At 50.2% G+C, this 70,887-nt stretch overlaps 4 protein-coding genes and 1 pseudogene across 4 annotated transcripts; 2 read left to right on the top strand and 3 right to left on the bottom strand.

Moving 5' to 3' along the window:
- Positions 1–7,218: 7,218 nt before the first annotated feature.
- On the bottom strand, positions 7,219–8,229 carry LOC115600271 (olfactory receptor 14A16-like). The gene has a single exon (XM_030468607.1). The coding sequence runs from the start codon at positions 8,227–8,229 to the stop codon at positions 7,219–7,221; it is 1,011 nt and encodes a 336-aa protein (XP_030324467.1).
- Positions 8,230–16,465: 8,236 nt separating this feature from the next.
- On the bottom strand, positions 16,466–17,422 carry LOC115600270 (olfactory receptor 14A16-like). Its single transcript, XM_030468606.1, has one exon. It carries the CDS (start codon positions 17,417–17,419, stop codon positions 16,466–16,468), a length of 954 nt encoding a protein of 317 aa, XP_030324466.1. The 5' UTR covers positions 17,420–17,422.
- Positions 17,423–37,526: 20,104 nt separating this feature from the next.
- LOC115600269 (olfactory receptor 14J1-like) lies at positions 37,527–38,456 on the top strand. The gene has a single exon (XM_030468605.1). It carries the CDS (start codon positions 37,527–37,529, stop codon positions 38,454–38,456), a length of 930 nt encoding a protein of 309 aa, XP_030324465.1.
- Positions 38,457–62,524: 24,068 nt separating this feature from the next.
- LOC115600268 (olfactory receptor 14J1-like) lies at positions 62,525–63,445 on the top strand. The gene has a single exon (XM_030468604.1). The coding sequence runs from the start codon at positions 62,525–62,527 to the stop codon at positions 63,443–63,445; it is 921 nt and encodes a 306-aa protein (XP_030324464.1).
- Positions 63,446–68,123: 4,678 nt separating this feature from the next.
- Positions 68,124–69,462, bottom strand: LOC115600256 (annotated as a pseudogene).
- Between the last annotated feature and the right edge of the window lie 1,425 nt (positions 69,463–70,887).

Below are 70,887 nucleotides of genomic sequence, written 5' to 3'. Positions count from 1 at the left end.
CAACCTGCTGCTCAAAGCAGCACCCAGGGGAGAGGCATCTGAATGAACCAAGAGTAGGAGAAGGGGACAATTGGAGAGGAATGGGAATGGCCTTTGTCTGGACAGTCTGTGTCTGGAAAGGTGACTTTAGAAATGGTCACTGGATCACCACCACCAGGCAGAAGTTGATGTTGAGGCTCTGCACTTGGTTTGCTCCTTGCCCCTTCTTGGGGTACTTGGGAGGTGTTGTGCATTTTTCTCATAGTTTCTATTGCTCATCATCGTGCCCCACGGCCCCCAGGAAGAGTCCTGACCCACAAGTGAGGGATGGGCTCTGATTTCCCATTGCCTGGGGTTCACAGTGTGTCCTGACTGATAGATAAAATAAATAAATACATAAACAAGCAAACAAATAAATAAATATCTGTTACTTCGGAGCCACCTTTACAGAATCTTTGCCTTCCTCCAATCATGTCCTCCAGTGACCTTCTCTAATAAGTTCTTTGAAAGCTTTGTCAATAATAGGATGCAGTGAGACCAATCAATACTTCAAGAGAATTTGTATTTTTGTTTTGGCTTGAACTTCTAAACATGTTTTTTTTTCAGTCTCCTGTCAGTACCTGAGGATCATGGACTCAGTCCCTCTGGCACTAGGGGGCCCATGACAGTACTGAGCAGCCATGAGTCACCCTGTGGTGTTTTTAGTGCTCAAGAGTTGCACAGCTAATTGGAGAGGTTCAGTGAGGAAGAAAGATAAAAAGAGCATCTATTAAAAATTATTGAAAAGTTCTGTTTTACTGGTTTTCAATTTAGAAATTTAAATTCTACTACTATTGGTGCAGAGTGACACTTCAAAGGCCTGGAAAGTGAAGAAAAACCTTTGAGGTCCAGCACTTCATTTAGAACATTGCTTCTCACCTCCCCAAAACACAACATTGCTCTCATTGGCTCCCTGGGAAGGGTCGGGGAGAATTTGCCTCCACCACCTTGTTACCATAACTTTTTCATCCCCCTATGTGTTAATGGCACCACATGTACCCTCCATGCAGCAGGTGCTGCTCGTTCAGCTCACTCCTGTCCCCACGCTGCCACTTCATCCCCACCCACCCACCCACCCCGCATGGCACCAGCATCATCGGGGTCTCTGCGGGGAGCCCCGAGCGCTGGCAGCGATTGTCCTGTCCCACACTGAGGGGATGGGGGCAGCGGCAGCGAGCCCGTTCCTGCCCTGCCTGCAGGACACCTTCCCTTAGGGGCAGGAGGAGCAATGCATGACAAGTGTCCCTTTCCAAAAGCCCGCAGCAGCCTCTCTTTCCTACGGCAGCTGCTTTCTGCACTGCCATCAAGAACGCCCTGCAGGCTGCACTTTGCATTTCCCCCTAAGAAAGGGAATGGTCGTTCTTGGCATCACCCAGCACGGACAGAATGTCCTCAGGTAGAAAGAAAAAGGAACAACAAAGATACAGAACTTGTAACCTCCCAGGGACTGGGAGGGACTGGGAGGGAACTGGGAGAGAACTGGGAGGGAACCGGGAGGGTTTGGGAGGGAACTGGGAAGGACTGGGAGGGGATTGGGGGGGACTGGAAGGGACTGGGAGGGACTGGGAGGGAACTGGGAGGGAACTGGGAGGGACTGGGAGGAATTGGGAGGGCATTGGGAGGGATCTGGGAGGGGCTCAGAGGGAACTGGGAGGGGATTGGGAGGGGATATGGAGGAAATGGGAGGGAACTGGGAGGGATTGGGCAGGGATTGGGTGGAACTGAGAGGGACTGGGAAGGAACTGTGAGGGATTGGGAGGGACTGGGAGGAATTGGGAGGGGATTATGGGGAAATGGGAGGAAATGGGAGGGACTGGGAGGGAACTGGGCGGGAACTGGGAGGGACTGGGAGGGATTGGGAGGAAACTGGGAGGGGACTGGAGGGATTAGGGGGAAATGGGGGAACTGGGAGGGACTGGGAGGGGTATGGGAGGGCCAGGGAGGGGATTGGCAGGGGATTGGGAGGGAACTGGGAAGGATTGGGATGGGACTGGGAGGGAACTGGGAGGAAATGGGAGTGATTTGGAGCCAACTGGGAGCAACTGGGAGGGATTTGGAGTCAACTGGGAGGGACTGGGAGCTATTGGGAGCAACTGGGAGGGGATTGGTGTCAATTTGGAGGGACTGGGACCCATTGGAATTCAACTGGGAGCAACTGGGATGGACTGGGAGGGACTGGTTTATACTGGTGTATACTGGCGTGTACTGGTTTAACTGGCCTATAGTGGTGTATAGTACTTATACTGGTTTATACTGGCCTATAGTGGCCTATACTGGTCTGTACTGGTTTACACTGGTCTGTAGTGGCTATAGTGGTCTGTACTGGTCTATACTGGTCTATACAGGACTGTATTGGTCTATACTGGTCTATACTGGTTTATACTGGTTATACTGGCATATACTGCTTTATAGTGGTCTATACTGGTTTACTGGTTTATAGTGGTCTATACTGGTTTGTACTGGCCTATACTGATCTATCCTAGTTATAGTGGTCTATAGAGGTCTATACTGGCTTATACTGGTAATAATGGTTATACTGGTTTATACTGGCCTATACTGGTCTCTACTGGTTTGTACTTCTTATATTCGTTTATACTGGTTTATACTGGTCTATACTGGTCTGTACTGGTCTTTATTGGTTATACCAGTTATACTGGTTATACTGGTCTATACTGGTTTATACTGGTCTACACCAGTCTGTGCTGCTCTATACTCATTAAACTGGTCTATACTAGTCTATGCTGGTCTATACTGGTTTATACTGGCCTATACTGGTTTATACTGGTCTATACTGGTTTTCTGGTTTACAGTGGTCTATACTGTTTTTTACTGGTCTATACTGGTTTTTACTGGTTATAGTGGTCAATACAGGTCTACACTGGTTATACTGGTCTATACTGGCCTATACTGGTCTATACTGGTTTGTACAGCTTATATTCGTTTATACTGGTTTTACTGGTCTATACTGGTCTGTACTGGTCTATATTGGTTATACTGGTTATACTGGGCTATACTGGTTATACTGATCTGTACTGGTTTATACTAGTCTGTACTGGTCTCTACTGGTTATACTAGTTTATGCTGGTTATACCGGTTTATAGTAATCTAAAAAGGTCTGTACAGGTTTATACTGGTAATACTGGTTTATATTAGTCTGTAAAGGTCTATACTGGTTTCTACTGTTTATACTGGTTTATACTGGTGAAACTGATTTATACTGGTTTATACTGGTCTGTACTTCTCTCTACTGGTTATACTAGTTTATGCTGGTCTAAAAAGGTCTGTACTGGTTTATACTTCTCTATAAAGGTCTATACTGGGTTATACTGGTTAATACCGGTGAAACTGGTTTATACTGGTCTATACAGGATTATACTGGTTTTACTGGTCTATACTGGTTTATACCACTTTATACTGGTCTATACTGGTTATACTGGCCTATACTGGTTTATACTGGTCTGTACTGGTTTATACTGGTTATACTGGTCTATTCTGGTTTATACAGGTTTATACTGGTCGATACTGGTTATACTGCTTTATACTGGTATATACTGGTTTATTCTAGTCTATAAAGGTCTGTATTGGTTTATACTGGTTGAACGGGTTTATACTGGTTTAAACTGGTCTATACTGGTCTATATTGGTCTATACTGGCTTATACTGGTCCATACTGGCTTATACTGGTTTATACTGGTTTATACTGGGCTATCCTGGTTATGCCGGTTTATACTGGTTTATATTGGTCTGTAATGCTCTATTCTGGTTTGTACTGGTCTATACTGGTTTTACTGCTTTATACTCATCTATCCTGGTCTGTACTAGTTATATTGGTCGATACTGGTCTATACTGGTTATACTGGTTTATACTGCTTATACTTGTTTATACTGGTCAATACTGGTTTATCTTGGTTATACTGGTAATACTGGTCTTTAGTGGTTATACTGGTTTATACTGGTCAATACTGGTTATACTGGTCTATACTGGTATATACTGGTTTATACTGTTCTATAAAGGTCTGTACTGGTTTATACTGGTAATACTGTTTTATACTGGTCTATACAGGTCTTTACTGGTTATACGGATTTATACTGGTTTCTACTGGTCTGTAATTGTCTATACTGGTTTGTACTGGTTAATATTACTTTATACTGGTATATACTGGTTATATTGGTTTATGGTTATCCACACTGGTCCATACTGGTCTATACTGTATTTAATATATTTCTGATTATATACTGTATATTACAATATGACATATATTTAATAATAATTATTAATAAAATAATATTCCTCTTAATAATAATAATATTAATAATAATAATAACATGTTATATATAGTAAATATTTAATATATAATGTATAATAATATAAATATATAATATAATCCATAATATATTAGAATTTATAATTATATATATTAATACATTATACACTATATAAAACAATAATATTATAAATAATAATATAAATAATAAAAATCATTATTACTATATTTTAATATTACTTATTATTACATAATATTTATTCTTATACATTATTATGTATTATTATTCATTATTATTTAATTTATTATATTTATTATGTAGTATTATATTTATTATATTATTAATCTGTTCATTATTTATTATATACTGTATACCATTATTTATTTCAGATTTTTTAATACCTATTATTACTTATATTTATATTAATTATTAATATATATTATTATATATAAATTATGTAATATTATGTATAATATCACATACAATATATATAATATAATATATTCCATAATATTAATATATATTATATAATAGGTGTTTATTATTATATAATAGTAATTATTATTTTATTAGTATTGAATTTTAAGTACTTTTTAACTTATTTTTATTTATTATATTTATCATATGTTAGTATTTCTTTTGTATTATTATTTATAATTATTAATTTATTATTATTTATCTATTCATTATATTTTTATTATATATTACATGTATTATTCCATATTGATATTTATTGTTATTTGAATTACTTATTATTATTTATTCCTATATTTTTTATATCTGTTAATATTATTTACATAGTTCTTATTTTATAATTTATTTTTAATTAAATATTATCATTTATTTGTTTATTATTTTATTTATTAGTTCTATTAATGTGAAATAATTTTATTATTATTTAATATTATTTAATTTTCCTTATTTTATATATTTTGTATTATTTTTCATTTTTTATTATATATTTTTTCATTATTTATTATTTATTTAATTATTTTATGTATTATTTTCTTTATTCTTTTATTTTACGATTCTATTTAATTAATTTAATATTTTCAATCAATTTTCCCTTTTATTTCTCTTGATTTAATTAGGGAATTAAAGGAGGGGGACTGATTTGGTCCCAAGCGTCACTGGGGGAGGGCAGAGGGCCAAATGGGAACAACACGGGGTCAACATGGGATCTACAAGTGATTAATATGTAATTAACACGTGATTAACAGGGGGGTTAAGGCCAATCATGGGGTTTTGTTGACATGGGATGGACACGGGGTCAACATGGGGCTTACATGTGAACATGTGATTAACATGGAATTAACACGTGATTTACATGGGGTTTCTATGGATGATAAGGCCAATCACATCATGGGATTGACATGGGATCAACATGGTGCAGAGGGACCTGGACAGACTGGAGAGTTGGGCTGATCCCAACGGGATGAGGTTCAACATTCCAAGTGCCGGGTCCTGCACTTTGGCCACAACAACCCCATGGGGAGCTCCAGGCTGGGCACAGAGTGGTTGGAGAGCAGCCAGACAGAGAGGGACCTGGGAGTCTGGATTGACAGGAAGCTGAACATGAGCCAGCAGTGTGCCCAGGTGGCCAAGAAGGCCAATGGCATCCTGGGCTGGCTCAGGAACAGCGTGGCCAGCAGGTCCAGGGAAGGGATTCTGCCCCTGTGCTCAGCTCTGGTGAGGCCACAGCTTGAGTCCTGTGTCCAGTTCTGGGCCCCTCGGTTCAGGAAGGAGATTGAGGTGCTGGAGCAGGTCCAAAGGAGGCAACTGGGCTGGTGAAGGGACTCGAGCACAGATCCTATGAGGAGAGGCTGAGGGAGCTGGGGGTGTTCAGCCTGGAGAAGAGGAGGCTCAGGGGAGACCTCATCACTCATTACAACTCCCTGAAAGGAGGTTGTAGACAGGGGGGGTTTTGTCTCTTTTCTCAGGAAACTCTCAGCAAGACAAGAGGGCACGGTCTCAAGTTCGTTATAAAGTCATAGAACGGTTTGGGTGTGAAGGAATGTGAGAGACCAGACTTGTATTTCTCATGAGCACTGCAAAAGGATTGCCCATACCACCTTTGTGGAAACATCCCCATGGTACAATCTTGGGTTTTGCTGGGATGGGTACAGAAAGACTCATCCTTAAACCTGGAAGGAGCAGCCAGGGTTGGGAGAGATGGACAATGGCTGTGGGGTGACCAAGGCCCTGGGTCACCTTCTTGCTCTCTCCGTGCCACCAATTGCACAGAGCAGCCTCCTCTGCCCTGCACCTCCATCTCTGGGCTCTCTTCAGCAGCCCTGGCTGTGCATCATAGTCCCTGTTGGCAGTGTCCCCCTCCATGGCCATGCAGGGCCAGTTACACACCCATTGCTGTCTCTGCCAGGCTTTCACTTTCCAGCCCAGAACAGCTCTACAGGCTCTCCCACCTCCCCTCCCCTCTCTCCCAGCACAGCCCAGTTGCTGCTGGCCCCACACCAGTGCCCAGCCCAGGCTGCTCTGGGCAGTCCCACCACAGCCCCAGCCCCTCTGAAGGGCACAGCAGCTCCTGAGGGGCAGAGAGAGCTCAGAGCCCCAGATGGGTGACCATGCATGGCACAAGGAGCAGGAGGCACCCTGTGTCCCCTGCTCTCCTCTCCAGGACATCTGCAGAGCTCTGCAGCCCCTCGGGGCCATCCCCTCTGCCCAGCCCAGCACAACAGCCCTGGCCCTTGTGCTCCTCAAGAGCTCTGACTGCTCCAGGCACAGAGCAGCCTTCCCAGGGCTGCTGCAGCCAGGGAGGGGCTTTCACTTCCCATTCATTCCTGAAACAATGAAAAGGGATAGCAGACAATAATTATTGCAAGTAGATTTTTTTCCTTAAATCCAGTGGAGGATCTCTATTTAAACATGGTTTTTTGGTCACAAATTAAAGGAGGAATGATGAATAACAATATTACTTTAACAAAATAAAATCACAGTTGAAGATTTTTCTGAAACGCATCTCACAGGATGCGAGTCAATTGAAGAGACGTGAGGAAGCCTATGTCTACTGAAAAAACCTAAACATTTCCTCAGAGAACCCATGAACTCCTGGTTCCTCATGCTGTAGATGAGGGGGTTCACTGCTGAAGGAACCACCGAGTACAGAAATGACACCACCAGGTCCAGAGATGGGGAGGAGATGGAGGGGGGCTTCAGGTGGGCAAAGACGCCAGTGCTGATGAACAGGGAGACCACGGCCAGGTGAGGGAGGCACGTGGAAAAGGCTTTGTGCCTTCCCTGCTCAGAGGGGATCCTCAGCACAGCCCTGAAGATCTCCACATAGGACACCACAATGAAAACAAAACAGCCAAATGATAAACAGGCACTGACTACAATAAGGCCAAGTTCCCTGAGGTAGGAGTGTGAGCAGGAGAGCTTGAGGATCTGGGGGATTTCACAGAAGAACTGGTCCAGGGCATTGCCCTGGCAGAGGGGCAGGGAAAATGTATTGGCTGTGTGCAGCAGAGCAGTGAGAAACCCAGTGCCCCAGGCAGCATCTGCCATGTGGACACAAGCTCTGCTGCCCAGCAGGGTCCCGTAGTGCAGGGGTTTGCAGATGGCCACGTAGCGGTCATAGGACATAAGGGTCAGGAAAGAGAATTCGGCTTCAATGAAAAAGGCAAAGAAGAAGAGCTGTGCAGACCATCCCTTGTAGGAGATGTCCGTGTTGTCCCAGAGGGAATTGGCCATGGCTTTGGGCAGAGTGGTGGAGATGGATCCCAGGTCGAGGAGGGAGAGGTTGAGGAGGAAGAAGTACATGGGGGTGTGGAGGTGGTGGTCACAGGCGATGGTGGTGATGATGAGGCCGTTGCCCAGGAGGGCAGCCAGGTAGATGCCCAGGCAGAGCCAGAAGTGCAAGAGCTGCAGCTCCCGCCTGTCTGCAAATGCCAGGAGGAGGAACTGCCTGATGGAGCTGCTATTGGACATCTGATGCCCCTGGGAATGGTGCACTGCCATGAGAGAAAAGACAGGGATCAATCACAGCAGACTGTTCTCAAAAATATTTCTTCATTTGTTCTCTGAGACCCACAAAGTGTTTCTTCCGTTTCACAAATCCCTCACCATTTCTGTTGCTCTGCAATGAAACCTTGAGGGTGCTGACCGGAAAAGGGACTGTCCCTTAGTGCAGTGTGAGGGCAGCTGCTTCGTCCATCAGTCCTGCTCTCAGCTGCACAAAGAGCAGGAGGGTGGGCTCACCCTCGGCGTTGGCATTGCGGTACGGTGTCTTAGTCGGCTGCGCCACTCAAGCCTCACCCTATAAAAGGTGAGGCCTAAGACACAGACCGAGCTCAGTCCTGAGCACGCCTGCAGAGAGGTCAGTTGCTTCTCTCAGCACTGCTCTACCTTCACTGCGCCACTAGCGCTCATCGCCCTTAGGGTGAGGCTTGAGTGGTGCAGCCGGCTAGTACACAGTACTGCAATGCCAAGGTCGCGGGTTCGAGACTCCTGAGAGCCTCACCCTGAGGGCGATGAGTGCTAGTGGTGCAATGAAGGTAGTGCAGTGCTCCAAGAGCAACTGACCTCTCTGCAGGCGTGCTCAGGACTGAGCTGAGCCTGTGCTTTGAGACTCACCTTTTATTGGCCCCCTGGTCCTGCTCATGCGCAGTGGGGGCCCGCCCTAATCAGGCACAGGTGGGCTTGACACAAGTTCACGCCTACTACCTGGCAATTAGTGGCACTTGGTTGCCTCATTTCACTACAGTTTTGACCTCTTTACTCTTTTTCTCTTTCTAGAACACAAGATGTTCTCCAGAAGTGAGCATTGTCCTTGGTTCTGCATATCAATCTCCAGCTGTAACCATAAACATCGAGTGTTATCAGTCCCTGAAGCAGACACTGACTGAGAAACTGGCTGTTAATTTCAGCAAGTGCAGCTGCTTAGGAGAGACTGAGCTGAAAGCAAAATGACAAGACAGAAAATCACCTTTATCCTGGACCAAACTAGGACACACATACATGCTTGGCACATGCTTCTCAAAAGCTGAGCGCACGCAGCTCACATGCCTGGAACATGCCATGCACAAACCTAGCACACACTGGGCACGTGCTTGGAACACGCAGCTCACACGCCTGGCACACGGTTGGCACATGCATCTCACATGCCTGGCACAAGTTTCTCACACACATCTCAGGCTCTGAGTACACGCCTGGTGCATGCGTCTCACATGCTTGGCACACGCTTTTCACAGGCCTCTCATGCGTGTGGGACACACCTGGGACACTTCTGGCACACACACCTTACATGCCTGGTGCACGCCTGGTACACACCTGTCGGTGACCTGGACAGAGCGGAGTGACACACCGGGGGGGGTAAAACTGAGGGAAGGTTATGGGCGGGACATGGGAGGGGACACGGGGTGAGACAGGGGGACGAGACGATGTGACAGGAGGAGGGAGACGGAGGTGACACACGGAGGGGACACGGGAAGGGGATGTGACATGGAGGGGACAGGGGAGTGAGACGGGGCAGACACAAGACAGGGCAGACACACAGGGGATGCCATAGTTGGAGGAGGAACTCAAGCAGCAGGGGCTGCAGCCTCGGGGAGGGGCGGAGCGCAGAGGGCTCCATGTTCCCTCCCATCGCCTGCCGGGAGCCCGCCCTCTCTTTCGCCCGCCCCTTGCTTCGCTGCTGCCGCTTCCCTGGGCTCCTTTCCCCAGAGCTGGGTCCCCATGGGAATCCACATCCATCGGGTGCTGGGCAGAGCCCTGGAGCCCCCTCCTGAGTTGGCCCTGCCGTAGGGGCCCTCAGGCACCCATCTCTGCCAGCATCCAGACCGGGTTATGTACAGATTGCCATTTTTGTTCCGTACCCCGTGTGTTACTGCTTTTCCCCTCTTCTTCTGAAGCGAAAAGGGAAAAGGGAACAATGGGAAGGGGAAGAGAAAGGGGCACTGAGCTCCAGGCTGTGTGTTCCGCTCTGGAGCAGGGCCAGCCAGCAACAGCTGCACATCCACACCCTGGGCACATGGGGCAGCCCTGGTCCAGCCCAGGCCCTGGTACCTGGGGCTTGTCCTCACCAGGATCTCTCCAGTCCTCCACATCTCCTTGTTCTCGACCTCTCTCAGGAGCTTCCTCCACCGCAGGAACTTTGCAGAGGTTCGGAGGGCTTTTCCAGAGGTCTGCAAAGCAGCACAGGGTGGGAGCTGGCACCACAGCTGGGAGCAGGAGACCTCTCACCACCCTCCTCTGGGCAAGGCTGCAAACTGTCCCCAGCTTCTTATGGGAAGAGGAAGCTGGAGACAGAGCCTGAAGGGGATTCAGTGCCCGAGGCAGGGACCCGGGACAGCCCCCAACTCAGGTTTCACGTTCTGCCAGCCAGCAGCAGAGAGATGGGCAAGAGCTGCTGAGCTGCTGCCAGGGCCGGGGCAGAGGGAAGGACAAAGCAGGGGCTCAGCTCTGAAGTCTGTACCTTGGCCACGCTCTCAGTGCTGTCACGCATTCTGAGCAGGAGAGAGACCAGGGCCCTCTGGATTAACTTCTTCACCTGTCTCTTCTATCTGCACACCACAGCCCCCATCATCTCTCCAAAGAGGCTGTTATAAATGACCAAGACTCAATATTCTTCTGTTAATGGTTTAATTTAATTAATAAGTGCTGGGTGTGTGGGGAGTCTCCGCTCCACTCACACGCACACCGTAAAGTTTAATCTTCTAGTTTATATTCCATACCTTAACACATATTCATGAATATTCTAATACATATTCATGACTGTTCTAGCCACAGCCATTGTCTCTGGCAGACTCCTTGCTGTCTGTGAGTGCTCAGCACACTTTGGGTGCTCCTTATGTGAAGGGAGGACACCGTGGGGCCCAGCTGGTTGTTCCAGCTTTACTCACCTGCAGCCATTTCCCCCAGTTCACCTCTGCTCCTCTCTTCAGAGCCAGCAGCACAATATCCATCGGTACCATTCCAGGTTTCCCTTATTCAGTAGGGATCTCCGGAAGAGCAAGGTCTGAGCTGCCAGGGACTGGACTTCCAGGTCAGGGTCCTTCTCCAGTCTGTGGAGGGCTGCAAGGGAAAGAAAAAGAGGGAGCAGTGGTAAAACCTCTCTGTCTGCAAAGAGCCTCCCATGCCAGCCCCATCCCTCTTTGTCCCTGGTCAGGAGGAGGAGGTGGGATCATTCCTGCTGCTCAGGAATGCCCCAAGCACCCCTGATCCCTTCCTCTGCTCCTGGAGCATTTGTTTATTTCCCTTGGGCATTTCTTTCCCTGAGGCAGGGCCAGGCATTGCCCCTGCCCCACCAGCCCCAGCCAGCACAGCTCTGCCCCTACTCACCCCTCAACATTTTCCACGGATTCTCCTGATCTTGGGTCCTGCTCAGGCACCATACAGCAATCCCTGGGAACAGAGATCCCATCAGAGCAGCCCTGGGGAAGGAGAGGGGAAGGAAAGGCCCCGGGGGCTGTGTCTCACCCATGAACCTGACAGCCTGCAGCCCTGCAGCAGGCACCTCTTTCCTCCCAGCCAGACCCAAGCCACCACGTTACCCCCCTGCCCCAGCCCCAGGCTGCCAAGGTGGCTCTGCCTGACTCCACCTCGCTCACCATCTCCTCTTCTTCTGACAGTGCCACCGGGCCCTGCCCGGAAGTTCTTTGCAGGGGAGGGATGCTTCAGATGTGCCTGGAGGACATGCAGGTCAGCCCAGCCCTTTTGGAAGGGGATGGCAGAGGAAACAGAGCAGTGAGAGGCAAGCAGAGCCCTCAGGACCCCTTGACACTCTGTGGCTCCTCCTCATTACTGTGGTCACACCACTGGTGGGGGGGCAAAGAAAACAATCTGGGGCTCTCAGACTGGAGATCTGGGTGTTCTGCATTCTCCTCCTCCTCCAGTGTCTCGCCTGCATGGGGGGGAAACACAGAAGAGGCATCAGGACTCAGCATCTTTGCCCACAAGCTTCCCAGTCAATGGATGAGCTTTCAACTTGGCATGGATGAGGAGGGAGGCTGTGCTGAGACCAGCTCCCAGCCCCAAGCAGCCCTGGCAGTCAGGCACCACCACCGTGCCCCCTTCCTGTGGTACCCCTGTTGCCATGGGAATGATATCCCACCATCCCGACAGTCCCACTCCCTGGCCTCTGGACCCTCTCCAGTTCCCCAGGGCCCCCTCTCACTCATTCATCTGCAGTGGCTGGACCATGGTCACCTCGTAGGGTTCTAGTGGAGAGCTGCTCTCCTGAGGAGACCTCACCTCCTCCCAGGCCCACTTGGGGTGGCGGGGGGGTCTCTGTGCTATCCTGCCAAGTGGAGGGAAGTGTGGGAGGAGGAAAGGAGGGAAGGGCAGCTTAAGGGGAACACAACACCTCTTGGGCTGCCCTTAGGCCCCATCCTTCCTTACATCCCCTCAGGACCTTCCTCTACCCTCCAGCTCATCCAAGAGCCCTGTGTGCACGTGCCCTGCCATGGCCCCAGCACCTCCCTGGGAATCCCTGCTTCTCCCTCTCCAGGTTGTGCTCTCCTCACAGCTCTTCAGTTTCTGGCAGCTCACAGTTACAGCCTTTCTCCAACTTGAAAAATCTCTGAGCAAGAGGTAGCCAAAGATGTTGATGCCCTCTCCTCTCTTCCCATTGTTCTATGGGGATGCAGTTGCCAGTGGGGCTCATACAGTGCCCCAGACTCACCAGATGATGTCAGAAGAGGAAACCAAAAAAGAATTCATCTCTCTCTTTTCTGCACCACCTTAACATCTCAAATCAATGCCCTCCCCTGCAGCCTCAGAGACAGAGAACTCAAGGATCCAACCCAAGCCCAACTGCTTTAGGCAGCTTCTCAGATGCTTCTCTACACACAGCCTGTCTCTGCCCAGCCTAGAAAGGTGGAAGAGCTCAAGATCGACCTCTGGTATTTTGGTTTCAAAACTACGAGTGCTGTGAGGCCAACTACACAGCCACTGAAAAAGAGATCCTGGTCACATACAAAGGAGTTAAAGCTGCTTCAGAAGTGATTGGTACTGAAGCACAGCTCCTCCTGGTGCCATGATTACCTGTACTGGGTTTTATGTACACAGGTAGAGAATCTATTCATCATGCTACTGATGCTACCTGGAGTAAATGGATTGCTTTACTCTCACTGAGAGCTAGAGCAGAAAGCGTCAATCATCCAGGAATTGTAGAAATGATAACAGACTGGCCACAAGGCACACACTTTGGAATGCCACCAGAAAAAGTGGTAAAACGGGCTGAAGAAGCCCCACCATATGACCAACTACCAGAGAATGAGAAACAAAATGCTCTTTTCACTGATGGATCCTGTCATCTGGTAGGAGGCCATTGAAGGTGGGAAGCTGCTGTGTGGAATCCTACATGATTAGGATTTTCAAAATCATTTAAAAAATAGTTTTATATGTAACTGGGCCAGAGAACATAGTATTGATTTGAGTGGGGATACCATATCCCCTATCAGGCACCAGCCTCAGGTAAAATTGAAAGGTACAGAGGACTGTTAAAAACCAAACTAAAAACCCTAACATTTAAAAACTGGGACAAGAACTTGGCAAAAGCCACCTGGTTAGTTAACACCAGGGGTTCCATCAATCAAGCTGGTCCTGTTCAGTCAGACCTTCTACACACAGTAGATGGGTACAAAGTGCCTGTGGTGCATAAAAAGAATCTGCTGAGGAAAACTGTTTGGGTTTTTCCTGCCTTGGGCAAAGTCAAACCCATTCGTGGGTTGCTTTCACTCAAGGGCCTGGACACAGTTGTTGGGTGATGGTGGAAGATGGAGAAGTACAATGTGTACCACAAGGGAATCAAACACTAGGTGAGAATACATAATTTTTTCCATGCCTAGCTTAATCAGTAGAGCATGGAATTTTGGAGAGTGTGAATTCATGCCCCACATGAATTGCTGTTATGTGAATTGATGCATAAACTGACAGTGTTCTGTGAGTATTTTCCAGGATAATGTTGTGGTGATGAAACCAGAACTGGGTTCATTCACTGGCATCCAGTAACTTCCTCAAATTAACATCTGCAACCTGCAACCTGTGAACTATGGACATGAACTGCTACAATCATTTCTTGCTTTAAGAGTCCGCTACAATGAATGAACATCTGTAGTCATAAACTAAATTAACTTAGTAGGCTTTAGTATATATAGAGAGTAATAATTTGTGTAGAGGTGTATTTAGGGATAAGTGATGGTAATGACTGGAGCATGACAAAAATGGGATGGAATAAGAGGTGGATTAATTTCAGACTCATGAGTCTCTCTCCCTTATACTTCCTCTTTTCTTTATGAAGGAGAACAAGGGGATTAATAGAGAGCATCTGTAATTCAGTTTAATTCTTGGGCCAGTGTTAAACTGTGAGAGGTATGGACTTGATGACATGAGATCAGAGCAAGGCCACAAATATTATCAGGGGGCTGGAACACCTCTCCTAAGTCCTGGGAGTGCCAGAGAACCGTGTTTGGGCATGGTGGAGTTTTTCTTCACAGTGGGAAAAACCTTGGGCAAGAATCACAGAATCACACAGAATCACAGAATCCTAGGGGTTGGAAGGGACCTCGAAAGATCACCTAGTCCAACCCCCCCTGCCAGAGCAGGGCCACCTAGAGTACATCACATAGGAACGTGTCCAGACGGGTTTTGAATGTCTCCAGTGAAGGAGACTCCACGACCCCCCTGGGCAGCCTGTTCCAGGGCTCTGTCACCCTTACAGGAAAAAAATTTTTTCGAATATTCAACTTGAACCTCCTGTGCTCCAATTTACACCCATTACCCCTTGTCCTATCACTGGTCACCACTAACTCCATCTCCCTGACACTCACCCCTTACATATTTGAAAACATTGATGAGGTCACCCCTCAGTCTCCTTTTCTCCAAACTAAAGAGACCCAGCTCCCTCAGCCTTTCCTCATAAGGGAGGCTTATGAGGCTTTCCTCATAAGAGAGTTCCACTCCCTTAATCATCTTAGTAGCTCTGCGCTGGACTCTTTCAAGCACTTCCCTGTCCTTCTTGAACTGAGGGGCCCAGAACTGGACACAGTACTCCAGGTGCGGCCTCACCAATGCAGAATAGAGGGGGAGGAGAACCTCTCTTGACCTTCTAACCACACCCTTTCTAATGCACCCCAGGATGCCATTGGCCTTCTTGGCCACAAGGGCACATTGCTGGCTCATGGTCATCTTCTTGTCAACCAGGACCCCCAGGTCTCTTTCACCTACACTGCTCCCCAGCAGGTCAGCCCCCAACCTATACTGGAACATCTTGTTGTTCTTCCCCAAATGCAAGACTCTACACTTCCCCTTGTTGAATTTCATCATGTTTCTCCCTCCCCAACTCTCCAGCCTGTCTAAGTCTCTCTGAATGGCAGCACAGCCCTCTGGTGTGTCAGCCACTCCTCCCAGCTTAGTGTCATCAGCAAACTTGCTGAGGGTACATTCTATACCCTCATCCAAGTCGTTGATGAAGATATTAAACAACACCGGTCCCAGCACCGACCCCTGAGGGACTCCACTAGTCACACACCTCCAACCAGATTCTGCCCCATTGACTACAACTCTCTGACTCCTTCCTTTCAACCAGAAACAATAGCCCAAAATGCAGCTGGGGATGCCTGGAGTGCCTGGATGTCCAACACAGCCCAGTTGCTGCTGGCCCCACAACAGTGCCCAGCCCAGGCTGCTCTGGGCAGTCCCACAACAGCCCCAGCCCCTCTGAAGGGCACAGCAGCTCCTGGGGGGCAGAGAGAGCTCAGAGCCCCAGATGGGTGACCATGCATGGCACAAGGAGCAGGAGGCACCCTGTGTCCCCTGCTCTCCTCTGCAGGAGATCCCCAGAGCTCTGCAGCCCCTCGGGGCCATCCCCTCTGCCCAGCCCAGCACAACAGCCCTGGCCCTTGTGCTCCTCAAGAGCTCTGACTGCTTCAGGCACAGAGCAGCCTTCCCAGGGCTGCTGCAGCCAGGAAGGGGGTTTCACTTCCCTTTCATTCATAGTACACATAGCAAAGAAAGAAAAAAAAAAATCTTGCAGTTTCATTTATTTCACTTAAATCCTGTGGATGGTCTATATTTAAAGATAGTTTCTTCCTCCCAAAGGATAGATGGAGAGAAAAGGAGAATATATGCATAATTTACTTAAAAGAAACGTAAATCACACCTGAAGAAAAAAGAAAAAAATGTAAAGAAAGAAAACCTGGAGTCTTCTTAGACACAGACTGGGTCATTTGAAGCAGACGGGAGGCATCCTATGACTGCTGAAAAACCCTAACCATTTCCTCAGAGAACCCTTGAGCTCCAGGTTCCTCATGCTGTAGATGAGGGGGTTAACTGCTGGAGGAACCACTGAGTACAGAAATGACAACACAAGGTCCAGGGATGGGGAAGAGATGGAGGTGGGCTTCAGATAGGCAAACAGGGCTGTTGTGACAAACAGGGAGACCACGGCCAGGTGAGGGAGGCACGTGGAAAAGGCTTTGTGCCTTCCCTGCTCAGAGGGGATCCTCAGCACAGCCCTGAAGATCTCCACATAGGACACCACCATGAAAACAAAACAGCCAAAACATAAACAGGCACTGACCACAATAAGCCCAATTTCCCTGAGGTACGATTTTGAGCAGGAGAGCTTGAGGATCTGGGGGATTTCACAGAAGAACTGGTCCAGGGCATTGCCCTGGCAGAGGGGCAGGGAAAATGTATTGGCTGTGTGCAGCAGAGCATTGAGAAACCCAGTGCCCCAGGCAGCTGCTGCCATGTGGACACAAGCTCTGCTGCCCAGCAGGGTCCCGTAGTGCAGGGGTTTGCAGATGGCCACGTAGCGGTCGTAGGACATGATGGTAAGAAGGGACCACTCTGATCCAAGAAAGAAGAAAAGAAAAAAGACCTGCACAACACATCCCTTGTAGAAGATGTCCATCTTGTCCCAGAGGGAATTGGCCATGGCTTTGGGCAGAGTGGTGGAGATGGATCCCAGGTCGAGGAGGGAGAGGTTGAGGAGGAAGAAGTACATGGGGGTGTGGAGGTGGTGGTCACAGGCGATGGTGGTGATGATGAGGCCATTGCCCAGGAGGGCAGCCAGGTAGATGCCCAGGAAGAGCCAGAAGTGCAAGAGTTGCAGCTCCCGCCTGTCTGCAAATGCCAGGAGGAGGAACTGCTTGATGGAGCTGCTGTTGGACATCTGCTGCTTGTCACCAAGACCACTGATACAATAAAAAAATTAAGTTAGGGAAAGCCTGTCCAGAAAATCAAAGACAATTTCCCTACTTTTTTTTCCTGCTATAGACACAGACACTTTTCTGTAAGACCTTCCTTCAGGTCTCTGCTTGGATCTCTTAGGATCAACTATTAGTGCTGAAATGTACTTCTGAAAGCAGTGCTAAACAAAAGAGCTTGTCAGAATCTGTATTCTCAGTGCTGATGAACCAGGATGCAGAAAGCCGTTTCAGGCAGGTATGGTTTTTTTCAGCTTCCCCCATCTCTCCCGGGGAATGTTTCTGGATTACTCAAACCCTCAGCACTTCTACTGCACTCAGGGAGAACAGAGCAAGGCAAGAGGATTGCCTGTGGCTGTGTGCAGAGAAGAGGGAGCTGGTCTGATGAAGGGAGGGTCAGCTCCTGCCCAGCCTCAAAGAGGACATTGCCCAGAGCTCTAGAGGGCAGAAGGAAGATGGACACCTCCTTGCCATGGAAAGATCTGCTGCCTGGAGCTGCCCCAGCCAGGAGCTCTGCAAGTGAAACCATGAGGATGCTGAGAGACAAAGGGACTGTCCCTTAGTGCAGAGTGAGGACAGCTGCTCTGTCCATCAGTCCTGCTCTCAGCTGCACAAAGAGGCAAAGACCATGAAGTTGGGCTATCCGGACAGAAGGGTTGGCTGACCCCCAGCCCCACACCCTGCAGTCCCCACAGCCCTAAATCTCAGGCAGTTTGGATGCCTTTCCTCAATGGACAAAGCAGCAGGACAGGACCTGCAGCATCAGTGTCTGAGCTGCACCTGAATCTTTAACCCCAGCCCAGCAAAAAGAAGAGGAAGAACAAGGGCAGCAGTAGCACCAGGGGCAAGAGGGGAACCTGCCAAAGTTCTGCTGCCAAAGAAGTCGGGACAGGGAGACATAGGCAGAGACTCCAGCATTTCTCCTCTCTGGTGGGGGGGCTGCTGGAAGGCTCCTCAGAATTCAGTGCCCATGATCTGAAGGGCTGGGGGACTGTACTGCGTGACAGAGAGCAGGGTTTAGCTCTAGGGAGGGCAGCACCTCTGCAGGGGATGGCTGGGACATGAAGGAATCCCCCCTGCCATCATCTTCCAGGCAGCAGCTCCCTCTCCATCCCTGCCCATCTCTGCTGCCTGCAGCTCTTTCTCTGTCCCCAGCTCTCCTCCCTGGCAGTGCTCACAGCTCCCATCCCACCCACTGAGTACTCAGCTCTGCCCTGCAGACCCCTCCTGGCAGCAGCAGGACCTGTCCAGGGGCATCTCTGACTGTGCAGGGGCTCAAGAGTAGCTCAGACAAGGGCTAAGAATAACTGGGGTCTGTGTGTCTTCTGCAGAGTGCAGAAAGAGCTTTTCATGTCCTGGAGAGACAAATAGAAGCAGAGCCTGAGGAGAGCAGAGACTGGATCAGGAAAGCCCTGCCCTGAAGGGACTCTTGAAAAGTCCCCTCAGAAATATTCCTAGCATCAGCTGGAGCTGTGAGCAGCCCTGAGCAATTCATCCCTCTCTTACCAGCACCAGGACCCTGCCCTGTGCTCCCTGTCTCCTGCCAGCCACAGCTTCTGCCAGCACCAGGGAGCTCCCCGGGCAGTCTGAGAGCTGCCCCTGCCAGGCAGGCAGGCAGCATAGTCCCTGCCCCAGCACACAGCCCCTGGGCTGCAGGACCCTGCTCTGAAGGACAGCCCTGGGCACCCCTGCCTGCACACACCCCCTCACTCCTCTTCACAATTCCCCTTCCACCTCCAGCCCCTTCCCCTCTTACAGCTCCCAGCAGCTCTGGCTCTGCAGCTTTAGGAGATGCCTCCAGGAACTGCACCAGCTTCACTGCCCTGCACCAGACACTCACCATGTCAGAAGCTGGGAAGGTTCTCCTCCACTCAGCTGGCTCTCATCCCCCTCCATCTTCACCCCCTTGAAGCTCTCTCTGCCTTGCTCATCTCCCCCAGATACCCTGGCAGTGCCCTCAGCCCTGCTGCGCTCTGCAGAGGAGCTGCTCCTGCCCGGAGCTCTCTCTCTGCAGCACTGCCCACTTGCCAGCAGCTCCCTGCATCCCAGGAGCCCAGCTCACAGCTGTAATGAGCCCTCTGGGGGGTTGATGCTGAGCCCATGACAATTGCTCAAGAGGCAAAGAAAAGAAAGTTGCAGAAGCTTCTTTGTCAACAAGAAAGTCCAAGACAGAGTCCAAAGTTTCCAGAGTTTCTTGCTGTGTGCCTGGGTCCCCCTGAGGGACAGCCCTGAGAAAGCAGTGTCCCCTGCAGGGTGTGGGGGGAGCAGGAAGCAGGAGGCAGTGATGGCAGGTGGGGAAAAGGAAGGTGCAGGTGGCTCTGGTGCTGAGGAAGCCTGGTTGTGTGTCAGGACTGCAAAGGGCCCAGCCCTGAGCCCATTCCCTAAAGGTGCCAGCCCTGAGCCTCAGCCCTCAGGGCTCTCCTGGCAGCACTGGCATGTGGAGATGGGCAATGCCAAGGGCAGGACTATGGCACAGCACCTCCCAGCCTCCTGCACATGGACAAGGAGGCCCTGAGCCCCAGTGCTGCTGGAAGCTCCACTTGAGACAAGAGCCATCAGCAAAGTCATGGAGACCTTGGCTCTGCCAGGTGTGTTTTCAGCTTTTCCACAGCTTTTCCCTCTCTCATCTCCAGCACAGTCTGTCCTGGGCTGTCCCATCCCCTGTGCCTCTTGCCCTGCAGGCTCTGCTTCTTCACCCGCCTGCCCCACCTTGCTGTCCCCTTCCTCTCCTGACATCTCTGTGTCCTCCCTGCCTCTGCCTTGGCACACAGAGCCTTGGGCTGATCCTGTCTCCTTCTGGGGGATGTGGTGTTCCCCAGCATGACCTTTGCAGTGACATTTCTTTCTTCTGCTCTCCACTCTAGGCATCCCCAGCTGCACTTTGGGCCATTCTTTCTTTCCCAAGCTGTTTCCTGTGGTGAGATAAGGCCTGGCGCTCGGAAGATCTCGCGATGTTACGGGAAGTCAGAGACCCCTCCCCCTGTAGCCAATAGAATGTGAGCTGTAACACGGCGGAAGTGACGCAACAAGGCACAAGGCGCGTCTATTTAAACCCTTGCCATGTGGCAATAAACTCTCTCTTGGCTCTCTTGGCTGCTCATCCCACCTCGGCGTCTGACTACTTCATTGCTTAGCAACCGCGTGCTACCCCAGAACCAGGTCGTGCCTTTAACCGAAAGGCAACAAGTGGTGCCGAAACCCGGGAACAAGCAAGGCAGCAGGGTAAAGTTTAAAGCTATCGTAGGAGTGGCAGAGTCTGCTCAGCAGTTAAGGCAGTGTGACAAGCTCCCAATCAGGGGGTCGAAGGAATTTTGATCCAGGCCCGGAGATTAAGGGAAGACAGTCAGTACAAGTTTAGATCCAGGTCAGGGGGTCGACGGAGACGGGATCCAGGCCCGGAGACCGACGGAGAATTTTGGGGTCCCAGCCCGGAGTCGACGGAAGACTGCTGTCCCGACTCGAGCTCAGACCAGACCGACAAGGGAGGATGGAAGCCCTTATTAAGGTCGTATCGCAAATACACAAGCAATGGGGTGTTGATTGTAAGACGAACGATTTTAAACTCGCGGTTCCGAGGTTAATACAGTTAGGGATAATTGAGCAGCCGGTGGATATTCTCCACCCAGAGGTGTGGCCTAAATGCACGGCGGCGTTAGCCGACGAGACGATGTTTTCGGGTAGCGCGAAGAATTTGAAAGCGTGGGGGAAAGTCCTGCAGGCTTTGCAGAAGGCCATGCAGGAACAAGAGACCTGGAAAGCAGCGAGGGACTGTTTGCTGGCCGTCCCGAAGCTGGGGGTCGGAGCGGCCACGCAGACCCCGCGCCCACCAGAGATCAGTGACTCTGCAGGGCCTGAGGTCCTCCAGGAAAGCGAAATTCACCCCAAACCCCCACCCTGCCGCGCCGAGTCCCCGTGCCCACGTGCTGAGACCCAGTCCTCCCGCGCCAGCTCCCCTAACCGCGCCGTTTCCCCGCGTCGCCGCACCGCGTCCCCCCCCAGCCGCGCTGGTTCGCCTTGCCGCGGGGCCGGATCCCCATCCCGCGGCCGCGAGCCCTCGCCCTGCCGTCCCAGGTCCCTGAGTCCTACGGGACGGCAGGACACATCCTGCCCGCTGCCCACCCGCAACATGCCTCCTGCCTGCGATTGCCTGAAGGAGGGGACGGGGGGGTGCCCGAGCTGCCGCCCCCCCGCACCCGGCCAGCCCGCCGGCGGCTGCGCCGGCCCCACGCCAAACGGCGGCTTGGCAACCGAGGGAGGCGGAGCGGGGTCGGGGGAGGGAGCGGGCGGACGGTACTTCCCCAAACATGCTGCCTGCCGCTTCCCCCCATCTGCTGCACCCCCACCAGAGGACCGAGACCGGGCAAGGTCCGTCTGGGACGGGCTGGCTGAGGAAGCCAGGACTGCCGCGGAAGGGTTTTGGGCTAGACCACCGCCGTACGCCCCACACAACACCGAGCAGCAGGGGATGGGGCAGGGCGCGAGTGCACCCGATGGGGGCGGGGAGGGAGCGCCGGCTCCAGTAAATGTATGCCCGGAAAAGGGGAGAGAGCCCGGGTGGAATGGGGGCGGTGGGGACGCTTGGAAATGGGAAAGAAGCGCGAGCGAGGGGCCAAGAATTAGTCGCAACGAAAATCCAAATAAACGTCCTGATGAGGAAATAAAAAATGCCCACAGGGAAAACACGTGGGACCAGAGCGCACGTGCTCGTTCAGGGCGTGGACGGAGCCACAGTCCGCCCACCCACCGGGGGAGCAGGCGGGACCGAAGCCCACCTGCACGCCCAGGTAGTGGGCGGAGCCAGACCCCGCCCACCCACCGGGGGAGTAGGTGGGACCGAAGCCCACCTACCCGCCCAGGTAGCGGGCGGAGCCATACCCCACCCACCCACCGGGGAAGTGGGCGGGACCGAGGCCCACCTGCCCACCCAGGCAGCGGGCGGAGCCACAGCCCCCGCACACGCAAGGGAGGTGGGCGGAGCCCAAGCCCTCCCACCCGCCCAGGTGGTGGGCGGGGCCACAGCCCACCCACCCATGGGGGGAGTGGGTGGGACCGGGGCTCCCCCACCCGCTCAAGTGGTAGGCGGGGCCGCAGCCCTCCCACCTATGGGGGAAGTGGGTGGGACCGGGGCTCCCCCACCCGCTCAAGTGGTAGGCGGGGCCACAGCCCTCCCACCTATGGGGGAAGTGGGTGGGACCGGGGCTCCCCCACCCGCTCAGGTAGGGGGCAGGGCCACAGCCCCTATGCGCACAAAAGAGATGGGCGGAGCCCGAGCTCCCCCACCCGCCCGGGTAGTGGGCGGAGCCACAGCCCACCTGCCCACAGGGGGAAAGGGTGGGATCGGGGCTCCCCTGCTCCCACAGGTAGCAGGCGGAGCCACAGCCCGCCTGACTACAGGGAACACAGAAGGAGCCAGAGCCCGAATAACGAGTACCGTATCCGCTCAAATTCCAAATCCAGAGCAGGGACTACACGGGATAAGTCGCCCACGGTTGACTCAAAGCGAGAAAAGGAGGGTACTTGCACCCCTAATATAAAAGAAGCGGAAACGCAAAAACCTTCACTTACAGACTGGAAGGAAATACAAAAAGCTTGCGCTGCTTGGATCCCGGACACACTAGCATTCCCAGTCCGGGTCACAGACGGGGGACAAAGGGTTCACTCACCGGTTAACCCTAAGGACATCCAAACAATTGTTAAAGCCATTGCAGATAAAGGACTGAATTCTGCTATGGTCTCCACCCTTATGGACGGGCTTTTTGGGGGAGACGACATGCTCCCATTTGACATAAAGTTTACCAGTAGACTCATTTTCGACGGGTCAGCCATGATTCTCTTCAGGCAGGAATGGGAAGACAATTGCGTAAGGAAGCTAGCCGAAGTAACTGGGGCAGACCACCCGCTACATGGCTCCACCCTGCAGCGACTGATGGGCGTAGACCCAGCCTTGGTTACCCCCCAGGCACAAGCTCAAGGTTTACGGCCTCATGAGGTAATGACGACCACACGCACTGCTAGAGAAGCTATTCGTGCAGTTTCTAGAACCGTTGCCAAGCCACCACCATGGGCTTCAATGAAACAAGAAGAGAACGAAGGCTTCACGCAATTTGTGGATCGTCTGCAAGCAGCGATCGACTCTTCATCCCTGCCAGCAGAAGCCAAAGGTCCAGTTCTCACTGAGTGCATACGGCAGCAATGTAACTCAACAACCAGAGAAATCCTGCGATCACTGCCAGCAGGGTCATCTCTCGCGGGCATGATCAAGCATGTCGTGAACGAAGAGCATCTATCCCCAGTTCAGGCAGCTGTTCATGCACTGGCCTCTGTAATGGCATGTTTTAAATGTGGCCAAGCGGGCCATATTGCGGCAACCTGTCCCCAGGTAGTGGCCCAACCAACAGCACCCCCTCATCACAAGACCCGGCCTAGGGGAGCGTGCTGGACTTGTGGCAGGAAAGGACATTCTGCTAAGAACTGCAAGGCTAATGTCCAGGGAAACGAGGGGGGGAGAGGACACCCGGGCCGTGTGAAGCCCTCTCCCGCCTGGAACACGGGACGGCCCAACTACGCCAACCCTGGATGGGGCAAAGCACCCTCAAACCCGCAGCTCAATTACACCAACCCTGGGTGGGGCGAGGCGCCCCCGAACCTGCTACACACCCAAGGAGCTGCCAACCTGACGGTCCAACCGGCGACCCAACCGAATCCGTCCCTGCCTCAGCAACAAGGAGCACCCCTTGGGAACGAGACCCCAGGGTGGCCCTGGCAGTAAAATGTGATAACCCGCCAGTGGTATGGGGGTTGTGCTCTCTATACAATACCCCCAACAGTATCACCATTAAGGTTCCTTTCCTGATCGACACAGGAGCCGATGTCACTGTCTTTCCCGAAACAAGCTGGCCCCCTAGCTGGCAGCTGAAAGACGCCCCCATGGTGGGAGGAGTCGGAGGACTAACCCGAGCTTCGAAAAGCGCCCAGCCAATAGCGATCACAATTCATACCGAGAAAGGACCGGAGAAGACCATTACGTTATTCCCATACGTCATGTCAGGAGTCCCACCCTTGCTGGGTAGAGATGCGCTAGCCCTGTTACAAGCCAGGGTGACAAATTTACCCTAAGGGCCACTGCCGCGCACCCACTTCCACCAATAAAGCTGAAATGGAAGTCGACCGATCCGGTGTGGGTCGAGCAGTGGCCCCTATCAAAGCCTCGAATGGATGCCCTTCTTGAACTAATAGACCGTGAGCTACAACGAGACCATATAGAGCCGTCTACCAGCCCGTGGAACACCCCAGTGTTCGTCATACCCAAACGAACGGGTGAGGGATTCCGTCTTCTCCACGACCTACGTGAAGTGAATAAAAGGATTCAACCTATGGGTCCTGTTCAAACATTGCTGCCCATGAACTCTATGGTGCCAGAGGGACAACCCTGTGCTGTTCTGGACATTAAGGACTGTTTCTTTTCGATACCTCTACACGAGGAGGACAAAGAGCGATTTGCTTTTTCTGTCGTGCTTCCAAACAGTCATCGCCCAAACTTACGCTTCCAGTGGAAGGTGCTTCCACAAGGGATGATCAACTCACCCACCATTTGCCAAATCACAGTGGACCGAGCATTAGTACCGGCTCGACGCAGCGACCCAACGGCAACCATCATCCAATACATGGATGACATTTTGATCGCCGCACCCACAGCAAAGCAGGTGGACCAGCTGGTGTCAACGGTTTCGGAGACCCTAAGAGCGAATGGGTTCGAAATCGCAAGTGCAAAGATCAAAAAGGGACCTTGTGTAAGTTTCCTGGGAGTGGAGATTACAAGCTCTCACGTGAGCCCTCCGCAGATGAAAATTCGCCGGGATATCAAAACCCTCCACGACGTACAGCAGCTGGTGGGGTCCCTGCAGTGGCTGCGAAATATCATCCTGATCCCACCTGAAACTATGACCCCCCTGTATGATCTCCTGAAAGGGAAGAATCCATGGGAGCAGAAAACCCTGACGGCAGAAGCAACGAATTCCCTTGACTTCATTGAACAACAGATGTCGTCGAGCACGCTCGCCAGGTGGAATCCTAATATTCCACTCGACCTGTATGTCCACTTTACAAAAGAGGGGGGAGTAGGAGCGCTGGCTCAAGGCCCTCCTGAAAAAGCCCGACCGATACAGTGGGTAGTCATGGGAAAACCATCACGTGCTTTCTCCCCAGGAATCGAATGCCTTGGCAACCTTATAATGAAGGGCAGAAAACTAGCCTTGAGACACCTAGGCATCGAGCCCGCCAGGATACATCTACCTTTCCGTAAACAGCTCCCAACGCAATCAGGGGCAATGTCAGAGCATCTGGCCATAGCCCTCGTCGGATTTGGTGGAGAAATCCGGTATGCCTCAAAGCCCCCTTGGACCCAGATGATGACAGTTGTTGACATTGACCTTCCGCAGAAGGTCATGGACCGACCTCAACCAGGACCGACAGTATTCACAGACGCCTCTTCAGCGACTTCAACCGCAGCAGCGGTGTGGCAAGTAGGAGACAAATGGCACTGCGTTAAAATGACCGATCATGCTCTTTCAGTTCAGCAGCTGGAAGCAGCGGCTGTAGTGCTGGCATGCGGACTGTTCCTGACAGAACATCTTAACATTGTGACTGACTCAATGTATGTAGCCAGACTTTGCCTGGCCATGTCAGGGCCTGGCGTGCCAACATCTACAGCTGCTCTGATGCTGGAAGACGCTCTCTCTTCCCGAAAGGGTACCATCTCGGTCATCCATGTAAACAGCCACAACCCAATTAAAGGCTTTTTCCAAACTGGCAACGACAAAGCGGATGCAGCTGCGAAAGGACTGTGGACACTGAGAGACGCCCGACAGCTACACGAGTCTCTCCACATTGGTGCCAAAGCGTTAGCAAAGAGATGTGGGATTTCAACCGCTGACGCAAAACATGTGGTAGCCACATGTCCCCATTGTCAAAAAGCGCCACTGTGGTCTAGTGGTGTGAACCCCAGAGGTCTTAAAGCCTCGGAGGTGTGGCAGACAGATTTCACACTCTGCCCGCTGCTAAAACCCCGAGCGTGGTTAGCAGTGACTGTAGACACGTATAGTGGGATGATTGTTGCCACTCAGCACCTTAAGACTGATTCCAAGGCGACCATTCAGCATTGGCTGACGGCCATGGCATGGCTCGGTGTCCCCAGTCAAATTAAAACAGACAACGGTCCAAATTTTGTGTCTAAATCTGTCCAAGCTTTCGCCGAAAAATGGGGCATTGCTTTGGTACATGGCATTCCATACAACAGTACAGGACAGGCCATTGTCGAACGGGCAAATCAGACCTTGAAATCTAAACTAGAGGTCTTGGCTAGATCAGAAGGTCTTACCAACGTTATTCCTTCGGGAGACCAGGCTCGCTTGCTAGCGACCGCCCTACTAGCACTAAATCAATTCCCCAGGGGTGAGGAGGTGAATAGCCCCGCCCAAAAACACTGGGCCACTCGAGCGATGGAGGAGGGCCCATTAGTTGTGGTCAGAAATGAGCTGGGAGAATGGGAAAAGGGGTGGAGATTAGTGCTAACGGGGCGAGGTTACGCTGCGATCAAAAAAGATGGTCAAGTTAAGTGGTGTCCGCTTAAATCCATTAAACCGGACCGTCGGGATGAAACTAATGACGATTCTTAGTTTTTGTCCACAGAACTGCATCATTGGGCGCCCTCGCAATCCGCGTTTCCCGGTAGCAAGAGACAGCAACGTGGCTGCAACCTCCCCGTCCACATCTCAAGCACCCACGCCTGCAGATCTCGTACAAAGGCGGACATTCCCATTGTGCTACTCAGATAGACACAAACTACCTCAGATTTTACTTTTTATGTCTTACTAACTTATTCTAACCTCCATTCACTTGTGGTGCTTTAAGTTTTTAACTCAGGGATAAGGGATATAATTTTGCACGTGTCTTTATGATTTGCACTAAATGATGACAATCATGTAATTTAAGGATTTTTAACTAACATTATAAGTATATTTTTGTGATTATATTTTAATCTATTGGGCATAGGGAGGGGGGAAATGTGGTGAGATAAGGCCTGGCGCTCGGAAGATCTCGCGATGTTACGGGAAGTCAGAGACCCCTCCCCCTGTAGCCAATAGAATGTGAGCTGTAACACGGCGGAAGTGACGCAACAAGGCACAAGGCGCGTCTATTTAAACCCTTGCCATGTGGCAATAAACTCTCTCTTGGCTCTCTTGGCTGCTCATCCCACCTCGGCGTCTGACTACCTCGTTACTTAGCAACCGCGTGCTACCCCAGAACCAGGTCGTGCCTTTAACCGAAAGGCAACAGTTTCCCACTCTGAAGAAAAGCTCCACCATGCCCAAACCCACCCTTCAGGCACTCCCAGGATCCTCCTCTACTGCCCGCAGTCTGCACAGCACTAGGGCTAGGCTCATTAGTATGTGTGCACTGGCCATGGTCTTGGGTCCTCCTAACACTATCTTAGGAGAACTCTGGGCATTCTCCATCCTAACTGAGGTGGCCAATGGTCTTATAATCCTAGAATCAGAGAATTATTTTGGTTGCAATGGACCTCTAAAGGCCATCCATTCAAACCCCACTGCAGTAATCAGGGATACCCTAAAGTAGATCAGATTCTTCAGAACCTCCTTAAGGCTCACCATGAATACCTCCAGGGATGAGGCCTAAACCACCTTTATGGGCAACATGTGCCATTTTTTCAAGTGCCCTCATGGTAATGAACTTTTTCTTCACATCCAGTCCAAATAAACTCCTTTCTAGCTTTAACCCAATGCTCCTCATCCTATGAGTCCAAGCCTTTGCAAAAAGTCCATTTTCAGTGTTCCACTAGGCTCCCCACAGGTACTGGAAGGTCCATTGTGCTACAGTCAGTACCATACTGGGGGATGAAAGAGGGGAAGGAGAAAACTTCTCTGGAAACTGAGGGGACTCCTCATCTCTGCAATGGTAGATGTAGCTCTCAGTACAGAGTAGGGAAAGGGAAGTCTGCCTTACAGAATATTCAGTACTCCGATTGTGCAAACACAAAGAAGGTTCTCAGGAGCAGCCAACATTGATTTACTAAACAGAAGTCTTGCTTGACTAACCTGATATCCTTCTACAAAGGGATGACTAAATGCGTAGTCTAGAGGGCCAATGGTTTCCTGGGGTGAATCAGCAAAAGTGATCTAGCAGATCTAGCTTGGTTTTCCTACCCCTCTACTCTGCCCTTCTGAGACCACCTATAGAATATTGGATGCTATTTTGGGCCCCCAGTTCTAGTGGGACAGGGATCTACTGGAAAGGGTCCCAGGGAGAGCTAGGAGGATGATGAAGAAACTTGAGCATCTCTCCTCTGAAGAAAGAGTGAGAGAATTTGGTCTGCTTAGCCCTGAGAAAATAAGAGTGAGGGCATTTTATGAGTGTTTATAAATATCTAAGTGTCAAATGGAAGGCGACAATCTCTTTTCAGTGGAAAAATGGTTTTAAGCTAGAACACAGGTAGTTCCACCTCAACATGAGGAGAAACGTCTTGACCGTGAGGTTGTGGGAACACTGGAAGAGGCTGCCCAGAGAGGCTGTGGAGTCTGAAGACTTTTAACACATACCAGGATGTGTTCCTGTGTGGCCTGCCCAAGGTGATGCTGCTTTGGCAGAGGGGTTGGACTGGATGATCTCTAGAGGTCCCTTCCAACCCCTAACATTCTAGGATTCTATGACCTCAGTCCCTGGGACAATAATGGGGTCCATCAGACCCCAGTCAAGACAAAGAGGGAACTGCTGAAGCAGAGTGGGCAGGGGACAGAGAGGCATGGGGTGCACCTGGCCTTTAGCAAACCCTTTGCCATGCTCTACCATTGTCCTGTTGTAGCCAGACTGGTGATGTCTGGAATGAAGAGGTGGGTGATGTGGTGGGTGGGAAGTTCACGAGATGGTGAGGGTCACAGTGCCATCAGGGATCCAAAGTCCTCCTGGAAAGCCGTGATGGTGCCTCAGTGTCCAGTACTTGTGCCAACACTGTTTGCTGTCTTTATAATCCCCCCCTATAGGGTAGGAAAAAGGCACTTCTAGCCCCTTTGTGGATGAAGCCACGCTGGGGAAGGCCTTGAGCAACCTCATCTGGCTCATCCCGCCTTGAGCAGGGCACTCAGAGTAGGAGATGGTCAGGGGTTTCTTCCAGCCTGAAGTATTCTGTGATTCAGAATGTTCTGGAGGGTCATGGGAATGATCTGTAGGATTATGGAGCAGGATGAGCACGGGAAGCTCATCCTCGAGCAGCTCCAAGAGACACTGCCGCTGAGTGAGGCTGATGCTGTGGATGGGATTAAGAAGGGAGTTCCATGGGGATGGCTGGCTTCAGTTGGGTGGGATCATGGAATCATGGAATGGGTTGGATTGGAACTAGATGATCTTAAATCCTTCCAACCCCCCCCATTCCATGATTCCATGATTCTGTGACACAGTCCCAGCCAGTTCCAGGCCTGGGAGTCTCCACAGCCGCCACCAGGGCTTTGTGATGCAGGGTCTGGTACCTTGACACCATTGTCATGGGGGTCTCTGTGGTGACCCGGGGGGTTTATAAGAGGTGTGGAGACCTGGGGTGCCCATATCTGGGAGAGCACCTCCCTCAGGAGTCAGCAGCTGCCCTGGGTGACCATGGAATGTCTGTGGCAGCAAATGCCCAAGGTGTCCATGGAGAAGGAGGTGGAAGCCTGCTGCCAGCCCTCCACAAGACCCCAAGGTCAGTGAATGAAGGAAGGGCCAGAAGAGAAGTTCCCCTGCAGGCTGTGGGGAGAGGGCAGCTGTCCCCTGCAGCCCATGGAGGAGCACGGAGGGGCAGATGTGGATCTGCAGCCCATGCAGGAGCACTCTGTACCAGGGTGACATCAGTTATTAAATTAAATGTAAAATTTTCAAAAAAGTCACATTTGAGCAACGTGAGCATGGCTGGGGAAAGGGCAGGAGCATGAGATGGGTTTTGTCTCTCTATGTCTAGATTTCTAGTGAGTTCCATGGGGACAGGGGAAGGGTTGGCTTCAGCTGAGTGGGAAGTGTCCCTACCCATGCATGCAGGAGGGTGGGCCTAGGTGATCTTGAACCCTTCCAAGCCAACCCATACCATGATTCTATGATTCTGTGACATGGTCCCAGGCAGTTCCAGGCCTGGGCTCTCAACAGCACCACCAGGACTTTGTGATGGGGTAGGTGCAGTTTCTCAGCTGTTCCCTTTACAGCTGAGACCCAGGCCCGATGAGGAGCCATGACAGCATCTTCATATTCTTGTGCTGTTTTAATCCCATCACCCACAGTTGGTTCCATTTCTCCAGGAACCCATAACATTACTGATAGTGTAGGGTTAAATGGGGATGGTGCAGCATGCACAAACCTTTGCCTCACAGGCTTAGGGCATGGCATGTGATAAGGATCTACAGTCTCATCATGGTATAGATCACATTGTGTACAACCAATTCTTTCAGATACCTGAGAGCTTTTCCACGTGTGGCTGCTTTGACCTTTGGGCAGTCTATTTCCTCTTTATAGGGCTATTTCTTTTGTGTATGAAATGTGTATCTCCTAGGTGTACGTAGTTGATTTTTCAAAAATTTCTTCTGTCTTTGGGATGTCAAAACATTTACAGTTTTATTAGTAGGAACCAACATGGCTCTAGAAGACCCATGAAGGATGCAGAGGCAGATGAAGTTTAACTGCAATAGCTGAGACCTTGTTCTCACTTCACCTTCCCACATGTGTGCTGGAAATACAGCACAGCCAAGGGAACAGTCCTGGAGTTTCCAGGATTGTGTGGAAGAGACCTTCCTGACACATCTTGTGTGGCAACCAATCAGAGAAGACACCGCAATGAACCTGGTGTTTCCAAACATTGAAGGACTTGTTGTTGATGTGATGGTTGGAGGCCATCTTGGGCACAGTGACGATGAAATAATAGAGATCTCCCTCCCTAGAATCACTGAAAAACCAAGGTTGGAGAGACCTATCGTTGAGTCCAGCTGTCCACCCTACAACCCCTAACCACTAAACCACCCCCTCTACCTTTCTTTTGAAAACTTCCAGGGATGGTGCCCCGACCACCTCCCTGGGCAGCCTCTTCTAATGCTCCACCACTCTTTCTGTGAAGATGTTTTTCCTGTTATCTAACCTGAAACTCTCCTGGTTGACCTTTAACCCATTTATTCTTATCCTGTCACTGGTCACAAAAGAGAAGAGCCCAGTGTCTGTCTCACTACCACCTCCTTTGAGGTAGCTGTAGAGAGCAATGAGGTCTCCTCTCAGCCTCCTCTTCTCTAAGCTGATCAGCCCCAGTTCCCTCAGCCTCTCCTCATAAGTCCTCTTCTCCAGACCCCTGATCAGCTTGGCTGCCCTTCTCTGCACCCTCTCCAGCACCTCCATGTCCTTCCTATCCTGTGGTGCCCAAAACTGCACACAGTGGTCAAGGTGCAGTCTCACCAAGGCTGAGGACAAGGGTAAGATCCCCTCCCTGGCCCTGCTGGTCGCACTGGTCCTGCATGAGGCCAGGATAGTGGTGGCCTTCTTGGCCACCTGGGCACACTGCTGGCTTATGTTCATACACCTGTCAGTAACCACCCCCAGGTCCCTCTCTGCTGGGAACTTCTCCAGCCACTCCTCCCCAAGCTTGTAGTGCTGCTGGATGTTAGTGTGGTCCAAGTGCAGGACCTGACATTTGGCCTTAGTGAAACTCATACACGTGGCCTTGGCCCATCCATCAAGCCTGTCCAGATCCCTCTGCAGAGCCTCCCTACCCTCAGGCACATCAACACTTCCACCCAGCTATGTGTCACCTGCAGGTGGACTCAGGCTGCACTCTATCCCCTCAGCTATGTCCTACATAAAGATGTTCAACAGGAGCAGCCCCAGCACTGAGCCCTGGGGGACACCACTCGTGACCCCCCCCAAATCTGGATTTAACTCCATTGACCACAACTCTTTGCGCCTGGACATCCAACCAGGATGATCTGCTCCATTAACATCCCTGGGACTGAGGTCAAACTGACAGGTTTCTAGTTTCCCCGATCCTCCTTCTCTCCCTTCCTTTATATGGGAATTACAGCAGCAGACTTTGAGGCTTCTGATGCCTCTCCAGTGATCCAGGACTACTGATCATTGATGGAAAGTGGCTTTGCAAGCACTGCCACCAGCTCTTTCAGCACTCTTGGGTGCATCCCATCCAGTCACACAGATTTATGCACATCCTCATGGTGCAGCAGGACACTGACCATCTCCTTCTGGATTATGTGGGGATCTCTCTGCTCTTGGTCCCTGTCTCCTAGGCTAGGGAGTTGAATTCCCTGAATATAACTGTCCCTGCTACTAAAGACTGAGGCAAAGCAGTTATTAAGAACTTCAGTCATTTCCTCATCTCTTGGTATCCTGTTCCCTCCTACATCTATCAGGTGATGAGGGGGGGTCATCTGCCTCCTCATCCTGGTTGGGGGGTCTGAAACAGACTCCAAATACAATACTGCCTTCCCCTTCTTCCTTACCCATAAACACTCAACTTTTTCATCCCTGGAATCAAGCTCTATGCAGTCAAAACTTTCCCTAACAGACAGAGCCACACCACCACTTCTCCTTCCTTTCCTATTCCTTCTGAAGAGCTTCTATCCATTCACTGCAGTGTTCCAGCTGTGACAGTCATCCCAGCACATTTCTGTGATGACAACTACATCACAGCTGTCCTGCTGTGCAATGGCTGCCAGCTCATCCTGTTTGTTGCCCATGCTCTGTGCATTGGTGTAGATGCACCTCAGCTGTGGCCTCCTTTTGTCTGGGAGAAACCCAAATCACCTCCTGATCATACTCCAATATTCCCATAGCCCCCAACCTCACACCAACTCCTGTCTTCCCCCAGACATATGCAGTGCCCTTCTCCTTCATCAAGACACAGGACTGGGAGCCCTTGCTTGCACACCCTTCTCCTCCAGGTACTGGTATGTCACATTCGGGCTCCTCTCCAGTGACCCCACTTTCACCCCTGGCCCCCTTCATACCTAGTGTAAAGCTCTGCTAATTAGCCCTGCTATCTCCTGTCCTAAAGCCCTTTTACCTCTGTGGGATAAGCTCTTCCCATCTCTTGTTAGGAAGCCTGGTCTCCTGTAAATCCAGCCTTGGTCAGAAGAACTGATCTCTGGAGAAGTAAGGAGGAAGGTCATCAGAACTGTCACCTTGGAGGTTTGGCAGGCAATTTTTGGCCTCTTTCAGAGTCTGGTTGAGAGAATTCCTTGGATGTCAGTCCTGAAGGGCAAGGGATTTCAGGAAATCTGGAAACTGATCAAAAAGAAACTCTTGAAGGTGAAAGATCAGATGGCCCCATGTGCTGTAAGATGAACTAGTGGAAAAGATGCCCAGCCTGGCTGAAAAGAGATCTGGTAAAAACTCATCTAAAAAAGGAGAGTTTTTGGCCTTTGGAAAAAGGAGCAAGACACTCAGGGAGACTTAAAACATGTCAGGAGGCTACAGAGGGAAAAAATTACAATGGCCAAACACAGTGTGAAATTAATCTCTCTGCTGCCATTGAAGAACATAATCAATGTTTCTTGAACACATTAGCAACAAAAGGAGGGTGAAGGAGAACCCTCATCCTTTATTGGATGTCAGGAGAATAGTTGCCAAGGGTTAGGAGAAGGCTGAGGTACTTCTTTGTCCCAGCCTTCAGCAGTAGGAGCAGTTTTTCCTTGGGTACCTCAGTCCTGTTCCTGTTCCTCAGTCCCCTGAGCTGGCAGACAGTGATGGGGGGCAGAATGGAGCCCCCATGATCCAAGCGGAGATTATCAGTGCCCCCTGCAGCACCCAGAGACACACAAGTCTATGGGGCCAGATGGGACCCACACAAAGGTAGTGAGGGGGCTGGCAGAAGTGCTCACCAAGCCTCTTGTCATCATTTATCAGCAGCCCTGACTGACTGGGGAGGTGTCAGTAGACTGGAGAATGAACACTGTCATCCCCACCTACAAGAAGGGCCAAAAGAAGGATCCAGGGAGATGCAGGCCTGTCAGCTTGACCAGTGGCAGGGAAGGGGATGGAGCAGATGCTCTGAGTGCCATTACACAGCATGTGCAGGACAGCCAGGAGACGGTGGCCAGACAGCATGGGTTTATGAAAGGCAGGGACTGGTTGGCCAACCCGATCTCCTTCTGTGACAACGTGACCACTGATTCAATGAGGGCAAGGTGGAGGATGTTGACTGCCTTGACTTCAATAAAGATTTCAGTGGCTTTATCCACAAAATCCTTCTGGAAAAACTGGCTACATCTGGCCTGGAGCAGTGGCCTCTTCAGTGGGTTAAACCCTGGCTGATATCTGGGCCCAAAGAGTTGTGGTGAGTGGAGCTCAGTCCAGCTGGTGGCTGCTCACCGGTGGTGTTCCCCAGGATGCTGGGACTGCTCTTCTTCTATCTCTTTATCAATGATCTGGACAAGGGGGTGAGTGCACCCTCAGGAAGTTTGGAGATGACACCAAGATGGGTGGGAGTGTGGATCTGCCAGAGACAAGAAAGGTTCTACAGAGGGACCTGGACAGTAAAGGCTGAAGAGGGGTGGCTGGAAAGCTGCCTGGCAGAGAAGGACCTGGGGGTGCTGGTTGACTGCTGACCGAACATAAATTGGCATGTGCCCAGGTGTCCAAGAAGGCCACCAGCATCCTGGGCTGCATCAGAAATAGTGTGGGCAGCAGGAGCAGGGAGCTGATTGTTCCCCTGTACTCATCACTGGTGAGGCTGCACCTCGAATCTGGGGTCAGTCCTGGGCCCCTCACAACAAGAAGGACATTGAGGGGCTGGAGCTGGGGACCCACAAATGTCTGGGACCACCCCTGGCACCTCCAGTGTCACCTGTGGCTTGCAGGGGAAGAGGAGGGAAAGGAGATTCCCCCTGGCACTGCCTGGGTGTCCAGTGGGAGAGTGGGAGAAGCAGAGGTTGTGTCTCTAGAGGGGGACTGGCTGTGCTGGAAAGGAGGGAGGGAGGGGACATGAGCGATGACTTCAGTGTGTGTCCCATTGGGTTCCTGGGGAGCCCCAGGGAGAGCTGGAGGGAGCCCAGAGAGAGAGGTGAGCAAGTGGCAAAGTCTGGTGATGGTCCTGTGCTGCTGGGCCTGGCTCCTGAGCCTGAGAGAGCTGCAGGCAAGCAGAGAGTGCTGCAGAGAGAGAGCTCTGGGCAGGAGCAGCTCCTCTGCAGAGCACAGCAGGGCTGAGGGCACTGCCAGGGTATCTGGGGGAGATGAGCAAGGCAGAGAGAGCTTCAAGGGGGTGAAGATGGAGGGGATGAGTGCCAGCTGAGTGGAGGAGAACCTTCCCAGCTTCTGACATGGTGAGTATCTGGTGCAGGGCAGTGAAGCTGGTGCAGTTCCTGGAGGCATCTCCTAAAGCTGCAGAGCCAGAGCTGCTGGGAGCTGGAAGGGGGGAAGGGGCTGGAGGTGGAGGGGGAATTGTGAAGAGGAGTGAGGGGGTGTGTGCAGGCAGGGGTGCCCAGGGCTGTCCTTCAGAGCAGGGTCCTGCAGCCCAGGGGCTGTGTGCTGGGGCAGGGACTCTGCTGCCTGCCTGCCTGCCTGGCAGGGGCAGCTCTCAGCCTGCCCGGGGAGCGCCCTGGTGCTGGCAGAAGCTGTGGCTGGCAGGAGACAGGGAGCACAGGGCAGGCTCCTGGTGCTGGTGAGAGAGGGATGAATTGCTCAGGGCTGCTCACAGCTCCAGCTGATGCTAGGAATATTTCTGAGGGGCCTTTTCAAGAGTCCCTTCAGGGCAGGGCTTTCCTGATCCAGTCTCTGCTCTCCTCAGGCTCCGCTTCCACTTGTCTCTCCAGGGCATGGAAAGCTCTTTCTGCACTCTGCAGAAGACACACAGACCCCAGTTCTCCTCAGCCTTTGTCTGAGGTGCTCCTGAGCCCCTGCACAGTCAGAGATGCCCCTGGACAGGTCCTGCTGCTGCCAGGAGGGGTCTGCAGGGCAGATCTGAGCACTCAGGGGGTGGGATGGGGGCTTTGAGCACTGAGAGGGAGGAGAGCTGGGGACAGAGAAAGAGCTGCAGGCAGCAGAGATGGGCAGGGATGGAGAGGGAGCTGCTGCCTGGAAGATGATGGCAAGGGGGATTCCTGCACCTCCCAGCCATCCCCTGCAGAGCTCCTGCCCTCCCTAGAGCTAAACCCTGCTGTCATGCAGTACAGTCCCCCAGCCCTTCAGATCATGGGCACTGAATTCTGAGGATCCTTCCAGCAGCCCCCCCACCAGAGAGAAGAAATGCTGGAGTCTCTGCCTGTGTCTCCCTGTCCCGACTCTCTTGGCAGCAGAATTTTTGCAGGTTCCCCTCTTGCCCGTAGTGCTGCTGCTTTCCTTGTTCTTCCCCTTCTTTTTGCTGGGCTGGGGAGTGAGGTTTCAGGTACAGACATTGACGCTGAAGGTCCTGTCCTGCTGCTGTGTCCATGGGGAAGAAGGATCTAAACCACCTGAATTTTGAAGACTGCTGTGGTTCAGCCCATCCTTCCATCAGGATACCCCATCTTGAGGGTCTTTGCCTCTTTGTGCACCTGAGAGCAGGACTGATGGACAGAGCAGCTGTCCTCACTCTGCACTAAGGGACAGTCCCTTTGCCTCTCAGCATCCTGAAGGTTTCACTTGCGGAGCAGCAGAAAGACCAGGGGCTATTGCATTATAATTTTCCTGATGTGTTTTTTTAGAAATTTTTCCAGAGCAAACCATGCTGAATCTGTTCAGCTCTTCTCTGCAGGCTTGTGGTGCATTGGGGTGAGAATGATTTTCAGATCTTGAATGTCAAGGGTGGATTTAATCTGAGATCCCTCTCTGTTGCTTTTTACCAATTCCTGTAGGTCAGCACAGATGCCTCCTCCCCCTCTTTTCTGGACTTTGAACCAGGATAAGCCGGGATGTTTGAAAGGGACATTCCAAAGGTGTTCATGAAATGGGAGAAGCTGTTTGTGTTTCTCCAGCAGAATTTTTTAAATGTTTTTTGAATTAACACTGCCCTAATGTCTCCCTTTTTTTTTTTTTTTAGGACTAAAAGTTCTGTATCCGTAGTGGCATCAGATGTCCAACAGCAGCTCCATCAGGCAGTTCCTCCTCCTGGCATTTGCAGACAGGCGGGAGCTGCAGCTCTTGCACTTCTGGCTCTTCCTGGGCATCTACCTGGCTGCCCTCCTGGGCAACGGCCTCATCATCACCACCATCGCCTGTGACCACCACCTCCACACCCCCATGTACTTCTTCCTCCTCAACCTCTCCCTCCTCGACCTGGGATCCATCTCCACCACTCTGCCCAAAGCCATGGCCAATTCCCTCTGGGACAACACAGACATCTCCTACAAGGCATGTGCTTTACAGACCTTCTTCTTTCTCTTTTTCACTGCTGGGGAGTTTTATCTCCTGACCATCATGTCCTACGACCGCTATGTGGCCATCTGCAAACCCCTGCACTACGGGACCCTCCTGGGTAGCAGAGCTTGTGTCCACATGGCAGCAGCTGCCTGGGGCACTGGGTTTCTCACTGCTCTGCTGCTCACAGCCAATACATTTTCCCTGCCCCTCTGCCAGGGCAATGCCCTGGACCAGTTCTTCTGTGAAATCCCCCAGATCCTCAAGCTCTCCTGCTCACACTCCTACCTCAGGGAAATTGGCCCTATCGTGGTCAGTGCCTCTTTATCATTTGGGTGTTTTGCCTTTATAGTGGTGTCCTATGTGGAGATCTTCAGGGCTGTGTTGAGGATCCCCTCTGAGCAGGGAAGGCACAAAGCCTTTTCCACGTGCCTCCCTCACCTGGCTGTGGTCTCCCTGTTCATCAGCACTGCCATCTTTGCCTACCTGAAGCCCCCCTCCATATCCTCCCCATCTCTGGACCTGGTGTTGTCATTTCTGTACTCGGTGGTTCCTCCAGCAGTGAACCCCCTTATCTACAGCATGAGGAACCAGGAGCTCAAGGGTGCTTTGTGTAAACTGATGACAGGATTGATTCATAAGTAATAAAATTCCCTATTTCTTATTTATATTACTTATAATATATAATGCATAATTTTTAATATGTCACATTACAGTCCCAGCCAGTGTTCTGGAAGCTTTTGATGGTGATTAGTAATTCTGTTCTCTTTATACTTTTTTGTGCACAAGGAATCCCATTGTTAAATTTCCAGTTCTTGCACCTTCATTTCCACTGTTAACCAGGACTGTCTTGAAAGATTTTTGAAATAATATGTGTTCTTTTCTTAAAAAAAATAAAGGACTCAGAAGTGATTTCTTTACCTGATGTTCTCTTTCTTAGACTTCCTCTGGTGTTATGATTGGGTCCACTCACACTCTGAGGAGTTCAGAAAGGAAGGGGGTGCACACTGGTCCTTGTGATTCAATAGGAGTGGCCTCTTCATTGTGTTCCCTGATTCCTGAAAAACCTGATCCTGGCTCCATTTCCACTGTCCTCTATAAATCATCGCCTTAGGTCTCCAACTCAGCTACTCCAGTTTTAACCCCTACATGTCCCTTTCACATATTAACAGACAAATCCTTTACATTAGATCCTATTAAGTCACACCTTCCATATTAAAATCACCTTTATGGTGATTTAGGAAAGAGAGTGGTGATCTAAGGAAAGGAATACAGCTTCACAAAGGGCCAAAAAGGCCTCAGCAACCTCCTGGCCTTCTGCTAATTGCGGCAGTGGAAAAGGAAAGAGGTGCAGATATCATCTACCAAGACTTAATATGATCCTCTAAACTATTCTCATTGCTGAATTAGAGAGGGATGTGTTTGATGGATGGCCAGTTGGATGGACAAGAAAATGACTGGATGACTTCATGCAGACAGTTATGGTCAATGGCTCGATGTCCAAGGGAAACCAATAATGATGTCCCTTCTGGACTTAAAGGTACCTTCTAAATAGTAGTGGATGTCTCCAGTACTAATTAATGTCTTCATCAGTGACAGGGACTGTGGGATCAAGTGATTCCTCAGAAAGTTAGGAGATGACTCCAAGCTCAGTGGCACAGTTGATTCACTTGAGGGTACAGATGACAACCAGAGGGACCTGGACAGATTTCAGTAGTGAGTCTGTGCAATCCTCATGTTCTTCATCAAGGCCACATGAAAGGTCCTGTACCTGAGAGGAGGAAATCCCCACTGTCAGTAAAGACTAGGAGATGAATGATTGAGAGCAGCCCTGCAGAGAACGACTTGGGGATCCCAGTGGGTCAAATCTTTTATGACAGGGAAACCCACCTACCTGATCAAGGGAAGGCAGAGGGTGTAATATTTCTGGGCTTCAGGAAGGCTTTTGGTACTGTCTCTCATAGCATCTTCCTGGATAAAATGTCCATCATACAGCTGGACAACCCTGCTATGTGATGGGCGAGCAACTGGCTCACAGGTCACAAAGAGTGACAGTGAATGGGGTCACATCAGACTGGTGACCGGTTCACTAGTGGGGTCCTGCAGGGCTCCATCCTTGGCCCAGTCCTCTTCAACATCTTCTTCAGTGATGTGGGTGCAGGACTGGAAGGAATCTGAAGCAAGTTTGTGGATGAGAGAACTCAGCAGGTTAGAGAGCTGGGCAATCAGCGGGCACAGGAAGGACAAGTGCTGAACCACAAGTTCAGCAAGTGCTGAATCACCAACCACAAGGGCAAGTGCTGAATTCTGCACCTGGGCTGGGGCAACCCTGGGGGCAAGTACAGACTGGGGAATGAGTGGCTGGAGAGCAGAGAGGGACCTGGGGGTCCTGGTTGATGGCAAACTGGAGATGTGCCAGCAGTGCATCCTGGCAGCCAGGAGTGTCCTGGAGTGCATCAAGCACAGTGTCACCAGCCAGCCCAGGGAGGTGACTGTCCTGCTCTGCTCTGCACTGGTACGGCCTCACTGTGAGTACTGTGTGCAGTTTGGGCACCCCAGTATAGCAAAGGCATCAAGGTGATGGAGAGTGTCCAAAGGAGAGCAACAAGGATGGTGAAGGGTCTGATTTCTTCACTCCTGTGACCAATGACTTTGGGAAAAGATAGGAAGCTGAATTATGGGAGGTTTAGGTTAGATATCAGGGAAAGGCTTTTCACCCAGAGGGCAGTTGAGCAATAAAACAACTTCATTCCTCCCAAGCAATGACCACTCCCCCAGAGAAGTGGTCATAGCTCTAAGCCTGCCTGAGTTCAAGAAGTGTTTGAATGATGCACTCAGGCTAATGGTGTGATCCCAGGGATACCCTACACAGGACAGGAGTTGGGCTTGATCATCCTGATGGGTCCCTTCCAACTCTGAATAGTCTATGATTCTGTGATAACTCATATGGTATGCATATGGGATATGCATGATGGGAGGGTGAGAACCAAGAAGCATCATCTGAAAAAAGGGAGGAAAAACTCAAAACCTTGCTCCTCATCAAGACACTCAAGGACGTCTCCCACAGAGCTTTTTTTTCATCTCCATCCTTGCAGCTTTTCAAGACCAAATCCTGAGCAACCTTCCCTTACCCCAAACCAACCTCAATGAGAGCAGGAGGTTGGCTTAGAGACCTCCTGATGATTAGCCCTCTGATCATCTTTGTGGCCTCCTCTGGACTTGTTCTAACAGTTCCAGGTCCTTTTTGTGCTTGGGCCTCCAGAACTGGACCCAGCACTGCAGTGGGGTCTCACCAGAGTGGAGCAGAGGAGCAGAATCTCCTCCCCTGACCTGCTGGCCACGCTACTTTTTGTGTAGCTCAGGACATGCTTGGCTTCCTGGGCTGCCAGCACACCTTGCCAGCTGGTGCTGAGCTTCTCAACAACCAGCACCCCCAAGTCCTCCTCCTCCTCAGGGCTGCTCTCAATCCATGCTCTGCCCAACCTGTGTTTGTGCTGGAGATTGCCCAACCCAGGTGTTTGTCCTTGTTGAACCTCATGAAGCTTGCATGGGCCCAACTCTCCAGCTTATCCCTTTGTCTGGACAGTCTCTGTCTGGAAAGGTGACTTTAAAAATGGTCACTGTATCACCACCACCACCACCAGCAGGAAAAACTCTTTCTTGAGGCTTTGAACTTGGTTTGTTCCTCATCCCATCCTTGGGTAGCCAGGAGGTGGTGTACGTTTTCTGACAGTCTTGATCTTCACACCCCACTGTGCCCAGGAAGAATCTTAACCCACAAGTGAGGGATGAGCTCTGCCTTCTCATTTCCTGGGGTTCAGAGAGTGGCCTCACTGCTTCATAAAAATAATAAAAAATAAAACTCGTGGCTTCAGAGCCACCTTTACAGAATGTTTGGCTCTGCTCTAACAAGGCCATGGGGAAGCTCTGGCAGCAATGGCCCTCAGTGGGGCCAATCACTGCTTCAAGGTACTTTCAGGTTCCATTCTGACTTCTGGAGCAGTTTGTGCATTCATCTCTCAGCACCTGAGGATCATGGGCTCAGCACCAAACACACCCTGGGGCTCATTGGAATACAGAGAGCACTAAAGGGCCATGGCTCTCCATGGGATATTCTTCACAACTTCAAGACTTGTACAGCTAATTGGAGAGGTCTTGCCACTATAGTTAAGGAGGAACATTTCCTATTGTCATTAATGAAAACTGATTCTGAGGTTTTTTTGTTTCTTGTTTTGTTCTCCTTTAATATTTTAAGAGATGATCTCATGATTTTCATTTTGGAGAAGAGGTGATAGAAGTTCCCTGAGGTCTGAAACTGTGTGGACAACTTTACTTCTCACCTCCCCAGCCCCACCATTCATTTCATGTCCCACCTGGGACTTCCATCCCTGCTCTTTGCATCAGACTTCTCCTCTCCTCTCTGCAGCTGGAGGTTACAGCTCTACTGCACCACCTCCCACCTGCTCTCCTTAGAGAACTGACTGCACACGGGCACAGCAGGAGTTTTTCTTTGTGCCAGCCAAGAAAAGTCAAACAGAGAAAGTGAAGAAGAATCTGAGGAGAAATGGTTTAGAGAGACAGATGGGAAAAGAGAGATGTGATCATCATGACAGAGGTGGCTAAAGAGACAATCAGGCTGCTGAAAGACAGGCGAGCTTTGAACAACCTGCTGCTCAAAGCAGCACCCAGGGGAGAGGCATCTCTATAGGAACGGCCTTTGTCTGGACAGTCTGTGTCTGGAAAGGTGACTTTAGAAATGGTCACTGGATCACCACCACCAGGCAGAAGTTTCTGTTGAGGCTCTGCACTTGGTGTGCTCCTTGCCCCTTCTTGGGGTACTTGGGAGGTGTTGTGCATTTTTCTCATAGTTTCTATTGCTCATCATCGTGCCCCACGGCCCCCAGGAAGAGTCCTGACCCACAAGTGAGGGATGGGCTCTGATTTCCCATTGCCTGGGGTTCACAGTGTGTCCTGACTGATAGATAAAATAAATAAATACATAAACAAGCAAACAAATAAATAAATAAATATCTGTTACTTCAGAGCCACCTTTAGAGAATCTTTGCTTCCCTCCAATCATGTCCTCCAGTGACCTTCTCTAATAAGTTCTTTGAAAGCTTTGTCAATAATAGGATGCAGTGAGACCAATCAATACTTCAAGAGAATTTGGATTTTTGTTTTGGCTTGAACTTCTAAACATGTTTTTTTTCAGTCTCCTGTCAGTACCTGAGGACCATGGACTCAGTCCCTCTGGCACTAGGGGGCCCATGACAGTACTGAGCAGCCATGAGTCACCCTGTGGTGTTTTTAGTGTTCAAGAAACACACATCTAATTGGAGAGGTTCCATTGTGGAGGAAGTTTTAAAAGAGCATCTCAGAAAAACTATTGAAAAGTTCTGTTTTACTGGTTTTCAATTTAGAAATTTAAATTCTACTACTATTGGTGCAGAGTGACACTTCAAAGGCCTGAAAAGCAAAGAAAAACCTCTGAGGTCCAGCACTCCATTGAGAACATTGCTTCTCACCTCCCCAAAACACAACATTGCTCTCATTGGCTACCTGGGAAGGATCTGGGATAATTTGCGTCCAGAACCTTGTCAGTGCCACCACTTGTACCCTCCATGCAGCAGGTGCTGCTCGTTCAGCTCACTCCTGTCCCCACGCTGCCACTTCATCCCCACCCACCCACCCCACATGGCACCAGCATCATCGGGGTCTCTGCGGGGAGCCCCGAGCGCTGGCAGCGATTGTCCTGTCCCACACTGAGGGGATGGGGGCAGCGGCAGCGAGCCCGTTCCTGCCCTGCCTGCAGGACACCTTCCCTTAGGGGCAGGAGGAGCAATGCATGACAAGTGTCCCTTTCCAAAAGCCCGCAGCAGCCTCTCTTTCCTACGGCAGCTGCTTTCTGCACTGCCATCAAGAACGCCCTGCAGGCTGCACTTTGCATTTCCCCCTAAGAAAGGGAATGGTCGTTCTTGGCATCACCCAGCACGGACAGAATGTCCTCAGGTAGAAAGAAAAAGGAACAACAAAGATACAGAACTTGTAACCTCCCAGGGACTGGGAGGGACTGGGAGGCAACTGGGAGGGAACCGGGAGGGTTTGGGAGGGAACTGGGAAGGACTGGGAGGGGATTGGGGTGAACTGGAAGGAACTGGGAGGGACTGGGAGGGAACTGGGAGGGAACTGGGAGGGACTGGGAGGAATTGGGAGGGCATTGGGAGGGATCTGGGAGGGGCTCAGAGGGAACTGGGAGGGGATTGGGAGGGGATATGGAGGAAATGGGAGGGAACTGGGAGGGATTGGGCAGGGATTGGGTGGAACTGAGAGGGACTGGGAAGGAACTCTGAGGGATTGGGAGGGACTGGGAGGAATTGGGAGGGGATTATGGGGAAATGGGAGGAAATGGGAGGGACTGGGAGGGAACTGGGCGGGAACTGGGAGGGACTGGGAGGGATTGGGAGGAAACTGGGAGGGGACTGGAGGGATTAGGGGGAAATGGGGGGAACTGGGAGGGACTGGGAGGGGTATGGGAGGGCCAGGGAGGGGATTGGCAGGGGATTGGGAGGGAACTGGGAAGGATTGGGATGGGACTGGGAGGGAACTGGGAGGAAATGGGAGTGATTTGGAGCCAACTGGGAGCAACTGGGAGGGATTTGGAGTCAACTGGGAGGGACTGGGAGCGATTGGGAGCTACTGGGAGGGGATTGGTGTCAATTTGGAGGGACTGGGACCCATTGGAATTCAACTGGGAGCAACTGGGATGGACTGGGATGGACTGGTTTATACTGGTGTATACTGGCGTGTACTGGTTTAACTGGCCTATAGTGGTGTATAGTACTTCTACTGGTTTATACTGGCCTATAGTGGCCTATACTGGTCTGTACTGGTTTACACTGGTCTGTAGTGGCTATAGTGGTCCGTACTGGTCTATACTGGTCTATACAGGACTGTATTGGTCTATACTGGTCTATACTGGTTTATACTGGTTATACTGGCATATACTGCTTTATAGTGGTCTATACTGGTTTACTGGTTTATAGTGGTCTATACTGGTTTGTACTGGCCTATACTGATCTATCCTAGTTATAGTGGTCTATAGAGGTCTATACTGGCTTATACTGGTAATAATGGTTATACTGGTTTAAACTGGCCTATACTGGTCTCTACTGGTTTGTACTTCTTATGTTCATTTATACTGGTTTATACTGGTCTATACTGGTCTGTACTGGTCTTAATTGGTTATACCAGTTATACTGGTTATACTGGTCTATACTGGTTTATACTGGTCTATACTAGTCTGTGATGCCCTATACTCGTTAAACTGGTCTATACTAGTCTATACTGGTCTATACTGGTTTTCTGGTTTACAGTGGTCTATACTGTTTTTTACTGGTCTATACTGGTTTTTACTGGTTATAGTGGTCAATACAGGTCTACACTGGTTTATACTGATTTATACTGGCCTATACTGGTCTATACTGGTTTGTACAGCTTATATTCGTTTATACTGGTTTTACTGGTCTATACTGGTCTGTACTGGTCTATATTGGTTATACTGGTTATACTGGGCTATACTGGTTTTACTGATCTGTACTGGTTTATACTGGTCTGTACTGGGATATACTGGTTATACTAGTTTATGCTGGTTATACCGGTTTATAGTAATCTAAAAAGGTCTGTACAGGTTTATACTGGTAATACTGGTTTATATTAGTCTATAAAGGTCTATACTGGTTTCTACTGGTTTATATTGGTGAAACTGATTTATACTGGTTTATACTGGTCTGTACTGGGATATACTGGTTATACTAGTTTATGCTGGTCTAAAAAGGTCTGAACTGGTTTATACTTCTCTATAAAGGTCTATACTGGGTTATACTGGTTAATACCGGTGAAACTGGTTTATACTGGTCTATACAGGATTATACTGGTTTTACTGGTCTATACTGGTTTATACCACTTTATACTGGTCTATACTGGTTATACTGGTCTATACTGGTTTATACTGGTCTGTACTGGTTTATACTGGTTATACTGGTCTATACTGGATTATACAGGTTTATACTGGTATATACTGGTTTATACTAGTCTATAAAGGTCTGTATTGGTTTATACTGGTTGAACGGGTTTATACTGGTTTAAACTGGTCTATACTGGTCTATATTGGTCTATACTGGCTTATACTGGTCTATACTGGTCCATACTGGCTTATACTGGTTTATACAGGTTTATACTGGGCTATCCTGGTTATGCCGGTTTATACTGGTTTATATTGGTCTGTAATGCTCTATTCTGGTTTGTACTGGTCTATACTGGTTTTACTGATTTATAAACATCTATCCTGGTCTGTACTAGTTATATTGGTCGATACTGGTCTATACTGGTTATACTGGTTTATACTGCTTATACTTGTTTATACTGGTCTGTATTGGTTTATCTTGGTTATACTGGTAATACTGGTCTTTAGTGGTTATACTGGTTTATACTGGTTGATACTGGTTATACTGGTTTATACTGCCTATACATGTTTATACTGGCTGTACTGGTTTATATTGGTATATTACATATATTTAATAATAATTATTAATAAAAAAATAATCCTCTTAATAATAATAATAATAATAATAATAATATGTTATATATAGTAAATATTTAATATATAATGCATAATAATATAAATATATAATATGATCCATAATATATTAGAATTTATAATTATATATTAATACATTATATACTATATAATACAATAATATTATAAATAATAATATAAATAATAAAAATCATTATTACTATATTTTAATATTACTTATTATTACATAATATTTATTCTTATACATTATTATGTATTATTATTCATTATTATTTAATTTATTATATTTATTATGTAGTATTATATTTATTATATTATTAATCTGTTTATTATTTATTATATACTGTATACCATTATTTATTTCAGATTTTTTAATACCTATTATTACTTATTTTTATATTGTTAATTATTAATATATATTATTATATAAAAATTATGTAATATATTTATAATATCACATACAATATATATAATATAATATATTCCATAATATTAATATATATTATATAATAGGTGTTTATTATTATATAATAGTAATTATTATTTTATTAGTATGGAATTTTAAGTACTTTTTAACTTATTTTTATTTATTATATTTATCATATGTTAGTATTTGTTATGTATTATTATTTATAATTATTAATTTATTATTATTTATCTATTCATTTTATTTTTATTATATATTACATGTATTATTCCATATTGATATTTATTGTTATTTGAATTACTTATTACTATTTATTCCTATATTTTTTATATCTGTTAATATTATTTACATAGTTCTTATTTTATTATTTATTTTTAATTAAATTTTATCATTTATTTCTTTATTATTTTATTTATTAGTTCTATTAATTTGAAAAAATTTATTATTATTTAATATTATTATTTCCTTATTGTATTTTTTATTATTTTTCATTTTTTTATTATTTATATTTTTATTATTTATTATTTTTTTAATTATTTTATGTATTATTTTATTTATTCTTTTCTTTTACGATTCTATTTAATTGATTTAATTAATTTTAATCACTTTTCCCTTTAATTTCTCTTGATTTAATTGGGGAATTAAAGGAGGGGGAGTCATTTGGTCCCAAGCGTCATTGGGGGGGGGAGAGGGGCAAGTGGGAACAACGCAGGGTCAACATGGGATCTACATGTGATTAATATATAATTAACACGTGATTAACAGGGGGGTTAAGGCTAATCATGGGGTTTTGTTGACATGGGATGGACACGGGGTCAACATGGGGCTTACATGTGAACATGTGATTAACATGGGATTAACACGTGATTTACATGGCGTTTATATGGATGTTAAGGCCAATCAGATCATGGGATTGACATGGGATCAACATGGTGCAGAGGGACCTGGACAGACTGGAGAGTTGGGCTGATCCCAACGGGATGAGGTTCAACATTCCAAGTGCCGGGTCCTGCACTTTGGCCACAACAACCCCATGGGGAGCTCCAGGCTGGGCACAGAGTGGTTGGAGAGCAGCCAGACAGAGAGGGACCTGGGAGTCTGGATTGCCAGGAAGCTGAACATGAGCCAGCAGTGTGCCCAGGTGGCCAAGAAGGCCAATGGCATCCTGGCCTGGATCAGGAACAGTGTGGCCAGCAGGTCCAGGGAAGGGATTCTGCCCCTGTGCTCAGCTCTGGTGAGGCCACAGCTTGAGTCCCGTGTCCAGTTCTGGGCCCCTCAGCTCAGGAAGGAGATTGAGGTCTTAGAGCAGATCCAAAGGAGGCAACTGGGCTGGTGAAGGGACTCGAGCACAGATCCTATGAGGAGAGGCTGAGGGAGCTGGAGGTGTTCAGCCTGGAGAAGAGGAGGCTCAGGGGAGACCTCATCACTCTCTACAACTCCCTGAAAGGAGGCTGTAGCCACGGGGGGGTTGGTCTTTTTTCCCAGGCAACTCTCAGCAAGACAAGAGGGCACGGTCTCAAGTTCATTATAAAGTCATAGAACTGTTTGGGTGTGAAGGAATGTGAGAGACCAGACTTGTATTTCTCATGATCACCGCAAAAGGATTGCCCATACCACCTTTGTGGAAACATCCCCATGGTACAGTCTGGGGTTTTGCTGGGATGGGTACAGAAAGACTCATCCTTAAACCTGGAAGGAGCAGCCAGGGTTGGGAGAGATGGACAATGGCTGTGGGGTGACCAAGGCCCTGGGTCACCTTCTTGCTCTCTCCGTCCCACCAAATGCACAGAGCAGCCTCGTCTGCCCTGCACCTCCATCTCAGGGCTCTTTTTAGCAGCCCTGGCTGTGCATCACAGCCCCTGCTGGCAGTGTCCCCCTCCATGGCCATGCAGGGCCAGTTACACACCCATGGCTTTCTCTGCCAGGGTTTCACTTGCCAGCCCAGAACAGCTCCCTCCAGGCTCTCCCACCTCCCCTCCCCTCTCTCCCAGCACAGCCCACAGTCTGCTGGCCCCACACCAGTGCCCAGCCCAGGCTGCTCCGGGCAGTCCCACCACAGCCCCAGCCCTTCTGAAGGGCACAGCAGCTCCTGGGGGGCAGAGAGAGCTCAGAGCCCCAGATGGGTGACCATGCATGGCACAAGGAGCAGAAGGCACCCTGTGTCCCCTGCTCTCCTCTCCAGGAGATCCGCAGAGCTCTGCAGCCCCTCGGCGCCATCCCCTCTGCCCAGCCCAGCACAACAGCCCTGGCCCTTGTGCTCCTCAAGAGCTCTGACTGCTCCAGGCACAGAGCAGCTTTCCCAGGGCTGTTGCAGCCAGGGAGGGGCTTTCACTTCCCTTTCATTCCTGATACACTAAGACGGAAAACAGACAAAAAATGTTGCAAGTACATTTATTTTACTTAAACCCACTGGAGACCCTCCATTTCCAAAAGATTTCTTGGTCAAATAGGTGAGTGAATATTAATGCAGGAAAATAAATGTCATTACTTTTAAGGAAAAAAATGACAGCTAAATAAAAAGGAAAAAATGTAAAGTATGAAAACTTTAAATGTTCTGATGCAGAATGTGAGCCATGTGCAGAAGATCGGATGACTCCTATGGCTGCTGAAAAACCCTAAACATTTCCTTAGAGAACCCATGAGCTCCTGGTTCCTCATGCTGTAGATGAGGGGGTTCACTGTTGGAGGAACCACCGAGTACAGAAATGACGACACCAGATCCAGGAATTGGTAGGAGATGGAGGGGGGCTTCAGGAAGCAAAAGCTGCTGTGCTGATGAACAGGGAGACCACGGCCAGGTGAGGGAGGCACGTGGAAAAGGCTTTGTGCCTTCCCTGCTCAGAGGGGATCCTCAGCACAGCCCTGAAGATCTCCACATAGGACACCACCATGAAAACAAAACAGCCAAAACTAATACAAGCACCTACCATGATAAGCCCAATTTCCCTGAGGTAGGAGTGTGAGCAGGAGAGCTTGAGGATCTGGGGGATTTCACAGAAGAACTGGTCCAGGGCATTGCCCTGGCAGAGGGGCAGGGAAAATGTATTGGCTGTGTGCAGCAGAGCAGTGAGAAACCCAGTGCCCCAGGCAGCTGCTGCCATGTGGACACAAGCTCTGCTGCCCAGGAGGGTCCCGTAGTGCAGGGGTTTGCAGATGGCCACGTAGCAGTCGTAGGACATGATGGTCAGGAGACAGTACTCAGCTGTGATGAAGAATAAAAAGAAAAAGGTCTGTGCAGTACATGCCTTGTAGGAGATGTTCTTGTTGTCCCAGAGGGAATTGGCCATGGCTTTGGGCAGAGTGGTGGAGATGGATCCCAGGTCGAGGAGGGAGAGGTTGAGGAGGAAGAAGTACATGGGGGTGTGGAGGTGGTGGTCACAGGCGATGGTGGTGATGATGAGGCCGTTGCCCAGGAGGGCAGCCAGGTAGATGCCCATGAAGAGCCAGAAGTGCAAGAGCTGCAGCTCCCGCGTCTCTGCAAATACCAGGAGGAGGAACTGCCTGATGGAGCTGCTGTTGGACATCTGCTGATTCTAGAAGGCATGGGGAGCTGTTTGAAGAATAAACACAATAATTTAGGAGACAATTTTATGGAAAATGAGACCCCTTTCCCATTCCATATCTCCATCCTTCACACACACACTTTTCTAGTAGTTCTTTCTTAAAGCCCATGGCTGCAGCCCTGGTTGTTGATATTTCTGTTAGGAAGAGCAGTGACTCTGTTCACTGGCTGCCAAGGAGATGTCCCAGCTCTGCAACAGGGGCTTCATGAGAATGATAGGGACAACGACCAATACCAGAATAGAAATGATACATGTTAAACCATTGGTGATGCCCAAGTCTATCAGCTTCGGTGCTCTCTGCATAAAAGAACACTCAAAAAAGAAGGCAGTTTGAGAGATTTGGTTTTTTTTCTTTATAGCTCCCCCCATCTCTTCTGGGGAGTGTTCCTGGGTATCAGAACCCCTCAGCATTGCTGCAGCACTCAGCCAGAACAGAGTGAGCAAAGAGCATTGCCTTCAGCTGCATGCAGAGAAGGGGGAGCTGAGCTGTGTCTCTGTCTCTCCCTGCTGAGAGCAGGGGGACCCAGCTCAGAGCACTCAGTGTCTGACCCTTTCTCAAGGTCTCAGCACCCTGTTTCCAGCCCAGGACACACCAAGATCATTGTACCCCCTGGAAGGCAGCTCCCAGCTTGGACAGACATCCCAAGGAGACAGCCCAGGGATGGAAGGAGGGCATCTGATGAAGGGAGGTCAGCTCCCTGCCCAGCCTCACTCAGACTGCACTGCCCAGAGCTTCCCAGGGCAGAGCACAGCTGGACACCTCCTTGCCTGAAACCATCTGCATGTGAGAAGCCACAAGAGCTGTGCCTGCAGCTGAAACTCCCTCTCTCAGCCTGGCATCAACAGCAAGAGCAGCTGAGGGGGGCATGGAGAGAGGATGAGGAAAAGCACTCAGGAAAGCCTTTCCCTCCCCCAGCCCTGCACAACCCCTCCCAGATGGTGATAATGCCTGGCAGGCAGATCCAGCCCCTGGGCAGGGGAAGGTGGGCACATGGCAGCACAGATGCACTTCAGCTCTCCTGTGAGCAGATGGAGGAGGAGGTGCTCAACACCCCAGACCCCATGGGCTGGCTGAGGGCTGTGCTGTCACACAGACCCTGATGATCCTGGGAAGGAGATGCGGCATGTATCTGTAGGGTAAAGGAGGGTGAAAGCACTGGCTGAGGTTGCTAGCACACAATAGGGTGATGGTGTAGGTACTCACAGCCCCTGATCTCACCTCCCCAGATGAGGTTTCCTTCAACCCTTAAAAGACAGAGAAAAGTGAAAGTACAGCCTGAGGAAAGCCAAGTTTTCCAGCAGCAACCTGTGCCCTGAATGTGAATATGAATATCCCCTCAGAAATAATCTGGGTATCATTTTGGATCTGAGAGCACTCCTGATGCACAGAAGCCTCTCAAAAGCAAAAAGACCCTTCCCTGTGCTCTGTCTCCTGCCAGCCACAGCTTCTGCCAGCACCAGGGAGCTCCCTGGGCAGGCTGAGAGCTGTCCCTGGCAGGCAGGCAGGCAGCAGAGTCCCTGCCCCAACACACAGCCCCTGGGCTGCAGGACCCTGCTCTGAAGGACAGCCCTGGGCACCCCTGCCTGCACACACCCCCTCAGCCCCTGCAGCCATCCCCAGCAGAAGGCAGCCCCATGCCCTCTCCCTCTGACGCTGCTCCAGGACAGCCCCGCTCTGCCAAACCTTTGCCTCCTGCCCACCAAAATCCTCCACAAGGATCCCAGCAGCTGTGGCACAGGCTGCCAGCTGGAGAAGGAAGACCCCCTGCAGGAAGCCCAGCTTCACTGCCCTGCAGCCAGAGACTCACCATGGCAGAGGCTGGGAAGATTTCTCTCTCCCCCAGCCCAGGCAGCTCTCAGCTCTCCTCCCAGCCCAGGCTGCCTTTCTCCTCTCTCTCCCTCCTCTCTTTCCCCTGCCCTGCTGCCTGCAGGCAGTGCCCTCAGCCCTGCTGCGCTCTGCAGAGGAGCTGCTCCTGCCCAGAGCTCTCTCTCTGCAGCACTCTCTGCTTGCCAGCAGCTCTCTCAGGCTCAGGAGCCCGGCCCAGCAGCACAGGACCAGCACCAGACTTTGCCACTTGCTCAACTCTCTCGGGGCTCCCTTCAGCTCCCCCTGTGGCTCCCCAGGAACCCAATGGGACACACACTGAAGTCATCGCTCATGTCCCCTCCCTCTCTCCTTTCCAGCACAGCCAGTTCCCCTCTAGAGACACAACCTCTGCTTCTCCCACTCTCCCACTGGACACCCAGGCAGTGCCAGGGGGAATCTCCTTTCCCTCCTCTTCCCACGCAAGCCACGGGTGACACTGGAGGTGCCAGGGGTGGTTCCAGACATGAGTGGGTCTCCAGCTCCTGCCCCCCAATGCCCTTCTTGTTGTGAGGGGCCCAGGACTGACCCCAGATTCGAGGTGCAGCCTCACCAGTGATGAGTACAGGGGAACAATCATCTCCCTGCTCCTGCTGCCCACACTCTTTTCTGATGCAGCCCAGGATGCTGGTGGCCTTCTTGGCCACCTGGGCACATGCCAGTCCATGTTCTGTCTGCTGTCAACCAGCATCCCCAGGTCCTTCTCTGCCAGGCAACTTTCCAGCAAACTGTCCCTTTGTCTGTGGCATTTCCTGGGGTTGTTTTGACCAAAATGCAGAACCTGGCACTTGCCCTGGTACTGCCTCAAAGAGTTCACCTCAGTTCATTGACCCAACCTGTCCAGGTCACTCTGTAGAACCTTTCTAGTCTCTGGCAGATCCACCCAGCTTGGTGTCATTTTCAAATTGCCTGAGGCTCCACTCACCCCCTTGTCCAGATCATTGATAAAGAGATTGAAGCAGAGCAGTCCCAGCACCCTGGGGAACACCACTGGTGAGCAGCCACCAGATGGACTGAGCTCCACTCACCACAACTCTTTGAGCCCAGACATCAGCCAGGGTTTGACCCACAGCTCTAGGCCAGATAGAGCCAGTTTCTTTAGAAGGATTTTGTGGAAAAAGCCATTGAAATCTTTACTAAAGTCAAGGTTGTCAATATCCTCCACCTTTCCCTCATTCAATCAGTGGTCACCTTGTCACAGAAGGAGATCAGGTTGGTCAAGCAGTCCCTGCCTTTCATAAACCCACACTGTCTGGTCCCCATCTCCTGGCTGTCCTGCACATGCTGCATAATGGCACTCAGAGCATCTGCTCCATCCCCTTCCCTGCCACTGGTCAGGCTGACAGGCCTGTATCTCCCTGGATCCTCCTTTTAGCCCTTCTTGTAGGTGGGGATGACAGCTCTCAATCTCCAGTCTACTGAAACCTCCCCAGTCAGCCAGGACTGCTGATAAATGATGACAAGAGGCTTGGTGAGCACTTCTGCCAGCTCCCTCAGTACCTTTGTGTGGGTCCCATCTGGCCCCATAGACTTGTGTGCCTCTGGGTGGTGCAGGGGGTCACTGATCATCTCCCCTTGGACCATGGGGGCTCCATTCTGCTCCCTGTCCCTGTCTGTCAGCTCAGGGGACTGTGGAACAGAAACAGGACTGAGGTACCCCAGGAACAACTGGTCCTACTGCTGAAGGCTGGGACAAAGAAGGCATTAAGTACCTCAGCCTTCTCCTCACCCTTGGTCACTGTTCTCCTGACATCCAATAAAGGATGAGGATTCTCCTTCACCTTCCTTTTGTTGCTAATGTGTTCACAGAAACATTGATTATGTTCTTCAATGGCAGCAGACAGATCAAATTCCACACTGAGTTTGGCCATTGTAATTTTTTCCCTCTGTAGCCTCCTGACATCCTTTAAGTCTCCCTGAGTGTCTTGCTCCTTTTTCCAAAGGCCACAAACTCTCCTTTTTTAGATGAGTTTTTACCAGATCTCTTTTTTCAGCCAGGCTGGGCATCTTTCCCCACCAGTTCATCTTACAGCACATGGGGCCATCTGATCTTTCACCTTTAAGAGTTTCTTTTTGATCAGTGTCCAGACTTCCTGAAATCCCTTGCCCTTCAGGATTGCCTTCCAAGGAATTCTATCAACCAGACTCTGAAAGAGGCCAAAAATTGCCTGCCAAACCTCCAAGGTGACAGTTCTGCTGACCCCCCTCCTTACTTCTCCAGGGATCAGTTCTTCTGACCAAGGCTGGATTTACAAGAGACCAGGCTTCCTAACAAGGGATGGGAAGAGCTTATCCCACAGAGATAAAAGGGGTTTAGGACAGGAGATAGCAGGGCTAATTAGCCGAGCTTTATACAAGGTATGACGAGGGACAGCGGTGAAATAGGGGTCACTGGAGAGGAGCCTGAATGTGACATAGCAGTACCTGGGGGAGAAGGGTGTGCAAGCAAGGGCTCCCAGTCCTGTGTCTTGGTGAAGGAGGAGAAGGGCACTGCATATGGCTGGGGGAAGACAGGAGTTGGTGTGAGGTTGGGGGCTATGGGAATATTGGAGTATGCTCAGGAGGTGATTTGGGCTTCTCCCAGACAAAAGGAGGCCCAGCAGAGGTGCATCTACACCAGTGCACAGAGCATGGGCAACAAATAGGATGAGCTGGAAGCCATTGCACAGCAGGACAGCTGTGATGTAGTTGTCATCACAGAAATGTGCTGGGATGCCTGTCACAGCTGGAACACTGCAGTGAATGGATAGAAGCTCTTCAGAAGGAATAGCATGGCAGGAGAGGTGGTGGTGTGGCTCTGTCTGTTAGGGAAAGTTTTGACTTCATAGAGCTTAGTTCCAGGGATGAAAAAGTTGAGTGTTTATGGGTAATGAAGAAGAGGAAGGCAGGTAAGGGAGATCTTATATTTGGAGTCTGTTTCAGACCCCTCAACCAGGACAAGGAGGCAGATGACCCCCCCTCATCATCTGATGTAGAAGGGAACATGATACCAAAAGATGAGGAAATGGCAGAACTGCTTAATAACTGCTTTGCCTCAGTCTTTAGTAGCAGGGACAGTTACATTCAGGGAATTCAACTCCCTAGCCTAGGGGACAGGGACCAAGAGCAGAGAGGTCCCCCCATAATCCAGAAGGAGATAGTCAGTGTCCTGCTGCACCATGAGGAGGTGCATAAATCTGTGTGACCGGATGGGATGCACCCAAGAGTGCTGAAAGAACTGGTGGCAGTGCTTGCCAAGCCACTTTCCATCATTGATCAGCAGTCCTGGGTCACTGGAGAGACATCACAAGATTGGAAATCTGCTGCTGTAATCCCCATATATAAGAAGGGACAGAAGGATGATCGGGGAAACAGAGTTCTCAGTTTGACCTCAGTCCCAGGGAGGTTGATGGAGCAGATCATCCTGGTTGGATGTCCAGGCCCAAAGACCTGGGGTCAATGAAGTTAAATTCAGCTAGCGGGGGGGCACGAATGGTATCCCTCAGGGTTCAGTTCTGGGGCTGCTCCTGTTGAACATTTTTATCAAGAACCTAGGTGAGGGGATAGAGTGCACCCTGAGTAAATCTGCAGGTGACACATAGCTGGGTGGAAGTGTTGATGTGCCTGAGGGTAGGGAGGCTCTGCAGAGGGATCTGGACAGGCTTGATGGATGGGCCAAGGCCAAGTGCATGAGTTTAACTAAGGACAAATGTCAGGTCCTGCACTTGGGCCACACCAACCTCCAGCAGCACTACAGGCTTGGGGAGGAGTGGCTGGAGAGATTCTCAGCAGAGAGGGACCTGGGGGTGCTGATTGACAGCTGGATGAACATGAGCCAGCAGTGTGCCCAGGTGGACAAGAAGGTCACCACCATCCTGGCCTGATTCAGGACCAGTGTGACCTTGTCCTCAGCCTTGGTGAGGCTGCACCTCAAGCACTGTGTGCAGTTTTGGGCACCACAGGATAGGAAGGACATGGAGGTGCCTGAGAGGGTGCAGAGAAGGGCAGCCAAGCTGATCAGGGGTCTGGAGAGCAGAACTTCTGAGGAGAGGCTGAGGGAACTGGGGCTGATCAGCTTAGAGAAGAGAAGGCTGAGGGGAGACCTCATTGCTCTCTACAACTACCTCAAAGGAGGTGGTAGTGAGACAGACACTGGGCTCTTCTCTTTTGTGACCAGTGACAGGACAAGAATAAATGGGTTAAAGCTTAACCAGGGGAGTTTCAGGTGAGATAATAGGAAAAACATCTTCACAGAAAGAGTGTTGGAGCATTGGAACAGGCTGCCCAGGGTGGTGGTCAGGGCACCATCCCTGGAGGTGTTCAAAAGAAAGGTAGAGGAAGAGCTACAGTGGGTGGTTTAGTGGTTAGGGGTTGTAGGGTGGACAGCTGGACACGACGATCTTACAGGTCTTTCCAACCTTGGTGATTCTGTGATTCTAGGGAGGGAGATCTCTATTATTTCATCATCACTGTGCCCAAGATGGCCTCCAACCATCACATCAACAACAAGTCCTTCATTGTTTGGAAACACCAGGTTCATTGCAGTGTCTTCTCTGATGGGTTGCCCCACAAGATGTGTCAGCAAGGTCTCTTCCACACACTCCAGGAATCTCCAGAACTGTTCCCTCTCTGCTGTGCAGTATTTCCAGCACACATCTGGGAAGGTGAAGGTCTCAGCAATTGCAGTTAAAGTTAATCTGCCTCTTCATCCTTGATGGATCCTCTAGAGCCATATTGGTTCCTCCTAAGAGGACTGTACATGTTTTGACATCCCAAAAATGGAAGAAATTTTTGAAAAGTCAACTACTTACACCTAGGAGATACACATTTCATAGATATAAGAAATAGCCCTATAAAGAGGAAATAGACTGCCCACAGGTCAAAGCAGCCACACGTGGAAAAGCTCTCAGGTATCTGAAAGAATTGGTTGTACACAATGTGATCTATACCATGATGAGACTGTAGATCCTTATCACATGCCATGCCCTAAGCCTGTGAGGCAAAGGTTTGTGCATGCTGCACCATCCCCATTTAACCCTACACTATCAGTAATGTTATGGGTTCCTGGAGAAATGGAACCAACTGTGGGTGATGGGATTAAAACAGCACGAGAATATGAAGATGCTGTCATGGCTCCTCATCGGGCCTGGGTCTCAGCTGTAATGGGAACAGCTAAGAAACTGCACCTACCCCATCACAAAGCCCTGGTGGTGCTGTCGAGAGCCCATACCTGGAACTGTCTGGGACCATGTCATAGAATCAGAGAATCATGGAATGGGTTGGGTTGGAAGGGTTAAAGATCATCTATTTCCAATCAAACCCATTCCATGATTCCATGATCCCACCCAACTGAGGCCAGCTGTGCCCCTGTCCCCATGGAACTCGCTTCTTAATCCCATCCACAACATCAGCCTCACTCAGCAGTAGTGTCTCTTGGAGCTGCTCCAGGATGAGCTTCCCATGCTCCAGTACCCATGCTCATCCTGCTCCATGATCCTACAGATCATTCCCATGACCCTCCAGATCATTCAGAATCACAGAATACCTCAGGCTGGAAGAGACCCCTGAGCATCTCCTTGTCTGAGTGCCCTGCTCAAGGCAGGATGAACCAGATGAGGTTGCTCAAGGCCTTCCCCAGCGTGGCTTCATCCACAAAGGGGCTGAAAGTGCCGTTTGTCCACACCACAGGGGGGGATTATAAAGACAGGAAACAGTGTTGGTACAAGGTCTGGACATTGAGGCACCATCACGGCTTTCCAGGAGGACTTTGGATCCCTGATGGCACTGTGACCCTCATCATCTTGTGAACTTCCCACCCACCACATCATCCACCTCTTCATTCCAGACATCACCAGTCTGGCTACAACAAGACAATGGTAGAGCATGGCAAAGGGTTTGCTAAAGGCCAGGTGTACCCCATGCCTTTCTGTCCCCTTCCCACTCTGCTTCAGCAATCCCCTCTTTGTCCTTCACCTGCCTCGAGCAGGATGGACCCCATCACTGTCCCAGGGACTGAGGTCATAGAGTCATAGAATCCTAGAATGTTAGAGGTTGGAAGGGACCTCGAGATCATCCAGTCCAACTCCTCTGCCAAAGCAGCATCACCCAGGGCAGGCCTCACAGGAACACATCCTGAGATTTGTTGAAAGTCTCCAGAAAAGGAGTCTCCACAATCTCTCTGGGCAGCGTGTTCCAGTGGTCCCACAACCTCACAGTCAAGAAGTTTCTCCTCATGTTCAGGTCTAACTTCCTATGTTCTAGCTTAAACTCATTATTCCACTGAAAAGAGATTGGCCCCTTTCTTTTTGACACCCACCCCTCAGATATTTATAGACATTCATAAGTTTCCCTCCTCAGCCTTCTTTTCACAGAGCTAAACAGTTCCAACTTTCTCAGTTATTCTTCATATGAAATATGATCAAGTCCCTTTATAATCCGTGCTCTCCCTGGGACCCTTTCCAGTAGATCCCTGTCCCACTAGAACTGGGGGCCCAAAATAGCATCCAGTATTCTATATGTGGTCTCAGAAGGGCAGAGTAGAGGGGTAGGAAAACCAAGCTAGATCTGCTAGATCACTTTTGCTGATTCACCCCAGGACAACATTGACCCTCTAGACTACGCATTTAGTCATCCCTTTGTAGAAGGATATCAGGTTAGTCAAGCAAGATTTCTGCTTAGTAAATCAATGTTGGCTGCTCCTGAGAACCTTCTTTGTGTTTGCACAATCGGAGTACTGAATATTCTGTAAGGCAGACTTCCCTTTCCCTACTCTGTACTGAGAGCTACATCTACCATTGCAGAGATGAGGAGTCCCCTCAGTTTCCAGAGAAACTCCTTCCCCTCTTTCATCCCCCAGGGTGGTACTGACTGTAGCACAATGGACCTTCCAGTACCTGTGGGGAGCCTAGTGGAACACTGACAAGGGACTTTTTGCAAGGGCTTGGACTCATAGGATGAGGAGCATTGGGTTAAAGCTAGAAAGGAGTTTATTTGGACTGGATGTGAAGAAAAAGTTCTTTACCATGAGGGCACTTGAAAAAATGGCACATGTGTCCCATAAGGGTTGTTTAGGCCTCATCCCTGGAGGTATTCATGGTGAGGCTTGAGGAGGTTCTGAAGAATCTGATCTAGTTTAGGGTGTCCCTGATTACTGCAGTGGGGTTTGAATGGATGACCTTTAGAGGTCCATTGCAACCCAAAAAATTCACAGATTCTAAGATTGTAAGAACTTTGGCCACCTCAGTTACTCTGGAGAATGCCCAGAGTTCTCCTAAGACAGTGTTAGGAGGACCCAAGACCATGGGTGGTTTACACAGACTAATGAGCCAAGCCCTAGTGCTGTGCAGACTGCGGGCAGTAGAGGAGGATCCTGGGAGTACCTGAAGGGTGGGTTTGGGCATGGTGGAGCTTTTCTTCAGAGTGGGAAACAGCTTGGGAATGAAAGAATGGCCCAAAGTGCAACTGGGGATGCCTGGAAGGGAGAGCAGAAGAAAGAAATGTCAGTGCAAGGGCCATGCTGGGGAACACCACATCCCCCAGAAGGAGCCTGGATCAGCTCAAGGCTCTGTGTGCCAAGGCAGATGCAGGGAGGACACAGAGATGTCAGGAGAGGAAGGGGACAGCAAGGTGGGGCAGGCGGGTGAAGGAGCAGAGCCTGCAGGGCAAGAGGCACAGGGGATGGGACAGCCCAGGACAGACTGTGCTGGAGATGGGAGAGGGAAAAGCTGGAGGCACACTTGGCAGAGCCAAGCTCTCCATGCCTCTGCTGATGGCTCTTGTCTCTGTCCCTGATGGCCATGGGGAGATAAGTGGAGCTTCCAGCAGCACTGGGGCTCAGGGCCTCCTTGTCCATGTGCAGGAGGCTGGGAGGTGCCGGGCCATAGTCCTGCCCTTGGCATTGCCCATCTCCACATGCCAGTGCTGCCAGGAGAGCCCTGAGGGCTGAGGCAGGGACAGGATCTCCCTCCCTTGCCAGGGTCTGGGGCTCAGGGCCGGCACCTTTGGGGAATGGGCTCAGGGCTGGGCCCTTTGCAGTCCTGACACACAGCCAGGCTTCCTCAGCACCAGAGCCACCTGCACCTTCCTTTTGCCCACCTGTCATCACTGCCTCCTGCTTCCTGCTCCTCCCACAACCTGCAGGGGACGCTGCTTTCTCAGTGCTGTCCCTCAGGGGGACCCAGGCACATGCCAAGAAACTTTGGAAACTTGGGACTTGGACTGTGCCTTGGACTTTCTTGTGGAGAAAGAAGCTTCTGCAGTATGCTCTCCTTGCCTCTTGAGCAATTGCCATGGGCTCAGCATCAATCCCCCAGAGGGCTCATTACAGCTGTGAGCTGGGCTCCTGGGATGGAGGGAGCTGCTGGCAAGTGGGCAGTGCTGCAGAGAGAGAGACCTCTGAGCAGGAGCAGCTCCTCTACAGAGTGCAGCAGGGCTGAGGGCACTGCCAGGGTATCTGGGGGAGATGAGCAAGGCAGAGAGAGCTTCAAGGGGGTGAAGATGGAGGGGATAAGTGCCAGTTGAGTGGAGGAGAACCTTCCCAGCGTCTGACATGGTGAGTGTCTGGTGCAGGGCAGTGAAGCTGGTGCAGTTCCTGGAGGCATCTCCTAAAGCTGCAGAGCCAGGGCTGCTGGGATCTGTAACAAGGGAAGGGGCTGGAGGTGAAAGGGGAATTGTGAAGAAGAGGAGTGTGGGGGTGTGTGCAGGCAGAGGTGCCCAGGGCTGTCCTTCAGAGCAGGGTCCTGCAGCCCAGGGGCTGTGTGCTGGGGCAGGGACTCTGCTGCCTGCCTGCCTGCCAGGGGCAGCTCTCAGCCTGCCCGGGGAGCTCCTTGGTGCTGGCAGAAGCTGTGGCTGGTAGGAGACAGGGAGCAAGGGCAGGCTCCTGGTGCTGGTGAGAGAGGGATGAACTGCTCAAAGCTGCTCACAGCTCCAGCTGATGCCCAGAAGATTTCTGAGGGGCCTTTTCAGGAGTCCCTTCAGGGCAGGGCTTTCCTGCTCCTGGCTGGGCTCTCCTCAGGCTCTGTTTCCACTTGTCTCTCCAGGGCATGGAAAGCTCTTTCTGCACTCTGCAGAAGTCTCACAGACACAGACCCCAGTTCTCCTCAGCCCTTGTCTGAGGTGCTCCTGAGCCCCTTCACAGTCAGAGATGCCCCTGGACAGGTCCTGCTGCTGCCAGGAGGGGTCTGCAGGGCAGAGCTGAGCACTCAGTGGGTGGGATGGGGGCTGTGAGCACTGCCAGGGAGGAGAGCTGGGGACAGAGAAAGAGCTGCAGGCAGCAGAGATGGGCAGGGATGGAGAGGGAGCTGCTGCCTGGATGATGATGGCAGGGGGGATTCCTGCCCCTCCCAGCCATCCCCTGCAGAGCTGCTTCCTTCCCTAGAGCTAAACCCTGCTCTCTGTCACACAGTACAGTGCCCCAGCCCTTCAGATCATGGGCACTGAATTCTGAGCATCCTTCCAGCAGCCCCCCCACCAGAGAGGAGAAATGCTGTAGTCTCTGCCTCTGTCTCCCTGTCCTGACTCTCTTGGCAGGAGAACTTTGGCAGGTTCCCCTCTTGCCCCTGCTGCTGCTGCTACCCTTGTTTTTCCTCTTCTTTTTGCTTTGCTAGCAGTAGAGAATTCAGGTTCAGCTCAGGCACTGATGCTGCAGCTCCTTTCCTGCTTTTGTCTCTGTGCTGGAAAAGCATGCAAATTTCCTGAGATTTGGGGCTGTGAGGATTGCAGGGTGTGGGTCTCGGGGCTCAGCCCACCTTCCCTTCAGGATACCCCATCTTTAGGGTCTTTCCCTCTTTGTGCAGCTGAGAGCAGGACTGATGGACAGAGCGGCTGTCCTCACTCTGCACTAAGGGACAGTCCCTTTGCCTCTCAGCATCCTGAAGGTTTCACTTGCAGAGCAACAAAAACACCAGAGGCTTCTGCATTAAAAGTTTTTCTTTGTGTGGGGGAGTAACTGGAGCAGAAAACCAGTGGGTGCTGCACTAGGGTTGACAATGCTGAAAGGCTCTTGGATTTCAAGATGTTAAGGATGTCAAAATGTCCTCAATGTCAAGAGTTGATTTGATCTGAGATTCCCCCTGTGTTCCCTTGTAGCATTTGTTCTAAGGAGGGACTGACTCCTGCAGAGCCCAGAGTGCAGACCCAGCTCCCAGGGAGAAACAGCTTGTGAATGAACAACTCACAGCTACTGAATGGAACCTGAAAATCTTGTTGGCTATTTGGGGATTTCTGTGAGAAACTCAGTTGATCCCTTTTATTTTTCTGACAGTGTACCATCCCAAGAGACAGCAGATGTCCAACAGCAGCTCCATCAGGCAGTTCCTCCTCCTGGCATTTGCAGACAGGCGGGAGCTGCAGCTCTTGCACTTCTGGCTCTTCCTGGGCATCTACCTGGCTGCCCTCCTGGGCAACGGCCTCATCATCACCACCATCACCTGTGACCACCACCTCCACACCCCCATGTACTTCTTCCTCCTCAACCTCTCCCTCCTCGACCTGGGATCCATCTCCACCACTCTGCCCAAAGCCATGGCCAGTTCGCTCTGGGACAACACCAACATCTCCTACAAGGAATGTGCTGCACAGCTCTTCTTCTTTGCCTTTTTCATCTCAGCTGAGTTTTATCTCCTGACCCTTCTGTCCTACGACCGCTACGTGGCCATCTGCAAACCCCTGCACTACGGGACCCTCCTGGGCAGCAGAGCTTGTGTCCACATGGCAGCAGCTGCCTGGGGCACTGGGTTTCTCACTGCTCTGCTGCACACAGCCAATACATTTTCCCTGCCCCTCTGCCAGGGCAATGCCCTGGACCAGTTCTTCTGTGAAATCCCCCAGATCCTCAAGCTCTCCTGCTCACACTCTGATTACAGCAGGGAAATTGGGCTTCTTGTATTAAGTTGTTTATTAGGTTTAGGTTGTTTTGGTTTCATTTTTTTATCCTATGTGGAGATCTTCAGGGCTGTGCTGAGGATCCCCTCTGAGCAGGGAAGGCACAAAGCCTTTTCCACATGCCTCCCTCACCTGGCTGTGGTCTTCCTGTTCGTCAGCACTGCCATCTTTGCCTACCTGAAGCCTCCCTCCATTTCCTTCCCATCCCTGGACTTGGTGGTGTCATTTCTGTACTCGGTGGTTCCTCCAGCAGTGAACCCCCTCATCTACAGCATGAGGAACCAGGAGCTCAAGAATTCCCTGAAGAAACTGATGTATGGATGATTTTTCAAAAGGATTAGAATGATTGACTTAATTTACAGCTGTCTCGTAACATAACTCATTACAAACCCCTCCACTCTCCACTGTTTTTTATGGGGTTTGGTTGTAGATGGAAGTTATTTCATTTAAGTTTTTTCTCTTTTCCCTTTCCAATATTTGCCCATACATTAACACAATTATTTGTGCCCTTTTTTATCATGTGTCTCTCCATGTATTCTTTTTTCCCAGAGTCTGTTTGAATTAATAGCGGTTCTTTCTCTTTTTTTTTTTATCAAAATAAAAACCCTTTTCCACTAGGATGCCCTTTTAAGGAAATTTAGATGCAGAAATTAGACTTTTCACTGAGGTATCCAGATATTGTGGCTTTAAAACTGGGTGGAGGTACACTAGCCTGAAGTTCAATGCTATTTGGGGGTTGTTTTATATTAATAAGATACTCAATAAAATTTTACAAATGTGCAGTGGAGCAATCCCTTGTGGCTGGTGGGATGCAAAGGGTTGGAGAATGCTTTGGGTGTTTTGTGCTTGGGATCCTGTCCTCAAAATCTCTTTTTTTCACCCTGAGGTGGGCATAAAACAGTTTCCAGCACAGTGACTGGAGAGGTAGGAGATAGAGCTGATGGAGAAGAGAGAGACTGAGCTGTCCTGTTCAGCTGAAACCCTTGGCTCTGCAGACCATTCTCCAGCTCTAATTATAAACATGGAGTGTTATCAGTCCTAGAAGCAGACACTGACTGAGAAACTGGCTGTTCATTCCAGCAAGTGCAGATACTTGCAACAGACTGAGCTGAAAGCAAAAGTAGAAGACAGAAAATTAGCTTTATCTTGGCCCAAACCAGAACATTCCACCCCTTATTCCATACCATTTTTGTCCTGCTTCAGATATTACCATCACTTATCCCTAAATACACCTCTACACAAATTATTACTCTCTATTTATCTTAAAGCCCACTAAGTTAACTTAGTTTATGATTGCAGATGTTCATCTATTCTAGCAGAGTCTTAAAATAAGAAATGACTGTCCCAGTTTATGTCCATGGTCCACAAGGTGCAGATTGCAGATGTTAATTTGAGGAAGTAACTGGATGCCAGTCAGTGAACCTAGTTCTGGTTTCATCACCACAATATTATCCTGAAAAACACTCACAGAACATTGTTAATTTATGCAATAATTCACATAACAGCAATTCATGTGGGGCATGAATTCACACTCCCCAGATTTCCATGCTCTACTGATTGAGCTAGCCATTCAAAAATTATGTATTCTCACCTAGTGTTTGATTCCCTTGTGGTACACACTGTACTTCTCCATCTTCCATCATCACCCACCAAGTGTGTTCAGGCCCTTGAGCAAAAGCAACCTCACAAATGGGTTTGCCTTTGCCCAAGGCAGGAAAAACCCAGTTTTCCTCAGCAGATTCTTTTCATGCACCACAGGTTCTTTGTCCCCATCTACTGTGTGTAGAAGATCTGACTGAGCAGGACCAGCTCAATTGATCATGGAACCCCTGGTGTTATCTAACCAGGTGGCTTTTGTCAAATGCTTGTCCCAGTTTTTAAAGGTTCCACCACCCATTGTCTTTAAGGTATTTTTTAACAGTCCATTGTACCTTACAATTTTCCCTGATGCTGGTGCATGATAGGGGATATGGTATCCCCACTCAATACCATGTTCTTTGGCCCAGTTACTTATAAGACTCGTTTTGTAATGAGTTCTATTTTCTGACTCACTTCTTTCTGGTGTACCATGTCACCACAAGACTTGTTTCTCTAGGCCCAGGTGGGTCTGGACTGGCAAGATAAAGGTGAATTTTTTTATAGCTTTGTGGGCCCATCAAATCCATCCAGGAATAGATGAAACACACAGATGGGGTCATGAGGGTGGGGTGGACTGAGCATGGATGTTATTGCACAGCTGATCCATGAATGTGAAACATCTGCTGCAGTCAAGCACAGCAACTTGATGTCTAGGTACTATTCATGGAGTTGTTTAACCCTGAACAAGACATCAGCAACACCCAGGGTCGTGTTGGCTCCTGCTAATGGGACCACAAAGGTTTTCATATCCCGAGGACAGCAGAAATTTTCAATACTTAAACTACTGTAATTAGCAATATGGAGAATGAGAAGATAAAGAATTATGCCCTCTCAATAAAGGAGAAAAAGGGAAAAGCGAAATTATAACTGATTTCCAGATGACACTCAAAGTACAGAGATGGGTCTTGAAGCAGTTTCTCCTAAGAAAAAAAGTGAAAAATGTAAATAACAGTCTGTAGAAAGTGTCACATGAACTACGGAGGTGATTTCCATGGTGGCTGCAGGTACCGGCTCAGTGTCACCATCAGTGACACAAAGCCCAGTGATACTCTTTAGTAGATTGCAGAGCTGACATTCAGCTTAACAAGGAGTGAGGAAGCTCTAAGAACAGCTCTGAGACCAAACCAACCAACATGGTGACCAGTGACTGTGAAACCCATACAGGGAAAATTACAATGTAATGTTTCAACATGCTCTGATCAGATCTTTCTTTGTTGTTGAACCCCAGCCAGGCACTGAACACCACTCAGCTACTCACTCAGCTTTCCCAAAGAATTGAGGTGGAGGAATGGATTGAGACAAAAAAAGTTTATTGATTGATTAATGATTAAATACTCCTCTTTGCTCATTCCCATTCCTCTCACCTATGCTCCTACTCTCAGCTTCAGGCAGCCAACTCTGTCACTGTGTTCCTGTCCATCTTTCTGTGTCTCCTGACAAAAAGGATTTCTCATAAGATTATTCCTTATAGAAAGGTGACCTCATGAGGGGCAGCTAGTACTTAGCATATGGTTGAGGAGTGTGTTTGATTGGCCATGAAACTTTATCATGCTTTGTTTGCTTTGTTTGCAAGGAGGAAAACTCCTGCTGTGCCCCTGTGCAGCAGTTCTCTAAGGAAAAGAGGGGGGAGCTGGTGCAAAGGAGCTGAACCATCCAGCTGCAGAGACCAGGGGAGAAGTCTGATGGGAGGAGAAGTGATGCAAGTCCCAGGGGCCAAGGAGAGCAGTGGTGGGGTTGGGGAGGTGAGGAGCACGGGTGTCCATCCAGGGTCAGACCTCCAGGAACTGCTTCCTCCTCTGGTGCAGACCTCCTGAGGAGACCCTCTGGGTCATTATCACTTCGAGAATGATGCTAGAACCTCTACTCTGAAGTGCAAAGTAATGAAATATTCCCTTTCAATTAAGAGTGCAAATGTGCACTCCTCATCTTCCTCCTCATATCCACTAGGAAAAAATTAAAAACTCCAAGGAGCTCTAGAGGTCTTGAAGACATGAAGGAAAAACCAGAAGATAAAGAGCTCCTTTGGGCTTTTGAGGCTCATTAAATGAGCCTCAAAGAAGAGGCTCAGATATTGAGAGAAGAATGGAAAAAATCTTTGACAAAGTCACAATACCTTAACACAAAATAGCTTCACACACTGATGGGCCCCCCTGAGCTTGCCAGAGCCTCCCCATGGCCTCCTTAGAGCAGATCCCTGGAGGCCATGATTGGAGAAGGGAAAAGGCCATATGCTGGTGGCTGGAATGCTGAGAAAACCCTTTGGTTTATTGGATGCAGCAGAAAGGCCAAGCCCTGACCCCAGGCCCTGGGAAGGCAGATCCTGAGAGCCTCAAGAGAAAGTTTCCTCTGCCCAGCCTTGGTGGCCAAGGACACTGCTATGGCCAAGGGGACAATGACCTCACTCCTTGACAGAGCCCTTGGTCACCTCTCCTTCAGGCTGTCCTACACTGTCCATGCCTGCATTTCCTTCCCTTCAGGCTGTTGTCACCCTTCCTGCTTTCCCACCTAACTCTCACCCCAACATTTCCAGACCTCTGTTCTCTCTCTGCTCTCCCTGCCTTTGTCTTGAAAACAAAATCCTGGGTTGATACAAGACCACTATGGGTACACCTCTAACCCAATGATTCGCTGGGGGTGAGACTTCTTGTTCTTTCCCTACAGTATGAAGCTTCCAATGTGAAATTTGTGAAGCTTTTTCTTTCGACTGCTCTTGCAGGCAGCAGCTCCAGGTGACCTTTGCCTGTGCCAAAGTCATTCCTGCAGAGTAGAGGAAAAGAAGATGAAGCCCCTGTGTGCAGCTGTCCTTACTGTCACCCCCTGGCAGTTTCTCTGTAGCCCCGGTCCTATGACAGCCCAGCCCTGCTGCCCCATACATGGTCCCAGGGCCCAAGCGTGCAGGCACAGGCCAGGACAGGGTGCACTCCTGCTGGAGACAGGTCTATCTGATGGGATGGCCTCAGCAGTCCCTGGGGCTGTGTTACCCCATGGCTGTCCACTTGGGTGGCATTTCCTGCTCCTGGAGAAACCATGTCAGCTGTGGGGCTTCAGCGACAGCTCTGCCCCAGGCTCTGCTGGGCTCGGGGCCAGGAGAGAGCCAGGGCAGGGCTGGGAGTTCCCCCCATGCAGGCACTGAGCCCAGCAGGAGGATGGAGATGCTCTGGCAGAAAGACTCAGCCTAAACTGAGGACACCCATGGCTTTCTCTGCCAGGGTTTCATTTGCCAGCCCAGAACAGCTCCTTCCAGGCTCTCCCACCTCCCCTCCCCTCTCTCCCAGCACAGCCCACTTGCTGCGGGCCCCACACCAGTGCCCAGCCCAGGCTGCTCTGGGCAGTCCCACCACAGCCCCAGCCCCTCTGAAGGGCACAGCAGCTCCTGGGGGGCAGAGAGAGCTCAGAGCCCCAGATGGGTGACCATGCATGGCACAAGGAGCAGGAGGCACCCTGTGTCCCCTGCTCTCCTCTCCAGGAGATCTGCAGAGCTCTGCAGCCCCTCGGGGCCATCCCCTCTGCCCAGCCCAGCACAACAGCCCTGGCCCTTGTGCTCCTCAAGAGCTCTGACTGCTCCAGGCACAGAGCAGCGTTCCCAGGGCTGCTGCAGCCAGGGAGGGGCTTTCACTTCCCATTCATTCCTGATACACTGAGCAGGGACAGCAGACAAAAAATGTTCCAGGTACATTTATTTTACTTAAACCCAGTGAAGGCTCTCCAGGTACACAATTTTTCTTGGTCAAATAGGTGGGTGGATAACAAGGTAAGAAGGAAGAGAAAAATGATTACTTTAATGAAATGAAAATCAAAGCTAAAGAAAAAGGAAAAAAATGTAAAGAAAGACAGACTAGGAATGTCGTGCATTGTGTCATTTGCATGAAAAAGGAGGCAGCTTATGGCTGCTGAAAATCCCTAACTGTTTCCTCAGAGAACCCTTGAGCACCTGGTTCCTCATGCTGTAGATGAGGGGGTTCACTGCTGGAGGAACACAGAAATGACAAAAGCAGGTCCAGGGATGGGGAGGAGATGGAAGGAGGCTTCAGGTAGGCAAAGATGGCAGTGCTGATGAACAGGGAGACCACGGCCAGGTGAGGGAGGCACGTGGAAAAGGCTTTGTGCCTTCCTTGCTCAGAAGGGATCCTCAGCACAGCCCTGAAGATCTCCACATAGGACACCACCATGAAAACAAAACAGCAAGAGCCTAAAAACACACTGACCACAATAAGCCCAAGTTCCCTGAGGTAGGAGTATGAGCAGGAGAGCTTGAGGATCTGGGGGATTTCACAGAAGAACTGGTCCAGGGCATTGCCCTGGCAGAGGGGCAGGGAAAATGTATTGGCTGTGTGCAGCAGAGCAGTGAGAAACCCAGTGCCCCAGGCAGCTGCTGCCATGTGGACACAAGCTCTGCTGCCCAGGAGGCTCCCGTAGTGCAGGGGTTTGCAGATGGCCACGTAGCGGTCGTAGGACATGATTGTCAGGAGATAAAACTCAGCTGAGATGAAAAAGGCAAAGAAGAAGAGCTGTGCAGCACATTCCTTGTAGGAGATGTTGGTGTTGTCCCAGAGGGAATTGGCCATGGCTTTGGGCAGAGTGGTGGAGATGGATCCCAGGTCGAGGAGGGAGAGGTTGAGGAGGAAGAAGTACATGGGGGTGTGGAGGTGGTGGTCACAGGTGATGGTGGTGATGATGAGGCTGTTGCCCAGGAGGGCAGCCAGGTAGATGCCCAGGAAGAGCCAGAAGTGCAAGAGCTGCAGCTCCCGCCTGTCTGCAAATGCCAGGAGGAGGAACTGGATGATGGAGCTGCTGTTGGACATCTGATGCCACTACGGATACTGAACTTCTAGTCAAAAAAAAAAAAATTATGTCAAGACAGTGTGAATTCAAGAAACATTTTAAAATTTCTCCCAGAGACACACAAAGAGCTTCTCCCATTTCTTGAACACCTTTTAAATGTACCTTTTAAACACCCTAGTTTATCCTGGCTGAATGTCCATAAAGGAGCAGGAGGGGTCTGTGCTGTCCTACAGCAATTGGTAAAAAGGAGCAGAAGGGGATCTCAGATTACATCCACTCTTGACATTCAAGAGCTTTACATCATTCTCACCCCAATGCATCACCAGCTTGCAGAGAAGAGCTGAACAGATTCAGCATGGTTTGCTCTGGTACAGTTTCTCAAACACATATGGAAAATTATAATGCAGAAGCCTCTGGGGTTTCTGTTGCTCTGCAAGTGAAACCTTGAGGGTGCTGAGAGGCAAAGGGACTGTCCCTTGGTGCAGAGTGAGGACAGCTGCTCTGTTCATCAGTCCTGCTCTCAGGTGCACAAAGAGGCAAAGACCCTAAAGATGGGGTATCCTGATGGAAGGGTGGGCTGACCCCCAGCCCCACACCCTGCATTACCCAAAGCCCAACATCTCAGGTGGTTTAAATGCTTTTCCTCCATGGGGAAAGCAGCAGGACAAGACCTGCAGCATCAGTGTCTGAGCTGCACCGAAATCCTCACCCCCCAGCCCAGTGAAAAGAAGGGGAAGTACAAGGGCTGCAGCAGCAGGGTCAAGAGGGGAACCTGCCAAAGTTCTGCTGCCAAGAGAGTAAGACAGGGAGACACAGGCAGAGACTCCGGCATTTCTCCTCCTAGTGGGGGGGCTGCTGGAAGGCTCCTCAGAATTCAGTGAAGGGCTGGGGGAATGTGCCGTGTGACAGAGAGCAGGGATTAGCTCTAGGGAGGGCAGCAGCTCTGCAGGGGATGGCTGGGAGGTGCAGGAATCCCCCCTGCCATCATCCAGGCAGCAGCTCCCTCTCCATCCCTGCCCATCGCTGCTGCCTGCAGCTCTTTCTCTGTCCCTAGCTCTCCTCCCTGGCAGTGCTCACAGCGCCCATCCTACCCTCTGAGTGCTCAGCTCTGCCCTGCAGACCCCTCCTGGCAGCAGCAGGGCCTGTCCAGGGGCATCTCTGGCTGTGCAGGGGCTCAGGAGCAGCTCAGACAAGGGCTGAGGAGAACTGGGGTCTGTGAGACTTCTGCAGAGTGCAGAAAGAGCTTTCCATGCCCTGGAGAGACAAGTGGAAGCAGAGCCTGAGGAGAGCCCAGACTGGAGTAGGAAAGCCCTGCCATGAAGGGACTCCTGAAAAGTCCCCTCAGA

The sequence above is a fragment of the Calypte anna genome, unplaced genomic scaffold, assembly GCF_003957555.1.
Source record: "Calypte anna isolate BGI_N300 unplaced genomic scaffold, bCalAnn1_v1.p scaffold_183_arrow_ctg1, whole genome shotgun sequence".
Lineage (NCBI taxonomy): Eukaryota > Metazoa > Chordata > Aves > Apodiformes > Trochilidae > Calypte > Calypte anna.
The sequence above is the reverse complement of the archived record's forward strand: the minus strand, read 5'-3'. Positions and strand labels throughout refer to the sequence as shown.

What these genes read in the sequence shown, in the direction of transcription:
- LOC115600269 (XM_030468605.1), top strand. Translation starts at nt 37,527, where the DNA reads ATGTCCAACAGCAGCTCCATCAGGCAGTTCCTCCTCCTGGCATTTGCA.
- LOC115600268 (XM_030468604.1), top strand. Translation starts at nt 62,525, where the DNA reads ATGTCCAACAGCAGCTCCATCAGGCAGTTCCTCCTCCTGGCATTTGCA.
- LOC115600271 (XM_030468607.1), bottom strand. Translation starts at nt 8,229, where the DNA reads ATGTCCAATAGCAGCTCCATCAGGCAGTTCCTCCTCCTGGCATTTGCA.
- LOC115600270 (XM_030468606.1), bottom strand. Translation starts at nt 17,419, where the DNA reads ATGTCCAACAGCAGCTCCATCAAGCAGTTCCTCCTCCTGGCATTTGCA.